The sequence below is a fragment of the Grus americana genome, chromosome 22 (assembly GCF_028858705.1).
Source record: "Grus americana isolate bGruAme1 chromosome 22, bGruAme1.mat, whole genome shotgun sequence".
NCBI classification, from domain to species: Eukaryota; Metazoa; Chordata; class Aves; order Gruiformes; family Gruidae; genus Grus; species Grus americana.
This window is the reverse complement of record NC_072873.1, coordinates 7,271,678-7,340,904: the sequence shown is the minus strand read 5'-3', so window position 1 is coordinate 7,340,904 and position 69,227 is coordinate 7,271,678. Positions and strand designations below refer to the sequence as shown.

General features: G+C 54.2%; 2 protein-coding genes, 1 pseudogene and 2 gene segments (V, D, J or C); 3 read left to right on the top strand and 2 right to left on the bottom strand.

Annotated features, from left to right (window-relative positions):
* Positions 1-9,344: 9,344 nt before the first annotated feature.
* On the top strand, positions 9,345-37,608 carry LOC129195257 (uncharacterized). The gene is made up of 4 exons (XM_054801071.1): positions 9,345-9,396; positions 9,968-10,119; positions 35,739-35,958; positions 37,394-37,608. Exons 1-4 carry the CDS (start codon positions 9,345-9,347, stop codon positions 37,606-37,608), a joined length of 639 nt encoding a protein of 212 aa, XP_054657046.1.
* Positions 37,609-43,189: 5,581 nt separating this feature from the next.
* Positions 43,190-46,242, top strand: LOC129195256 (T cell receptor alpha variable 4-like; the record flags this gene model as incomplete). The annotated part of the segment is given in 3 exon segments: positions 43,190-43,241; positions 43,767-44,050; positions 46,186-46,242. Coding segments are annotated over 3 exon segments (393 nt in total), but the record flags the coding sequence as incomplete, so codon positions are not given.
* A 6-nt stretch (positions 46,243-46,248) lies between these two features.
* Positions 46,249-48,092, top strand: LOC129195255 (T cell receptor alpha variable 10-like). The segment is given in 3 exon segments: positions 46,249-46,294; positions 47,075-47,384; positions 48,020-48,092. Coding segments are annotated over 3 exon segments (429 nt in total).
* A 4,998-nt stretch (positions 48,093-53,090) lies between these two features.
* LOC129195380 (feather keratin Cos2-3-like) lies at positions 53,091-53,908 on the bottom strand (annotated as a pseudogene).
* Positions 53,909-66,828: 12,920 nt separating this feature from the next.
* Positions 66,829-67,627, bottom strand: LOC129195386 (feather keratin Cos1-1/Cos1-3/Cos2-1-like). The gene is made up of 2 exons (XM_054801326.1): positions 67,543-67,627; positions 66,829-67,163 (listed from the first exon to the last, which is right to left on the bottom strand). Exons 1-2 carry the CDS (start codon positions 67,613-67,615, stop codon positions 66,829-66,831), a joined length of 408 nt encoding a protein of 135 aa, XP_054657301.1. The 5' UTR covers positions 67,616-67,627.
* Positions 67,628-69,227: the final 1,600 nt, after the last annotated feature.

Sequence of the window (69,227 nt, the reverse complement as noted above, 5' to 3'; positions counted from 1 at the left end):
GAAGGTGGATGAGAAGCCCCATTCCCACCTGGATGAGGTAAGAAAGTGATGATTTGGATCCCACCTGGAGGTGGAATTCAGGTCTGTCCTCATGCTGGGCTGTACAGAAAGACCCGCGAGAGAGGATTCAGGGTCTTGTAGGAAACGCAGTATATCTGGGGAGAAAACAATACAGATTTTGGAATGTGGCAGTGCAAACTAACTTCTTCCAGAATGATATTTCAAGTGACCTGTGTTTCTACACCCACCTTACATCTCAAACCGTTTGCTCTTTTGTCCAATTTTTCCCTTTTCCTTCACGTTTGCAACCTCTCAGGCATCCTGAAAAGTGACTGCCATGGATTAGCATTGCTGCAGGTGTTGCAGGGAGACACTTGAAAGGTTGAACTCAAGATGGGGTTTCGTCCCGGAGCCTACCTTCAAAAGATCCAGCTTTCTCTGGGAACAGGAGCCTTTCAGCATCTTGAGGAGCTCACACACCTGAGGAACTTCAGCAGAGGTCACTGTAAAGGTTTGTGGAAGGTGAAAAGAGGTGGTTCACTAAGTCTGTTAGATGTAGTCCCTTTTCCATTCAAAGGAGCTGAGACCGTGACTCCGGAAATAGCTGGGCACTGGTGGTCTGTGGGTGGTGAGCAATTGTGCTCTACATCACTTGTTTTCCCTACTATTTACCCTCATTATTGTTGTTGTTGTTGTTGTTATTTTCCTCCTTTTCTGGCCTATTAAACTGTCTTTATGTCAACCCATGAGTTTTACCTTTTTTTCCACTTCTCTTCCCCATCCCACTGGGTGGGGGAGTGAGCGAACAGCAAACAGCTGTGTGGTTGTTTTAGCTGCCTGGTGGGTTAAAACACAACAGCCATACATGTCTTATCCTTGCAAATGTGAACAACAGCTCTTTAATGTCCCTGCAAAGCCTGACCTTCCTTCCTGAGATCATACACTTTTGCCATGCCTTGCCTCCCCTCGCCTCACCTTTTCTTTCCTTCACCATGCCAGGGGTTGCCCTTACCTTAATACTAGAGGCAGACACTGCCTCCTTCTCCACTGCACTGGGGCTTTGGGGCTCATCAAGCTGCCAGAGAAAATCCTCTCTATCTCCCTTTCACCTGCTCCAATGCTGTGCAGCTGGCTCACTTGCAGCTGCTTGCTCACTGGTGAATGCCAACCGCTTGCTGGGAATGATGAAGGAGCTTGGTGCCTGGGCGAAGGCACTCCAACCTGTGCCCTGTGGTTGGGCTGGTGCGTGCCCTGGGCCATTCAGGGACAGCTCATGATTCATGCTGAGTGCAGAATCAAATCCCGCTGTGACTGCCAGGTCTCTGCAGAGCTGGGGGTATCTCCTCTCGCACAGCACCTTTCTGGACCAGAGTTGCGTTGTGGCACTTGTGGGGCAGCTGAGGTCCTGGGCCTCAGGAAAGCTGAAATCTAGCCCTCTAGACATGTAGAGTCAATTGGGAAGACTCAAGACACCCAAAGAGAGGCTGTCTGCACTGCCCAGGGCCACTGCACAGGTCGTGGACTTGACAGAGTTGTCTTCTGCATGTCCTGTGTCCAAGGGTTCAGTGTGGCTGAGGGAAGACTGGTCTGCACTCGGTGAGAGCCGGAGATGCAGCTGATGAGAGTGAGGTTCCCAGCATGACACTTTCACTGACACAGAAGGCCTCTCCCTGCTCTCTGTCTGTCCTAGAGTACCCTGGACATAGATCTGGGCTTCAGCCATGGCATGGAGGTGGTGTAAGGGCTGGTAGGAGAGTTTGTGTGTTCACTTCTGATCATCGCATGATGAAGCAAGCCGTGCAGAGGTGACCAGGTATGCAGGCCGTGATACGAGCTCATGCTAGCTGGGGAGTTCAGAGGCCACAAATGATGAAATGCAGGATCAGTGTCTCCAGAAGGATGGTTTGTCCCATTTACCGTGCACATCTGCTTTGGGATGGGCTAAGTCCAGTGTGGGAGCTGATGTCTCCTCACTGACTGTGGGGAGAGTCTGGAGAGTCTGTTAAAGCAGGTCCAGAGGAGGGCCACACAAATGATGGGAGGGATGGAACCCCTGCCCTATGAAGAAAGGCAGAGAGAGGTTCTCCTCAGATTTTACTGACACGGCTTCTCCGCAAGTCTACCACATCCCTGAGCCTCCCAGCAGACTCTCTGAGAATGAAGCAGCACCCACAGGAGAAGAAGAAAGACCTAGGGAGTTCCTACTGCCATTTGGACATGCGCAAGTTCACTGGATGATGCATCAAAGGGGGTTCTGAGAGCTGACTGGGCAGCCCCTGGAAGGAAGATGGAGCAAATACTCTCACACTCACTCACAACCTTTGTGTACACTCATGCTTGCATTACAATTGAAGAAACTCCTCCAGACTTCATGTTCCCATCTACTCTTAGTGATCTCCTTAAGGGAGATGTGGGGGTATGAGACCAGCCCTAGATCTGGAAAGGAAGTGGAGCCTCACTGGGGGATTTACACAGCTGCAGAACATGGTGTGTCTAGGACAAGCCAGACTCCCCACAGCCTGCAAACACTGAGGCTGGGACTCCAGAGGTGAGTGTGACTGGTCCCAGTAACAAAAGGCACTCAGACTCTTCAAAGCATTCCTTCAAATGCCGTCTATTAGTGCTAAGAACAGAGAGAAAGAGAGGACAGTATAGGTAACCTTACATCCCTTCAGATGCTTAGAACCCTGAGCTGCTCTATGTCAGCTGCTCTGACAGAATGAGAGAATCACAGAAGAGTTGAGGTTGGAAGGCACCTCTGGAGGTCATCTGGTCCCACGCCCCTGCTCAAACAGGGCCACCTAGAGCAAGCTGCCCAGGACCGTATCTGGGTCAGTTGTGAATATCTCTAAAGAAGGAGACTTGGCAACCTCCCTGGGCAACCCGTGCCAGTGCTCTGGCACTTGCGCAATACAATATGTTGCCCTCTTGCCAGGGACAGGACACTGTGCAGATCCCATCCACAGAAGGGTTACCCCATTCTGGCCAGTTGTGCTTTTAGAGCATTTTCTCAATCGGAAACACCTCTAGTCACCATTTCTACTGTCAAACACTACAACCTTGCCAGTTGTTTAGTACAGGTGAACAACTACCAGCAGCTTTCACATCCCTGTTTCTTAGGGTGTAAATCAAGGTGTTCAGCAGGGGAGTCAGAGTGGTGTAAATAACAGCTGCAGCTCTGCCTGTAGATGGTGTATATCACCATTAAAAAAAGAACCTCTGGAACAATGCCCTTGAAGTGTAACACCCACATGGATCTTGTGCCCTTTTCACACCTTTCCAAGATCAATTTTCTTGGACAGGTTAACCAGGGGTCATGCCAAGAGCCACGAGCAGCTGTCCCTTCTGTCACAAGACATGCCATCCCTCCCTCTTCCACCAGGATAATTGCTGATGGTATCATCCTGAACAAGGACCTTCTGCTTATTACGAGGTCTACTGTGGGAGGGCTAGGAAGTCCAGCTGTGCTGCTGGAGATGATGGGTATTGATAGCATGACTAGGGAAGAAGGATTTCCGACATGGAAGTGAAGTGGCTTTATAAAACTTTGGCCTTCAGTTGTTTTGAGAGATGTTTCATTAGGCATAATTCCCTGGTGCAGGACGGTGGAAGGGGGTTTTCCATTCTTCCACTTGTACACTCTTGTCAGGACATCTGGATTTTCATGCAAGCAATAGGATACGAGGCTGTAGTGGCTGCCAAGAGACATTTCCACCCATCAGAAGGGATGAGATTTGCAGGTATAAAATCTCTTTGCTCCCCCCAGAATGGCAGCCAATTCCTGAGCACAAATTCTCAAGGGGGGGGACCCATGAAGCAGTCAAGAGATGTGTCTTCCCCTTCAGCTCTCTTGGGAAGTGCACCCAATACCCTCATCCTTGCTGATCTTCACATGCTCCTGCAAGCTCTGTATCAGAGCAATTTGATCTCCCTCAGAAATACACCGTTTCTCTGTCCCCATTTCTGTGCTGACTGCCCTCACCTCCCACATGCTCAGCTCCAGTTTCCAGCATCGACGCATTCAGCAGCATGGGCGACATTTCCCTGCTACTCCTGCCCATGCATGCTGGCCATGACACCTAGACTGGATGGTGGAGTGGAGATGAAGGTGGAGTGGTGGCTATGGGCCATCCCAAAGGCTGTTCCCTGCTTTACCACTTGTGCCATTCTGCAAAGCAAACTATCTTCCAGAACCCCACACCCCCTGCCACCGCAGTGCACTTCCAACTATAGCGAGATAAATGCCCTTCCTCAAGAGCTCATGGGGATGCTAACGGGTCAGGGCCTCCTGCCTTTCTGGGCTTTTGTGGGCAGAGACAAGGCAAGGCAAGGCCTGATGGTCACTGGCAGCAGAGCATCCAGGGATGTCTTCCTCAGTTCCAAGTGACAGTGCCCAAAAGAGGAGCCACTGCAGGCTGTCCCAACCTCCCATTCCTCTGTGAATGGAGAATGTGCCCTCACCCCCTTCATCCCCAGAGCAACCCCCTTCTCCTTTGGCAGCATGGGGAGTGTCCACAGAGGGAAGGACCACAAGGCAGCCAGGCTTGAATGCAGCAGAACTTTAATGAGTCAAAAGAGGGAAACAAAGTCGCTCCAAGTGAAGGAGAGCAGTGCAGGGACCCCTGGAAGCAGTCAAGAGTCTGTGGTCCTTGGCCATGGAGAAGTTCCTGCGTGCTGTCTTTCCGCCTGCCCCATAGCTACAGAGGAGACAGATGGTGCCCACCAGGCTGCTCTTGGTGAGACCTTGCTGCCAAGGGGAACCAAAGCAAACAAGGAAGAGGGAGAGAAAAGCAAAGCCATCCAGCTATAGTGAAATCAACATCCAAAATCTCGATCCTCTGCCCAGCACCATCTTCTGAGTTCCTCAAGGTCTCTCAGTGGGGTGTTTCTAGCATCTTTCTCAGAGGAGGCACCTCCTGCCACCATAGCGTCTGGAAATGCCAGAGAGGTCACAGCACCCAGAGGTGATGGGCACTCCATCACAGCTGAGGATGCTGCCAACAGCAGCAGAGGTGGATGAGCCCACAACAGTGTTCTGTGGGAAGGAGCTGAGGATGGGGCCGGGCAGGGTCACCACCACAGCAGGTGGCTCAATGACGACGGTGGAGTTCTGGCACTGCCTGACACAGGGCTCGTTGCAGCTGTTGGCCAGCGGGGTTGGGCCACATGGCCGGCATGGCAGGCACTGGTTGTAGCAGGACATGTCTCTAAGGGTGGAGGTGCACCTGGAAGAGAGGGCAGGGAGGAAGCAGAGCACAAGGGCGGGTGAGGAGCAGCCTGCTATTTTCTGTGTCACAAAGGAGCCAAGGCCACTCCTGAGTGGGAAGCTGGAAGCTGGACCCACACAGACTTTATCGCCCTACAAAGAGCAGCCTGGTCCAGGGAGTCTCTATCCTAATTCGTAAACCAAAAGTCCTCTCAGCCCTGTCCCAGCATCTCTCTAAGCATACCTCCTCCCCATTTCTCTTTCCCGTAGTAATATGCTTCAAGCCCCAGCACAGGACAGAGCCAGTATCAGCTGAGAGGTCCATCAAGGAAATCTCTCACTTTGGAAGAGGAGGAGAAGGGGCTCCAGACTCACCTGGTTCCCAAGGAGAAGGAGACAGGAGAAGAGGATGAGAGAGCAGGGGCTTGGGCTGGCTTTTATACCTGCCCTGTGTTGCTGCAGGACCAGAAGCACCCTTTGCAGAGGTAACAATTTTCTGACAAGCTCATCTTGCATGCAAAACATCACAGCTAATGATACAGGCTGTGCTTTCTTTTCCAACACTGCTGCCTTTTCATTTCCAAGTTTGTGCCATGCCCATTCCCTGATGAAGGCTTCTTCTGAGCGCTGGGGTGAAAGGCTCCAGGATTTCTAGGGCAGGAATGCAGCAGCGCAGACAGAAGGCTCAGCCCAAGTGCTGGATGGGTCCAGAGCAGACAAGTGACGTTAGCCTGTGTCACTGTGTTGGGTCTGTTTGCAGTGCTGTTCTCAGGAAGAAGCTCCTGCCGTCCTTAGCTGGACCCCCAAGGGATGGCTTGTATGCGGATGTGCCACCTCCATCTCTTTCCTTCCCTCCTCAGCTCTCCCCCATGCTCACTTGTTCTTGCCTCCCCAGGTGTGTGGGTTGTGCTGCTAGGTTTTGACCCCATCCTGACTAACACTGCCCTCAGAAAAAAAATTCTTGCTGGTTTTGGCTCATCCCCTCTCTGTGCATCTGTGAGTACACAAAAATTGCCATGTGCTTGCCTGGGGCCTTGTCCTTCCCCAGAGTGCTCTAGCCCTGCTGCTGTTGTTCCTAGGTGTCCTTAGCCAAGTCCATGGTTCGTTGTGTTCCTATGTGTGTTCCTGTCTTGTGTGCTTTTGTGAGCAGCTGGGTTTGTGTGGATGGGTGTGGGAGCACAAGTTTGTGCATGATTCCATGCCAGTGTGCAGGAGACTGTGCCTCTGTATGGCGGGGAGTGTGTGTGCGTGTCTGTGTCTGTGTCTGTGTCTGTGTCTGTCTGTCTGTCTCCTTGTGCGTTCCTCATCAGGAGGGAATGTGCTGCTTATGGCAGGGACACTCTGCACTGCTCTGTCCATGAACACCACAGAGCAGCAGGTTCAAAAGATCTGAAGGAGCCGGAGTGCAGCTGAGTGGTGATGACACAAGCCTGCTAGAGATCTGTCTAGGGAAGAGGCCCTGAAATGCAGCCCCTGCCTCCTGAATCCTCTTTTTCCTGCCCCTCCAAAGCTCATGCTCCGCTGCTGCCGATTTTAGGTCCCAACAAGGATGGTTTCACTCCAGCTTGGATCCCTAGTTTAATTCCATGTGAACAATATTGTGAGTGCCTCAGCATGGCTGGCAGTCCCCACTCCCTGCCTCTCCAGACAACACCACAGCTGCTCTCCCCAGCGATAGAGAGTTCAAAAGGATGAGGTTTGCTTTATGGGCATGGAGAATGGCTGAGGAATCCTGCTGACCATGTGCTGGCCATCCCTGAGTGCCCCCTCTCATGTCCCAGCCAATGTCAAACGTACAACTCATTGACCTGGTGCTGTGTCAGGCAGGGACTGAGACCTTGTCCCAAAGAGATACTGAATGAAAGGAACACGAAGCCTGGCATTGCTGTGCTCTGAGGAGTGCGACAGACTCTCTGTCTTTCACAGGAAAGCCAAAGAGCTGATGACTGCTTTGGACTTCAGCCTACAAAGACTTTCATGCCCCCCATTGGACTCTCCCTGAGTGCCCAGCAACTGCTCCTGGGAAGCAAGGGACATTGGATCTGAGCTACATCCCCCAAAGCCTGATGCTGTCCCACAGGCATGTCCAGCACTGACCCTCTTTCCAACACAGGCTGTCCACAGTGTGTAAAGTTCCTGAGACCATCTCCCGTCCTGAATGTCTGCCTGCCTGGGCTCAGGTCCAACTTGGAGGCAGTGCTGTTGAGGGCTTCCCTCCTTCCCTGTAATGGCCTTTGGTGAGATGAGGGCCAGGGAGTTCTTCTGGAAGAGCTCAGCCAGGGCTGATTCCCCTCTCTGTGGAGCTGTTTTTGAGCTGAGGCTGCAGTGTAGCCAAGGGCCCACCTCAATGTTTTCTCAGGAGGTGACAGACACTGTGGAGAACAGAAGGGAGAGCAGGGTATGTGTACCTGGAGTTTAGAAGGATGTTTGACACCCTCTCCTTTACTTCCTTTCTGACCAAAAGGGAGGTGCAAGGGTTCATTAAGAGGATGATAAGGTGGGTGGAAAACTGGCTGGACAACCACACTCCAAAAGTTCTGACCATGAAGAAATGGGTGACTGGAAGCTCCCAAAGGCCAAAAAGAGCACAGGCAAGGTTTTGCTCCTGAGGGAGGAACCAGCCCATGTGGTCATGCAGGCTGGGGGCTGGCTGCCTTGGCAGCAGATGCACAGAAAACGATGTGTGGTTTTAGGAGACACCCAGCTGAACGGGAGACAGCAGTGTGCCCTTGCAGCAAACGGGACCAACTGCATCCTGAGCTGTGTTAGTCAAAGTGAGGCCAGCAGGTGCAGGAAAGGGACCCTGTCCCTCTGGCCCTTGTGAGACCACCACTGGAGTACTGCATCCAGGTTGGGGCTCCCTGGTCCAAGAAGGATATTGACAGAGTGAAGCAAGTCCAACAAAGGCCACCGAGTTGATTAGGGGGGCTGGCAAACATGATGTGTGAGGAGAGTCTGAGAGAACTGGGCCTGCCCACCTTGGAGAAGAGCTGTCTCAGGGGAGACCTTCTTGCTTCTACAACTGCTGAATCAGAGGGGACAGAGAAAATGGACCAAGACACTGGAACTGCTCAGCATTAGGAGTGGAGGCAATGGACATCAGCTGGGATATGGAGAAATCGGATTAAGCAGTAGCCTAAAAGAAAGAACAACAACTGGAAGGTGTTTCCCAGGGAGGTTGTGCAACCTCCATCCTGGGAAGTCTTCAAGGCTGGACTGCATATGACCTTGAGCAACCTGATCTAATGGGATCTGTTCTGAGCGTGGGATTGATCTAGATGACCTCTGGAGGCCCCTTCTCACCTACCTTCTGACTGTGTACCTTTCACGGTGCCCTACCTGACCCCTGCGTGCCCATGTCACACTTGTGCTCACATCCCCTTTACCACGACACAACTTTTAGGCATTGAGCTGGGAGCGCAGAGAGGCAGCTGAAGGGAGGCTCTGGGCCTCCTCCCTGCCATCCGCAGGGCATCAGTGGCTGCTGTTTCCAGCCCCTGAGCTCAGAGACAGCTCTGGAAAGCTGGTCCACCTCCTGGTCAGGGTCCTACAGCTGTTCCAGGCTGCAGCTGGCGCTGTGCAGGCTTCTTCTTGCTGAGGGGTCATTGCTGGAGGATGGGGAGAGTCGGACTGGCAGGAGCCAAACTTCTGCCGGTGCAGAGCCACGGAGCACTCTCAGCCCGGTCGAGACCCCGAGCATCGCAGTGGCAGGGCTCAGCCCCGGGGCGGAGCTGGTGGTGGAGGAGAGGAGAGGAGAGGAGAGGAGAGGAGAGGAGAGGAGAGGAGAGGAGAGGAGAGGAGAGGAGGAGAGGAGAGAAGGAGATGATAGGAGAGGAGAGGAGGAGAGGAGAGAAGAGGAGAGGAAAGGAGCAGAAGAGAGGAGAGGAGAGGAAAGGAGGAGAAGAGAGGAGGAGAGGAGAGGAGAGGAGAGGAGAGGAGGGGAGGAGAGGATGAGAGGATAGGAGAGGAGAGGAGGAGAGAGGAGAGGAGGAGAGGAGGGGAGAGGAGGGGAGGAGAGGAGGGGAGGAGAGGATAGGAGAGGACAGGAGCGGAGAGGAGGAGGGGAGGTGGCACCGCGGGCGGAGCAGAGAGCCGGGGCTGGCGGGGGGCAGCGAGGCGCGGGCGGCAGAGCGGCGGGATGCGGCGGTGCCGGGGCGCAGGGCTGGCGGGGCTGGCCGCGGTGCTCCTGGGTGCGTGGGGCTGGCGGTGGTGGCGGGGGACCGGGCCGGTGCTGAGCTTGGGGTGTTCCCCGCAGGTCCCTGGAGGCTGCCGTCCCCTCTGGCTTCTTCACGGACCTCTGTCCCCGAGCCATCCTCCCGTCCATCTCTCCCTCTGCTACCATTCCACATTCCCTTAGAAAAATCATCGCTCTGTTCTTTCAGCAACCCTGTCTGACTCCTACTTTCCACCTGTGCCTTTCCATATAATTAATGCAGTCATTCCTTCCCACTTGCTACCTACTTTCTTTCTTTCTTTCTTTCTTTCTTTCTTTCTTTCTTTCTTTCTTTCTTTCTTTCCTTTTTCCCCCTTTTCTCTTCAGTGACTCCCCCCTTCCAACTCTCATTCCTACACTCATCTCTCCACCAATTCTTAATGGGCACTTCCATTACTGTACATGTCAACAGCCTCTGGAAATCCTTCTCCTCATCATATCTATATTGTCCTGGCTGCTTCTGCAGGATTTCCTCTGGGCAACAGCAGGCAGGGCTGGGCAGAAGGCAGCTTTTCAGGGTATTTTTTTCTTCTTTTTCTCGTCGGCAGTGACTGCGGGCAGAACCCAGGTGCAGCAGGAGCCGTCGGCAGAGACCACTGAGGGCACCGGCATCAACATCACTTGCTCACACCCCAACATACAGACCGGCATGTTCATCCACTGGTACCGTCAGCTCCCGGGCCGAGGCCCCGCATTTCTCGTGAGCGCTCTTAAAGAGTCCAAAGAGGTGCCGGACCCGCCGGGCCCCACGCCCCTTCCCCCGCCCGACCGGCACCGGCACCGGACCTGCTGAGGCTCCGCAGACCCCGCGCCACGCAGCCCTGCCAGGGACGTGCCCCCAACGCGGATCCGGAGACGCCCCCCGGGCAGAAACCTTCTCCCGCCCCTCACCCCATGCTCACCCCCGCACTCCCACCGGGGCGGAGACAGAAATCCCCCGGCACGGTGACGGCAGCGGGGCAGGAATCGCGACCGGAGCGGTGGCGGTGTCCGGCGGTGCCCGGGCAGGAGCGATTGCAGCCGCCGGCCCCGCTGTCTCCCGGAGAGGAGCAGCGCCTTGCTGCTGTGCAGGGGGAGGCGGGCAGCAGAGATCCTCCTGCCCACGGGCAGCCGGACAGCCCTCGGTCCTGCCGCAGGGACCGGCCACTGCTGACAGGGAACACGCAGGGCCTCTCTCGCCCTTCTGACGTGCCCCACTAGGTTAGCCAAGGCGACCCTGAGCAGGTGCTTTCCTCTGCTCTCTAAACACGGGCACTCCTCTCACAAGTGGGGAATGAAAAACTTTCCTGCCAAAAGAACACCGAAAAAGGGGTGGGGGGGGATGTTTCACATTTTGCTACTTTGTCAAAGCTGGGACATCCAATGTGCACTGGAGTCCTCCAGCTACAGGCTGTCACAGACCTTCCCAAAGGTTCCTGCCACTGTTACAAAGTCATCAAATGGAGTCAGGAGTTCAAGCTCCACACCCACAGGAGAAGGCAATGTCGGGGTCACAGGCTCCTTCAAGCACTCCCCACAGTGGCTCAGTGTTGAGACCACGAGCTTGTTTGACAGGATTCAGAGCCTTTGGACTTGAGGCCCAGCAGACAGGCTAAGAGCTTGGACTGGACACACTGACGGCAGCGTCAAGGGATGCCAGGTTCCTAGGTGGTGAGTGAGTCAGACACAGATTTGCTAAGTTGCCCAATGGAGCAGGAGGCCTCTGGGAAGAGACCATAGGCTCCAGGCAGTCCCCAGGGACCTCTGTGTGTCTCGAGTAGCTGAGAGAGCTGTTCAAAGCCCATGGTCAGAGGCTTCCAAGGCACAGAGGGAAGGATCAGCCCTGCTCCCTGTCCCAGCTGGGCTTCGTAACTGTGTTTCCAGAGAACTCCTGGCAGGTGGACAAACAAGGCACAGCAACAGGCACGGCCAGGCGAGCACATGGATCAGACACAAGTTCCCATGGATCGACCCCTCTTGTTCCTGCCTCCATCTGTCCCCATGCTTGCTCCAGGCCAAACTCACTTGATCCTTCCCTTTCCCTGCCTCTCATCCTTCCCCTAAACATCCCAAGTCTTGCAAAATCCCCAAATCCTTTTCCACAGAGTCCCGTAAGGAGTCCAATACACTTATAGGCAGAAACACTGTTGAATTCAGAAGGTGATCCTCTCCTCTCATCCACCTGGGGGGTGTCATCCCCAGACAAGAGGTCGACTCTGATACCTGAAAGGAGGTGGAGTAGAGGTCTGTGAAGAACAGGGTTGTACTGGATGTCCTCCCACCAGAGAGAAGCAGTGTCTCTGACTCTGTGTGGGATGTCAACAGCAGGTGCTGTTCCCAGAGACATTTGAAAAGGGAGAGAACTCCCCTGCGGGGAGAGAGAGTCAGACACCTAGATCTCGGAGCTTTTGCCTCTTCCTGGTTCTACCTCCTTTCAGACACTACGGAGGGGCAGGATACACTGGAGTGGCTGCAAAAGGGCCTGTCTCCATCCCTGAGAGAGGTGGGTGCAGGCTCCTGTCTCTGGCTGAGCACTGACTGGCAGGAGATGTTCATCACGGACACTCCTCCCCCGCAGGGGACTTGATGGGCTGGTTGTGATCTCCAGGAGAAGCAAAAAGCAGGAAAACAGCCTGCAGCCGTTAATTTTGTTCTTAACAGAAGAAAGTAGTAGAAGATAGTGCTGTGTTTTGGATTTATGATGAGAATAATGTTGATAGTACACTGAAGGTTTTACTTGCTGCCAAGCAGTCAAGGACTTTTCAGCTTCTCATACTGGCCTGCCAAGGAGAAGGCAGGGGGCACCCAAGAAGCTGGGAGAGGACACAGACACGGCAGCTGACCTAAACTGGCCAGACTTTTCCTACTGCAGCCCAGGATGCTGTTGGCCTTCCTTGCCCCCAGGCTGCATTGCCACAGCAGACTCAGGAACAACCCTGAGACACTGAAACTGAATGGGACACAGCAGTGAGTATTCAGGAGAAGTATCCCAGCTGCGTGTCCAGTTCTAACTCTTCCCTCAGCATCCACCAATGACCACCGTTGGAGAACAGCATGGTAGGAGACATGAGTGCTCCTGTGGCTTTCCCTCCTAGCCAAAGAAGCCCAAGGAAGGAAAATGTCTTCCCAGCCCGGCATCTGGGGATCAGTGAAAGCCTCACCTTGTGAGCAAGACCCATCAGCCAGGCACGGGACAAGATTCCCTGTTCAATCACTTGAGCTGTCCCCCTGCTTCTCATGTCTCTCCTCCAGCTCTGGGGACTCACCAGTGCTTGGGTGGGGGGAGTCGTTGTGTCCCTGAGTCCCAGAGGGTCCTCTGTCCAATGGAAAGCTGCTGATGTCTGCAGTTCTGTGATTTAGTTTGTTCATGTGTGCATGTTTCTCTCGTGATGCTCAGTCTGGTTTAGAAAGCAAAGAGCTGACCCTGGAAAGCATCTGTGCTGGAAGCTGACAAAAGCAGTGATGGTAGCAGGCCAGGATGGTCTCATCAATGGAGTGATGTCAGCTCAGTAGGCCATGGCATCAGGTGTTTGCAGTGAGGGCTTCTGAGGTGACAAAGCAAGCTGAGTCTCTGCCCCTGGAGAAAAATATCTCTGTAGGGTACTGGGAGGTGGATGAGAAGCCCCATTCCCACCTGGATGGGGTAAGAATGCGGTAAGAATGATGAGATTTGGATCCCATCTGGAGGTGCAGTTCAGGTCTGTCCTCATGCTGGGCTGTACTCAAACATCTCTGAGGGTGGATTCAGGATCTTGCAGGAAAGGCAGGACATCTGGGAAGGCAAACAATAGATATGTTGGAATATGGGGGCGCACACTAATGCCTTCTAGAATGACATTTCACAGGACCTGAGTGCTTTTCTACACCCACCTTCCACCTGAAACTCACTGCTCATTTGGCCAGCCTTTCCCTTTTCCTTCATGTTTGTAACTTCTTGAAAGTGACTGCCATGGCGTAGCATTGCTGCAAGGAGACGTTTTGGAGACTGAGCTCAACATAGGGCTTCCCCCCAGAGCCTTGCCTCCAGAAACCCACTTTTCTCTGGGCTCAGAAGCCTTTCAGTGTCTGGAGGAACTCACACACCTGAGCAAGTTCAGCAGAGGCCACTGTCAGGGCATGTGGAAGGTGAGAGTGACTGGTTCTCTAAGGCGGTCAGATCGAGTCCCTTTCCCTTTCACAGGGAAGAGGAACTAAAAGGGACAGTGACAAACAAAGCACACAAGGACACCAATCTCTGAGTAAGTGATAAGGGAGCCAAGGAGGGAGATCAGAGCTCTTCAGCCTCTGCTTGATGGGCCATTAGGAAACTGCGGGTGTGGCTTGGAAGTGGGTCAGGCTGAGCTTTGGAAGTGACAAGAAGGGACAGGAGGAACATGAGGATTATGGATGTTTGAGCGGGGTCCTGCGGGACTAGGCAACACTTCTTAAGCAATGCTGAGGGGAAAGGTCGAAGGTGGGGGCATGGAGGGGACTGGGGAGGAGCACTGGGAGGCAAGAGAAAGGATAAGAGGAGGTACCTGCACCCAAGCAGGGGCTGGTCAGTGCACTTGTTGGGAGGAGCCCTGTGCCTCTTCACCACAGTCCCTCCCCCAGCCGCCTTATTAAATCCTTTCTGAACCATCCTTCTGTGCAACATCACTCCTTTTGCCGCTTGTGAGTGGCAGTAAACAGAGAGAGTGGTGTGAAAGAGAGATCTGGGTGCCAGTAACTGGGCAAACAACCAATGGCCATAGGGATTGTAGGCCTGGGTGCCAGCACCTGAGCGGACCAGGGTGTGTGCAGCAAGGTCTCAGTGCCAGCAACTGGAGAAGAGGCCTCTGGTCACAGAACCTGTCGGTGTCTGTGCCAGCAGCTGAAGCGACCTGGGTGTAAGCCAGGTGTGAATGCCGGCAACTGGAGAGGGAAGAGCGTGTCACAGGGGTAATACATCTCACTGTCAGCAACTGGAGGGACCACATTGCACGTGTTTTTGTGGGAGGTCTAAAAACCAGTGACTTGGAGGGACCTCGGTGTGTTTCTCATTTCTCTTAGTGAATTTAACCCAATGTGCATGGGTGCATATGTGGAATTTGCTAGCATAGTTCAAGCTGGTGTAGGCAGTGAGTGGGAGGAAAAGCTGCATCTAAAACCTGAGCCAGAGGTGGGTGAGGGAGCCCACGGCCAGCACAGGGATATTAGACAGGCTGATATTACCAAGCCGTGGTAATGTCTGAGGGATCTGCAGTTGTGAGAGGAGGGGGTGATTGCATGTGTGTTTGCTATTGAACAAGAGTCTGGCCTAGCCAGAGAGAAGAACACTCCTGTGCTGGGTAAGAGGGCTGTGTTGGCTTTGCGTGCAAGGTTTTGGTAGTGGGGGGGGCTACAGGGGTGGCTTCTGTGAGAAGCTGCTAGAAGCTTCCCCTGTGTCTGATAGAGCCAATGCCAGCCGGCTCTAAGATGGACCCATCGCTGGCCAAAGCCAAGCCAATCAGTGCCTCTGTGATAACATATTTAAGAAGGGAAAAAAACAAGTTAGAGAGAGGTTTTTTTATAGCCGGAGATAGGAGTGAGAAGATGTGAGAAACTCTGCAGACACCAAGGTCAGCGATGAAGGAGCGGGAGGAGGTGCTCCAGGCGCCGGAGCAGAGATCCCCCTGCAGCCTGTGGTGAAGAGCATGGTGAAGCAGGCTGTCCCCCTGCAGCCCATGGAGGAAGGATGAGGGGGTGTAGAGATTCCACCTGCAGCCCGTGGAGGACCCCATGCCAGAGCAGGTGGAGGCACCTGAAGGAGGCTGTGGCCCGTGGGAAGCCGACACTGGAGCAAGTTCCTGGCAGGACCTGTGGGCCCGTGGAGAGAGGTTCCCACACCGGAGCAGGTTTGCTGGCAGGACTTGTGACCCCATGGGGGACCCACACTGGAGCAGTCTGCTCCTGAAGGTCTGCACCCCATGGGAGAGACCCACGCGGGAGCAGTTCTTGGACTGTATCCCGTGGGAAGGACTCACATTGGAGAAGTTTGTGAAGGACTGTCTCCTGTGAGAGGGACTCCATGCTGGAGCAGGGGAACGATGAGAGGAGTCCTCCCCCTGAGGATGAAGAAGTGGCAGAAACAACGTGTGATCAACTGACTGCAACCCCCATTCCCCATCCCCCTGTGCTGCTGAGAGGGGAGGAGGTTGAAGCCGGGAGTGAAGTTGAGCCCAGGAAGATGGGAGGGGTGGGGGGAGGTGTTTTAAGATTCCATTTTATTTCTCATTCCTCTACTCTGTTTTGCTTAGTAATAAATTAGATGAATTTCCTCTCTAAGTTCAGTCTGTTTTGCTCGTGACGATAATTAGCGAGTGATCTCTCCCTGTGCTTCTCTCGACTCACAAGCTTTTCACTATACTTTTTTCTCCCCTGTCTAGTGAATGAGGGGAGTGATAGAGCAGCTCTGGTGGGCACCTGGCCCCCAGCCAGGGTCAACCCACCATAAGGGCCCAGGCTCCAGCACCTAGATGGGCTGAGGACCTCTGATGACTCTTGAGAAATGCATGAATGTGAGTGTGTTAGTGACTCCAGAGGGTGAGGGTGTGTGCATTTTGGCTAGGGAACTGTGTGTCACAGACATACTGGAGACAGTCCAACAAAGGGCTATGTAGAAGATGAAGAGGAGCCTGGAGCATCTGTGACATGGTGATCGGCTGAGCAAGCTGGGTCTGCTCAGCACAGAGAAAAGAAGTCTCGGGGGAGATCTCATCAGTATGTACAAATACCTGAGGGAGGCTTTGAAGAGGGCAGCGGCAGGCTCTTCTCCAAGGATGAGAGGGCAAGAGGCATTTGGCACAAACTGAAACAAAGGAGGCTCTCTCTTAACGAGCTGGGGTTTAGCACATAGTGCAAATACTGCCCTTGCTGAGACTCGCTGGCATTGTTAAGTTTTCATGGGATTTTCTTAGAAATAGATCACTCCTTATTTCTACTGTTGAGCAAAAGGACATTTATATGAAAGCACGGTGCTTCCCTCCCAGATCAAGACAACGACATGGTGGCAACGTTGCCAAATTTGCCAAGAGATATATACAGCTCAGCACAGCCCAGGTCTGTGCCTACCCAGGTCACATTAATTTAATGAGAAGGAACAGTTTGTTCTCTCTACCATGCCTGGTGCATGGGATCAGTTTGGAGTTAACCTGGAAAGGATGTGGTGGTAGGGCACCCCATCTGCAGTACCCCACCCCTTCACATGCCCTTTCAGCTCTGGGCTGCAGGGCTATTGCTATCTCCATCCTTCACAGTGCAGCACTCCAGTGGGTGCCCCATGTGCTCCCTGGGAGTAGGGGGTGGCCCCCTGATCCCTCACCCTGTTCCCTGCTGACCCCTCACCCTTTCCCCTGGAGTAGAAGTAGGTTGTCCTTGTCATCTCTGTGGCTGTGGCAGACCCCCTCTCCTCTCTCGCACTGTGTGTTATCCCAGCAGAACAAGACACAGCCAGAAGCCCTGGGCTGCTGCAGAGCAGGGCTCCTCTCCTGTCGTGGGGGATTGGGGGGAGAGGACTTATTCCCAGGCAGCTGAGGAAAGAAAGGGGAGACATGAGAGAAACAGGAGAGCCTTCTTTTCCCAGAAGAAATATCAGTGTCCCCAGAGAGCTAAGGACCCCAGAGGGAGATGTGGAACCTCATTGAGGAAGAAACCTGTGGCCTCCCAAATGGGAAATGTTGCCTCACACTTGTGGTTTTGCACCAGTTCCGTCAAGATGCTCTTACTATTGGAAACAAACTTAGAAGAGAGAGGAGAGGTACTTCAGACCACTTCACCACCTTTTCTCTCCCTTTCAAACCACCTCTCTCTGCTTCTGTCTTCTGATCCACCTGCTGTCACCAGAGGAGATCTCAGCTCTCTCCGCAGCCCCACATTTCTCCCTTTCCAATGCAAGTGAGCAAATCCTGCCAAAGCTATCCCAGGGACTTTTAAGCTCTCATCCCATTGACATTAACAGCGTGTCCCACTCTGCCTCCTGGCTGGCACATACCTGACATGGCTTCCAGTTTCCTCCTGCTTGGCAACACAGCCAGGGCTCCCTCTTTTCAAGCTTAGTATTGCATGTGCTCAGGGAGCTAGGACCCTTCAGAGGTGACAGGGATAGGGAAGCAGGATGAATCTTTTTGCCAGAGCTCCATGGGCTCCTCAACATGTGTGAGGGCTGCTGGTCCCAGCACAGAAAGGCCAAGTGCTACAGCCTGTTCCTTGGTCCTCTGGGCAGTAGGAGCAGGAGTAGGAATGATTAGCAGGGACACAGCACAGCTCTCCTCAGGGTCTATGGTGGCCTGAGAGCTCTGACCTCCTGCCCGAAATTACTCTCCAGCTGGCTGTCCCCAGGCCCCAGGATTTTCCTGCAGGGCAAAGGACAGAGAGCCTTCTCCACCAGGGGTTTGCATTCTCTCCTGGCTTGCTTCCTGAAGCCTTTCCCTGCAGAGCTGCTGACCTTCACTTTCTTCCAGGCACCATGGGGCAGACCACCATCACCCAGCAAGAAGGACAAGTCACAGTGAAGAAGAAAAAAGACACCTTCCAAACAAGCTGCACCTACCAGACCTCCTGCATTTGAGGCTCTCCCTGGTGCCAGCAGAGGAGAGGCCAAGCTCCCCAGCTGGTCTCATGTCACACGGCGCTGGCCCCAAGCGCAGTGCCCGTATCACCATGTTTCCCATTACCACAAGGAATGCGCAGCTTCCTGCGGCTGGAGGAAGTCGAGTCCACAATGTAATGCTTCCTGTCCATTCCAGACATCAATTTATGCAGACGGGCTCTTAAATATTCCCACAGCACACTACATGAAGATGAAGTCTTCTTATTGTCAGTGATGTAAATATACACAGAAAGCTCTGCTGTCTGGTAAAGTACAAGCTGCACATATGTGAGCCATTGCATTTACATATTATCAATTTGTTCATCCTGACCACTGTTAAGCACAGGAGGCTCATCCATCCTCCCCAACGGCAACTGGGTTTCTCTTGTCTCGAGACAGAGACACCTTAAAGCTGCTTCCATTACATTATTTCCCTCCTGAATTTCAGCCATGGCAGTTGATGTAAAGAGCTGCTGTATCTTTGCCTTCTCCTATCTGCATGACTAATGATAAACCAGAACAAATGCAGACAAAGAAAAACTCGACCCAGGCAGCTCCCAGCATGGGGCATCCATGGGCCCTCAATTCCCCTGTGCTCTCTGAGGAGACAGCCCCAGCCTCAGCCTCATATCAGCAGGTGTCTCATCTACCCCACTGGTAGAAAGAAAGAGTGCATGACTACCTCCCTGGTGGTTGCCGTGATCTCCTTCAGGGAGACCTGGGGATCTGTAACCAGCCCTCCCAGCTCCTGTGCAAGAAACAATACCGCGGCAGAGGATTGTGTGTCTGCTTCCAGCCCAGATTCCTGCAGGCTGCAAATGCTGAGGTCTGCAGACTGAAAAGAGCTTGAACCAATGAAGTTGCTCCCAGGTTATCTGCCAGTAAAGGTATTCTCTTCAAAAGCCAACCTCCCACCCCACAAAGAGCAGCTGAGAGGAAGAGATTTTGTATCAGTGTGTCAGTGTTGCAGTTCACATATCTGTGTTGAACTAGTTGCCTCCCCTCTCAGTAGCTTTGCCTTCCTCCTCTTGTGAGGAGTTTGAAGATGTGTGGGCTCAGAAAGTGGGTCGAGCGTCTGCTGCCAAACCAACCCTTGAGCAAGGCCTTGGGCAGAGGTGTTTCAGCAAGTTCAACACTTTGCTGCAGCAGTTCAGTAGGTCCCCTTCCACAGGGGAGGGAAGGTGGTCTCCAACCCCTCTGTGCATCAAAGCAGTCATTTGGAAAGCTTCTGGCCACCCTTGGGTCACACAGGCAGCAGCCCCAGCCTCTCTTCCTGCTGTGCCTCTCTCCTGCTTCCCTCTCCCCTCTGCACAGAAAATTGTGCTAGCCTTCAAGGTCACCTGCTGAGCTACCTCCTAGCAGACCTCCATGCAGACTAGGAGGCACATCCATGCCCAAGAGGAGACTGCCGGCCTCCCACTGCCATACTGCAGTCCCATGGCTGCTCACTCGAGGTCACCACTGATCAGGCTCCCCAACCACAGGACATGCTCAAGAGGGCATTTCTAGGGAGAGGCAAAGCATGGCAGGCCACTGGCTCTGGAGCAGCCTTCCTCAGTTCCCAGGAACAGTGCCTTAAAAGGGCCGACAGCACTGTATCCCACACTCCCCGTACTCTGCAAACAGTGAAGAATCCCCTTTTGCCTCCACTCTGAGCACCCCACCCTAGACTTACACCTTGCTCACTGAGCGCTTGGGACAGTGTCCAGAGAGGGAAGGACAACACAGAAAGAGGCTGGGCTGCAGCAAAACTTTCATGCCACAAAAGACAACAATGAAGTTAGTATGAGAGTTGTGCCACCGTGAAGAGAGCACCGGGCACAGTCAAGATTAGGTATCCTTTGGCTGTAGCAGAGTTCCTGCAGGATGTCCCTCGGCTTGCCCTGAGGAGGCAGGGGTGCTGCAGGTCCCTCCTAGGCTGGCCTGGGTAGACCAAAGGGGATGAGAAGCCAACATGGAGAGGAGAGAGCAAGGACAGAGCAGAAGGAGGGAAAGGCAGGCATGACCCATGCTTTCAGGCTGATCCCATCCAGCCTTACATTGCAAGGAGAGTCAGAGATGCTCGATCTCTCTGAACGAGAATGGCCAGGAACTCCATCCTCCCTTCACTCACATGTCAGCACACATAAATATACATGAGCATGCACACCCAGGTACAGAATCACAGAATCACAGAACGGTAGGGGTTGGAAGGCATCTCTGGAGATCGTCTAGTCCGTGTTCCAGTTTGTGCCCGCTGCCCCTTCTCGTGTCTCTGGGCACCACTGAAAAGAGTCTGGCCCCATCCTCTTGACACCTGCCCTCTAGATATTTAGAAGCATTTAGAAGACCTCTCAGTCTTCTCCTCTCCAGGCTAATCAGACCCAGCTCTCTCTGCCTTTCCTCATAAGAGAGATGCTCCAGTCCCCTCATCAGCTTTGTCCCCCTCCACTGGACTCTCTCCAGTAGCTTCTTGTCTTTCTTGAACTGTGGAGCCCAGCACTGCACACAGTATTCCAGATGTGGACTCACCAAGGCAGAGTAGAGGGGGAGGAAAACCTCCCTCGACCTGCTGGCCACACTCTTCTTAATGCACCCTAGGATACTGTTGGCTGCCTTGGCTTCAAGGGCTCATTGCTGGCTCATGGTTAACTTGTTGTCCACCGGGACTCCCAGGTCCTTCTCCGCAGCATTGCTTCCCAGCAGGTCAACCCCTAACCTGTACTGGTGCCTGGGCTTGTTCCTCCCTAGGTCCAGGACCCTACACTTGCCCTTATTGAATTTCATTAGGTTCCTCCCCACCCAACTCTCTCGCCTGTCCAGATCTCGCTGAATGGCAGCACAGCCTTCTGGTGTGTCGGCCACTCCTCCCAGTTCAGAATCGTCAGCAAGCTTGCTGAGGGTACACTCTGTCCCCTCGTCCAGGTCATTGACGAGTACGTTGAACAAGACTGGACCCAGTACTGACCCCTGGGGCACACCGCTAGCTACAGGCTTCCAGCCAGATTCTGTGCCACTTATCACAATCCTCTGAGCTCTGCCATTCAGCCAGTTCTCTACCCACCTCACTCACCACTCATCCCACCCACACTTCCTAAGCTTGCCTACGAGGATGTCATGGGAGATGGTGTCAAAAGCCTTACTGAAGTCAAGGTAGACAACATCTACTGCTCTCCCCTCGTCCACCCAGAAGGCTATCAGATTGGTCAGGCATGATTTCCCCATGGTGAATCCATGTTCACCACTCCTGATAACCACCTTCTCCTCCACATGCTTATTGATGACCCCCAGAATGAGCTGTTCCATCACCTTTCCAGGGATGGAGGTCAGGCAGTCTGGCCTGTCGTTTCCCGGGTCCTCCTTCTTGCCCTCTTTGGAGACCAGAGTGACACTGGCTTTCCTCTGGTCCTCAGGCACCTCTCCCGATCTCCATGACTTTTCAAAGATGATGGAGAGTGGCATAGCAATAACACCTGCCAGCTCCCTTGGCACTTGTGGGTGCATCCCATCAGGGCTCATGGATTTCTGAGAATCCTAGAATGCTTTGGGTTGGAAGGGACCTCAAAGATCAGGTAGTTCCAACCCCCCTGCCATGGGCAGGGACACCTTCCACGAGACCAGGTTGCCCAAAGCCCCATCCAACCTGGCCTTAAACACTTCCAAGGAAGGGGCATCCACAACCTTTTTGGGCAACCTGTTCCAGTGCCTTACCACCCTCACAGTAAAAAAATTCTTCCTAACATCCAATCTAAATCTACCTTCTTTTAGTTTAAACCCATTAGCCCTTGTCCTATCACTACATTCTCTGATAAACAGTCCCTCTCCATCTTTCCTGTAGGCCCCCTTTAGGTACTGGAAGGCCACGATTAGGTCTCCCCGGAGCCTTCTCTTCTCCAGGCTGAACATTCCCAACTTTCTGAGCCTATCCTCATAGGAGAGGTGCTCCAGCCCTCTGATCATCTTTGTGGCCTCCTCTGGACTTGCTCCAAGAGCTCAGTGTCTTTCTTGTACTGGAGACCCTAGAACTGGATGCAATACTCCAGGAGGGGTCTCACAAGAGCAGAGTAGAGGGGCAGAATCGCCGCCCTCCACCTGCTGACCACGCTATTTTTGATCGATCCCACTGTCCTTGTCACTGACAAAGATGTTAAACAGCGCTGGTCCCGGTACCGACCCCTGAGGAACACCACTCCTCACTGTTCTCCACTTGGACACTGAGCCATTGACCACAACTCTTTGAGTGCGACCGTCCAGCCAATTCCTTATCCACTGAGTGGTCCATCCATTGAATCCATGTCTCTCCAATTTTGAGACAAGGATGTCATGCGGGACAGTGTCAAATGCCTTGCACAAGTCCAGATAGATGACGTCTGTCACTCTTCCCTTATCCACTAACGCTGTAACCCCGTCGTAGGCGGCCACCAAATTTGTCAGGCATGATTTGCCCTTAGTGAAGCCATGTTGGCTGTCACCAATCACCTCTTTATTTTCCATGTGCCTTAGCATAGCTTTCCAGGAGGATCTGCTCCACGATCTTGCCAGGCACAGAGGTGACACTGACTTGGACCTGGTGAGGCCCTGGTGAGGTCGCACCTCTAGTACTGCATTCACTTTTGAGTCTCTCACTACAGGAAAGACATTGAGGTGCTGGAGCATGTCCAAAGAAGAGCACCAACACTGGAGAAGGGTCTAGAGCACAAGTCTGCTGAGGAGCGGCTGAGAGAACTGGGGTTGTGCAGTCTGGTGAAAAGGAGGTTGAGGGGAGACCTTATTGCTCTCTATAACTGTCTGAAAGGATGTTGTAGTCAGGTGGGTGTCGGTCTCTTCTCCCAAATAGCTAGTGATAGGACAGGAGAAAATGGCCTCAAGTTGCACCAGGGGAGGTTTAGATTGGATGTTAGGAAAAAATTATTCACCAAAAGGGTTATCAAGCATTGGAACAGGCTGCCCACGAGTGGGTCACCATCCCTGGAAGTATTTAAAGGAGGCATAGATGTGGCGCGTAGGGACATGGTTTAGCGGTAGACTTGGCAATGCTAGGTTAATGGTTGGAACTGATGATCTTAAAGTTCTTTTGCAACCTAAACGATTCTGTGATTGTATGCCTGGGGGAAGGCCAGGCACCACAGAACAGCTGTGTGGGGTTGGGCACCGGCTGCTGTTGTTGGGGCGCCCTGTCTAATGGAAGCTGCGTGTGTGTGAGATGCATGAGGGCCCTGGTGTGCGGCCTGGCCAGGCTGATTTCAACAGCAACCTGTGAGTGGCCTTAGCTCTGCACATCTGTGTACCTGCGGGGCTGTGCAGGGAACTCTTTAGGGGGTGGAGGGTGTATAGGGTATAGAGGTGGAATTCCCTTCTCGACCTCTCCGAGCCTCCAGCAGTGCTGGGCTCCTCACTGGGGGATAGCAGTGATTGGGCTCTGCATCTACAGGAGACGCTCTGAGGCCAAGGGGCCATATCTGAGCAGAGACACCAGAATGTAGGGCCTGATCACCACTGGCTGTGGAGGAGCTGAGTATGTCTTCTTCAGCTCGGAGGGACAGCGACTGGAAAGGCCCCACTGCCTTGTGTCCAACCCTCCCATTGCCCTGGGAATGGTGAAAAGTCTGCTTGTGTCCTCCCCTTCTCCCCCACCACCCAAGGCAAAGCCTGTCATCCTTGGAAACACGAGACAATGTCCTCCAACAAAAGGATTATGTGGAGGCAGAAGCTGTGATGCAGAAAACTTTAATGACTGTGAAGGGGGGAAACAAGTTCAATTGTAGAGGAGGCTGCTGGTGCAGGGACAGCACCAGTCTGTGCCCATTGTCCACAGTGGAGATCGCACAAGGCATTCATCTGCCAGTCCCACAGAGGGAGAGGGAACAGCAGGTGCCCCAGGTTGGCTCTGGGGGTCTTTAACCACGTAACTTTACATCCCCTCAGATGCTGGGCACCCTGAGCTGCTCTACATCAGTTGTGCTCACAGAATGGTTAATGTTGGAAGGGATCCCTGGAGATCATCTGGCCCACCCCCACTTGCTCAAGCAGGCCCACCTATTGCCAGTTGCCCAGGATCGTGTGTAGGTGGTTCTTGAGCATCTCTAAGGGGGGAAACTCAGCCACCTATTCCAGTGCTCAGTCACTCCCACAGAAGCGTAGAACACTGTTGCCCTCTCACCAAGGCACAGGCACTGTGCAGATCCCATCCACAGAAGAGTTGACAGTTGAGGGTTTGGGGTTTTTTTTCTTCAGAGGAAACAGCTCCATTCCTCATTTGAACTGTCAAACACTAAAACCATACCAGTTGTTTATTGCATGTGAACAAATACTGGGAGCTTTCACATCCTTCTTTCTCAGGCTGTAAACCAAGGCGTTCAGCAGCAGAGTGAGAGCCATGTAAACAACTGCCACCGCTCTGTCTAGTGACCATTTTGAGGTCACTTTGCATGTAGGTGAAGGCACACGGGCCATAGAAACAGGCCACAACAGTGAAACGGGAAGCATGTGTTGAGACAACTCTGCACTTGCCTTCCACACAGCAGAGTAGCAGGATGCTTCTCGCTCTGCACCTGTAAAAGGTGAGGATGAAGAGGAAGCAGGAGAGGGCCACACCACCAATACAGAAGATGATCATGGCCTTGTTGTCAGAAGTGCCAGCACAAGCCAGGGCCAGGAGATCTGGTGCATCAGCAAAGAAGTGGCAGATGTGCCTGTGCCCACAGTAAGCCAAATAGGAGGTGAGCATTGAACACGGAGCCGGAGGCAGGCAACCGGCCAGACGCGCACAGCCTGATGCTTGATGGCCCCATAGCACAGAGGGTTGCAGACAGCCAAGCAGTGGCCATGGGACATGCGAGGGTAGAGGAAGAATTGGTCCCTGCCCAGCAACTGAGAGGAGTACAGCTGGGCCATGCAGCTGTGGAAGGAGATGGGTATGCCCTCCGACCTGAGGAAGTTCGCCAGCATCTTTGGAAGGAAGGCACTTGAGAAGAGATACAGAATCTTTGGCCTTCAGTCATTCTGAGATATGCTTCAGGAGCCATAATTGCCTCTTGATGGAGGACATCAGTGTTGGGATTTCCATCCTTCCATTTCTATGCTTTTGTCGAGACTTTTCATGCAGGCAATAGGATATGAGACTGTAGTGGCTGCCAAGAGACATTTCAATCAATCAGAAGGGATGAGATTGACATGTAAAAAATACTCTCCCCTCAGAATGGCAGCCAATTCCTGAGCACAAATTCTCTGGAGGGACCCGTGAAGCAGTCAAGAGCTCTGCCTTCACCGTCAGCTCTCTTGGGAAGTGCACCAAGTAACCTTGTCCTTGCTGATCTTCACATGCTCCTGCAAGCTCTGTATCAGAGCAATTTGATCTCCCTCAGAAATACACCATTCCACTGACCTTATTTCTGTGCTGACTGCCCTCAGCTCCCACATGCTCAGCTCCAGTTTCCAGCATCGACACATTCAGCAGCATGGGCGACTTTTCCCTACTACTCCTGCCCATGCGTGCTGGCCATGACCCCTAGACTGGACAGTGGAGGGGAGATGAAGGTGGAGTAGCAGCTATGGGCCATCCCAAGGGATGTTCCCTGCTTTACCACTTGTGCCATTCTGCAAAGCAAACTATCTTCCAGAACCCCACAACCACCTCCTGCAACCCCAGTGAAGCTCCAGCCATAGCAAGGAGAATGCCCTTCCTCAAGAGCTCATGGGGTGCTGACCCCTCAGGGCATCCTGCCTTTCTGGGCCTTTCTGGGCAGAGAAACAGCAAAGTAAGGCCTGATGGTCACTGGCAGCAGAGCATCCAGGGATGTCTTCCTCAGCTCCAAGTGACAGTGCCCAAAAGAGGAGCCACTGCAGGCTGTCCCAGCTTCCCATTCCTCTGTGAATGGAGAATGTGCCCCCACCCTCCTCCACCACAGAGCAACCCCCTTCTCCTTTGGCAGCGTGGGGAGTGTCCACAGAGGGAAGGACCACAAGGCAGCCAGGCTTGAATGCAGCAGAACTTATTAATGAGTCAGAAGAGGGAAACAATATCACACCAAGTGATGGACAGCAGTGCGGGGCACACCAAGGTCAGCCAATTGTCTGCAGTCCTTGGCCATGGAAAAGTTCTTACATGATGCCCGAATATCTGCACAACAGGTGGGGACAGATGCTCTGACCAAGCAGGCTGTGGTGGGACTTTGCTGCCAAGGGGAACCAAACCAAAGGGAAAGAGAGGCACAGCCATGCAGCTATTCTGAAAACAGATCCAAAATCTCGATCCTCTGCCCAGCACCATCTTCTGAGTTCCTCAAGGCAGCTCCTTGGTGATTTCGCAGTGTCATTCTCAGAGGAGGCACCTCCTGCCACCATAGCAGCTGGAAATGCCAGAGGTGATGGGCACTCCATCACAGCTGAGGATGCTGCCAACAGCAGCAGAGGTGGACGAGCCCACAAGGGTGTTCTGTGGGAAGGAGCTGAGGATGGGGCCGGGCAGGGTCACCACCACAGCAGGTGGCTCAATGACGACGGTGGAGTTCTGGCACTGCCTGACACAGGGCTCGTTGCAGCTGTTGGCCAGCAGGGTCGGGCCACATGACTGGCATGGCAGGCACTGGTTGTAGCAGGACATGTCTCTAAGGGTGGAGGTGCACCTGGCAGAGAGGGCAGGGAGGAAGCAAAGCACAAGGGTGGGTGAGGAGCAGCCTGCTATTTTCTGTGTCACAAAGGAGCCAAGGCCACTCCTGAGTGGGGAGCCGGAAACTGTGCCAGAAACCACACGGTCTTCATCATCCTATAAAGAGCAGCCTGCCTCAGACAGGGTCTCTCCTAATGTGTAAACAAAACCCACCTCAGCCTCGTACCAGGCTCTGTGTAAGGAAACCCTCTCTGCACTTTCCTCTGTCATGACAAGAAGATCCAAACTCCAGGGCTGGACAGAGCCACTATCAGGTGGGATGCCTATCAAGTGGAGATCTCACTTTGGACGAGGAGGAGAAGGGGCTCCAGACTCACCTGGTTCCCAAGGAGGAGACAGGAGAAGAGGATGAGAGAGCAGGGGCTTGGGCTGGCTTTTATACCTGCCCTGTGTTGCTGCAGGACCAGAGGCACCCTTTGCAGAGGTAACAATTTTCTGACAAGCTCATCTTGTATGCAAAACATCACAGCTAATGATACGGGCTGTGCTTTCTTTTCCAACACTGCTGCCTTTTCATTTCCAAGTTTGTGCCACGCCCTTTCCCTGATGAAGGCTTCTTCTGAGCGCTGGGGTGAAAGGCCCTAAAATTTCTAGGGCAGGAATGCAGCAGTGCAGACAGAAGACTCAGCTCAAGTGCTGGACGGGTCCAGAGCAGGCAAGTGACACAAGCCTGAGTCCCTCTGTTGGGGCTGTTTGCAGTGTCGTTCTTAGGATGAAGCCCCAGCAATCCTCAGCTGGACAACCATGGGATCCCGTGCATGAGGACGTGCCACATCCGTCTCTTTCCCTCCCTCCTCAGCTCACTCTGATGTTCACTTGCTGTTGCCTCCAGAAGTGTTTGGGTTGTGCTGCTAGGTTTTGACCCCATCCTGCCTAACACTCATCAGTCCCCAGGGGTCCTCAGCAGAGTCCATGGTTCGTTGCGTTCCTACATGTGTTCTTGTCTTGTGTGTGCTTGTACGCAGCCAGGTTTGTGTCGATGCATGTGGGAGCACAAATCTCTGCATGATTCTGTGCTGGTGTGAATAAGCATGGGGGGGGGGGGTGTGTGTCCTTGTGTGTCCCTCATCACAAGGGAATACGCTGCTCTTGGCAGGGACACTCTCCAGTGCTCTGTCCATCAGCACCACAGAGCAGCAGATTCCCAACCTCAGAAGGAGCCAGAGTGCAGATTGAACGGCCATGGCACCAGCCTGCTAGAGATCTGTCCAGGGAAGAGGCCCTGAAATGCCACCCCTGCCTCTTGAGACCACTTTTCCCAGCCTCTCCAAAGCTCACACTCCACTGCTGCTGATTCCAGGCCCCAACAAGGATGGTTTCACTCCAGCTTGAATCCTTAGTCTACATTCAGTGCTCTCCCTAGCAATAAAGAGTTCCAAAGGATGGGGTTTGCTTTATGCGCAAGTAGAAAGGCTGACGAATGCTGCTGACCATGTGCTGGCCGTCCCTGAGTGGATCTGCTTCCACTGCAGTCTTGGTGGTGCCTGGGGTGGGACACAGGTCCTCTCTCATGTCCATGTCAATGTCAAATGTACTTGTGCAGTTCATCAGGCCGATGCTGTGCCAGGTAGGCACTGAGACTGTGGATCAAACAGGTACTGAATGAAAGGAACGTGAAGCCTGATACTGCTTTCTGTGAGTGGAAGGACCAACCCTGTGGCTTGCGCAGGAAAGCAAATGACTTGACGGCCACTTTGGACTTCAGCCTACAAAGACATTAATGCGCTGCACTAGAATCTCATTTTATTATTGAAAAAGAGTGGAATCAGGTTTGAGGCCATGTTTCCCAAAGTTTGCTACTCTCCCAGTCATGTCCAGAACAGACTCTTTTCTGACAAGGGCTGTTGTGCACAGTGGGTAAATTTTTGAAGCCCATCTCCCCTCCGGAATGTCTGTCAGCCTGAGCTCAGGTCCAACTTGCAGGCAGTGCAGCCAAGGGCTTCCCCCCTCCCCTTTAGTGACCTTCATGAGATCAGTGCCAGGGAGCTCTGCTGGGAGAGCTCAGCCAGGGCTGATTCCCCTCTCCATGGAGCTGCTTTTGAGCTGAGGCTCTCGTGTAGCTGAGGGCCCACCTCATTGCTTTCTCAGGAGGTCACAGGCACTGTGGAACCAGAGTAGGGCAGGAGAGGAGTGTACCTAGAATTTTGAGCTTTGACACAATTCTTTACTCCTTTATGATCAAATTAGTGATAAATGGATTCAGCAAGAGTATGATAAGGTGTGTGGGAAATTGGCTGGATTACCAGGCTCAGAGAGTTGTGACTATGGTGCAAAGCCCAGCTGGCCGATCCTTATTACTGGGCTCTAGCAGTAGAGACAAAGTAGCAGGAACAATAGTGTTTCATGTTTTCATGAACACCATGAGTAATGGGCAGTGGGGAATTGCCAGCAGGTGTGTGGATAATACCCGGAGAGGGGAATGAGTAGTACCTGTCGGACACAGCACCTATTCAGAGGACCTGGACAAGCTGGAGACATGGGCTGACTGGAAGCTCACAAAGGCCAAAAAGAGCACAGGCAAGGTTTTGCTCCTGAGGGAGGAACCAGCCCATGTGGTCATGCAGGCTGGGGGCTGGCTGCCTTGGCAGCAGATGCACAGAAAAGGATGTGTGGTTTTAGGAGACACCCAGCTGAACAGGAGACAGCAGTGTGCCCTTGCAGCAAACGGGACCAACTGCATCCTGAGCTGTGTTAGTCAAAGTGAGGCCAGCAGGTGCAGGAAAGTGACCCTGTCCCTCTGGCCCTTGTGAGACCACCTCTGCAGTACTGCATCCAGGTTGGGGCTCCCTGGTCCAAGAAGGATATTGACAGAGTGAAGTGAGTCCAACAAAGGCCACCAAGTAGATTAAGGGGGCTGACAAACATGACGTGCAAGGAGAGTCTGAGAGAATTGCGCCTGCTCTTCTTGGAGAAGAGCTGTCTCAGGGGAGACCTTCTTGCCTTCTACAGCTACTCTTCAGAGGATACAGAGAAGATGGACCTGGTTCCTGGAAGTGCCCAGGAGGCAGAACATGAGGAGTTCTGATAGTTGGGGTTGTCCAGCCTGGAGAAGAGAAGGCTCTGGGGAGACCCAAATAGCAGCCTTCTAGTATCTAAAAAGGCCTACAGGAAGTGTGGTGGCCACCAATTATAGAATCATAGAATCATAGAATGGTTTGGGTTGGAAGGGACCTCAAAGATCATCTAGTTCCAACCCCCCTGCTATGGGCATGGATACCCTCCACTAGACCACGTTGCCGAAAGCCTCATCCAACCTGGTCTTAAACACTTCCAGGGATGGGGCATCCGCAACCTTTTTGGGCAACCAGTTCCAGTACCTCACCACCCTCACAGTAAAGACTTTCTTTCTAACATCTAATCTAAATCGACCCTCCTTTAGCTTAAACCCATTACCCCTTGTCCTGTCACTACACTCCCTCATAAACAGTCCCTCACCATCTTTCCTGTAGGCCCCTTCAGGTACTGGAAGGCCGCAATTAGATCTCCCTGGAGCCTTTTTTTCTCCAGGCTGAACCAGCCCAACTCTCTCAGCCTGTCCTCACAGGAGAGGTGCTCCAGCCCTCTGATCAGCTTCGAGGCCCTCCTCTGGACTCACTCCAGCAGCTCAATGTCACTCCTGTACTGGGGCCCCCAGAGCTGGATGCAGTACTCCAGGTGGGGTCTCACAAGAGCGGAGTAGAGGGGCAGGATCACCTCCCTCGACCTGCTGGTCACACTTCTTTTGATGCAGCCCAGGATACAGGTGGCTTTCTGGGCTGCAAGTGCACACTGCCGGCTCATGTTGAGCTTCTCGTCAATCAATACCCCCAAGTCCTTCTCCTCAGGGCTGCTTTCAATCCATTCCCCGCCTAGCCTATAGTCGTGCTTGGGATTGCCCCAAACCACGTGCAGGACCTTGCACTTGGCCTTGTTGAACTTCATGCGGTTTGCACGGGCCCAACTCTCCAGCCTGTCAAGGTCCCTCTGGATGGCATCCCTTCCCTCCAGTGTGTCGACCACACCACCCAGCTTGGTGTCGTCGGCAAACTTGCTCAGGATGCACTCGACCCCATTGTCCATGTCGCTGACAAAGATGTTGAACAGTGCCAGTCCCAGTACCGACACCTGAGGAATGCCACTCGTCACCGTTCTCCACTTGGACATTGAGCCGTTGACCACAACTCTTTGAGTGCGACCATCCAGCCTATTCCTTATCCACCGAGTGGTCCATCTCTCCAATTTAGACACAAGGATGTCGTGCAGGACAGTGTCAAATGCCTTGCACAAGTCCAGGTAGATGACGTCAGCTGCCCGTCCCTTATCCACCGACGCTGTAACCCCATCACAGAAGGCCACCAAGTTTGTCAGGCACGATTTGCCCTTAGTGAAGCTGTGTTGGCTGTCACCAATCACCTCCTTCTCTTCCACGTGCCTGAGCATAGTCTCCAGGAGGGTCTGCTCCATAATCTTGCCAGGCACGGAGGTCAGACTGACCAGCCTGTAGTTCCCTGGGTCTTCCTTTTTGCCCTTCTTAAAAATGGGGGTTATGTTCCCCCTCTTCCAGTCGGCGGGAACTTTGCCGGACTGCCAGGACTTCTCAAATATGATGACGAGCGGCCTGGCCACTTCATCCGCCAGTTCCCTCAAGACCCGCAGATGCAACTCATCAGGTCCCATGGACTTTTGCGCCTTCAGGTTCCTTAGATATTCTCAAACCTGATCTTCTCCTACAGTGGGCGGTTCTGCATTCTCCCAGTCCCTGCCTTCTGCAACCTGGGCAGTGTGGCTCAAGCACTTCCCAGTGAAGACTGAGGCAAAGAAGTCACTGAGTACCTCAGCCTTCTCCATATCCTGGGGAACCAGGTCACCCGTTTCATTCTGAAGGGGACCCACATTCTCCCTCGTCCTCCTTTTCTCACTAACATACCTATAGAAGCTTTTCTTGTTGTCCTTGTCATCCCAGGCCAGACTAATTTCTATCAGGGCTTTGGCTTTCCTAACCTGCTCCCTGGCTGCTCGGACAGTTTCTCTGTATTCTTCCCAGGCTACCTGCCCTTGCTTCCACCCTCTGTAGGCTTCCTTTTTTCGTTTGGCTTTGCCCAGGAGCTCCTTGTTCATCCACGGGGGCCTCTTGGTGTTTTTGCTTGACTTCCTCTTTGTTGGGATGCATCGCTCCTGAGCTTGGAGGAGGTGACCCTTGAATATTAGCCAGCTGTCTTGGGCCCCTCTTCCTTCCAGGGCTTTGTCCCATGGTATTCTACCAAGCAGATCTCTGAAGAGGCCAAAGTCTGCTCTCCTGAAGCCCAGGGTAGTGAGCTTGCTGTGCGCCCTCCTCGCTGCCCTGAGGATCCTGAAGTCCACCATTTTGTGGTCACTGCAGTCAAGGCTGCCCTTGAGCTTCACATCCCCTACCAGGCCCTCCTTATTGGTGAGAATAAGGTCCAGCAGGGCACTCTCCTCGTGGGCTCCTCTATCTCTTGGAGGAGAAAGTTGTCATCGACACATTCCAGGAACTTCCTGGATTGCTTGCACTCAGCTGCATTATTCCTCCAGCAGATGGCAGAGTGGTTGAAGTCCCCCATACGGACCAGGGCTTGTGAGCGTGAGGCTGCTCCTATCTGCCTATAGAAGGCTTCATCGGCTCAGTCCCCCTGGTCAGGTGGCCTGTAGCAGACCCCCGCTGTGATGTCCCCTGCCCCAGCCATCCCTTTAATCCTGACCCATAGGCTCTTGGTCAGCTCCTCATCCCTCCCCAGGTGGAGCTCCATGCACTCCAGCTGGTCAATGACATAGAGGGTGATGCCCCCTCCTCGTCTGCCCTGCCTGTCCTTCCTAAAGAGCCTGTACCCTTCCATCCCAACACTCCAGTCATAGGAGCTATCCCACCACGTCTCTGTAATGCCAATAGGGTCATAGCCTTGCAGGCACACACGCGTCTCCAGCTCCTCTTGTTTATTCCCCATGCTCCGTGCGTTCACGTAGAGGCATTTCAGTTGTGCCCCCAATGAGGCTGACTTATTGGCTGGGGTGGCTGGAATTCTTCTCATGTATCTTCCCAGTGTTACCCCGTTGGCTCCCGTTGCATCCGGAGCCCCCGACTCGTCTCCTCTAGGCTTCGAGCGTGCTGTAGTGCATCCAGCACGTCTCTGAGCAGTAGGCCGAGGGCCCTCGCCAGCGCCCCGTCCCTCCAACCTGGGCACATCATCCCACAACATGTCGCTGGCAAGCCTGATGTTATCCCCCTCCCCCTTCGAGCCTAGTTTAAAGCTCTGTCGATGAGCCCCTGCTAGTTCCTGGGCAAAGATCCTCTTCCCCCTTTGAGAGAGGTGAATCCCATCAGGGTTCATCAGGCCTGGTGCCGTGTAGGCCGTCCCATTGTCAAAGAACCCAAAGTTGTGGCGTTGACACCAGCCACGGAGCCACGTATTTATGGACTGCGTCCGCCTGTTCCACCCAACATTGCTGCCCTCAACTGGAAGGAGGGAGGAGAATATTACCTGCGCCCCCGAATCCTTCAGTGACTGTCCTAAGGGCCTGAAGTCCCTTTTGATTGCTTTTGTGGTACATGTCTCTGCTTCATCCCCACCCACATGGAGGAGCAGCAGTGGGTAATGGTCAGAGGGCTGTACCAGGCTGGGGAGTTTCCTAGAGATGTCCTTGACAGGGGCCCCAGGGAGGCAGCAGAGTTCTCTGAGAGGAGGGTCCGCCCTGCATATCGGGCCCTCTGTACCCTTCAGAAGGGAGCCCCCTACGACTATAACTCTCCTTTTCTTCTTTGTTGGGGTGGTCACGACCCGAGGCATGGGCTTTTTGGGCCTAGGTGCTACCTCTGGAGTAGCTTGAAGGTCATCCATATCCTCGCTCGAGTGGCCTTCCACAGCCAGAGCCTGGTACCTGTTGCACAGGGGTACGTGGGATGGCAAGGTGGGTGAGGAGGTCTCAAGTACATGAGGACAGGATCACACAACACTGCACGCAGCATGGCTACTGACTTCTGCACTGGAACAGGCTGCCCAGAGAGACTGTGGATGTCCCATCCCCGGAAGTGTTCAAGGCCAGGTTGGATGGGGCTTTGGGCAACCTGGTCTCGTGGAGGGTGTCCCTGCCCATGGCAGGGGGTTGGAACTGGATGAGTTTTACGGTGCCTTCCATCCCAAACCATTCTATGAGTCTACAGTCTTCCTTGACATGGGGTTCATCACTATGACCCATTTCAGTATCCATCCTCACCTCCTGTTGGTGTGTCATCTCATCTGTCCTGAGGGTCCACTCTGCCTTAGGCAAGTGTCATACCTTCTCCATCTGCACTGCCTACCTCAATGTAATGGCCCCCAATTCTGTGCCCGTGGCCTCAAGTACCTGAGGACAGGATCCCAGAACCCTGCACACAGCATGGCTGCTGACTTCTTGCACCACAAGGATGCCCCTGTTGAATCCCCTCCTGTTCAGCCTGAGGAATCAGGAGATGAAAGCTGACCTCACCAGGTGGTCTTGCAGGATGGGGCTAGGCTAGAGTCAGTAGGAATTCTCCCTCTACATGAGACACCTGTGGACTGAGGAAGAGGAGGGAGGATCATGGAGTTGTGAGTCATGATGCCAGCTGGGGAGAGAAGCTGCCTGAGAAAGTGCTGGAAAGGAGGGCTGGGTTTGTTCTTGTGTTTGAGAGGCAGGAAGGCTCCAGCTGGCTCCAGAAAGGTGCTCTTTCTCTCCCAGCAGCACTGATTTGTCCTCTCAGAGGTTCAGCTCCTCCCCCTGTACTTGTCCCACCTCCCCTGCTCGCCCTCCTTGCCCTGAGAACTGCCCTTCAGCACTTGCTTCCTCCTGCATTCGTGCCTGACAGTCCACACCTGCATGGCATCCCCTGGAGACTTGACCTGAGAGCTTGCTTTTCCTTTCATCTTGATGGATGCGAGCACCCAGCAGAACCCCGTGCCCTTTCCTTCCAGGTGTCGTTTCAAATGCCCAGTTTCCCAATGAGACACTTGGAGGAAATAAGAGTGCTGTAAAACCAGCAAGTACTTCACTTCCAAAACGTCCTGCCACGCCCTGTTGCTGTGCGGTTCCCGCTGGGCAGCAACACCTTCCCCGTGGCCGAGGTGCCCGTGGCCGGGGACAGCCTCTGCCTGCACACCCAGTGTCGCTGCGGGCAGCTCCGCTGCGGCCGCTCTGTCCCGCGGCGCCGCCTTCCTGCTGGCTCCGTGCTGCCAGCCGCTGTTCGCGGGGCTGCTGCCGACCTTTCACGGGCCACTCGGCCGGCGACAGCGGCTGCAAGGGCGGCAGGAGCAGCTGGAGGGGCCTCGGGGCGGGGTCGGTGTGGTTTTGGGGTACCTTGTCCCCGGGCAGCGGCACCTCCCGACCCGTTGCCGGGTTCCATGAGCTACGGCAGCGCCGGGTGTCCCCGCGACGGCGGCTCGTCCCGCTTTCGTCTGCGGGGGGACCAGGGCTCGACAGCGCCGCGTTCCCCGGCCCCGGCAGGGCTCAGCCCCGGGGTGGAGCTGGGCAGGGAAGGGAGGGGAGGGTAGGAAGCCCCGCGGGCGGAGCAGAGAGCCGGGGCTGGCGGGGGGCAGCGAGGCGCGGGGGGCAGAGCAACGGGATGCGGCGGTGCCGGGGCGCAGGGCTGGCGGGGCTGGCCGCGGTGCTTCTGGGTGCGTGGGGCTGGCGGGTGGTGGCGGGGCGCTGGACCTGGGGCTCGCCTCTGGCCCTCCAGCTTCTCTCTTTCTCCTTTCCTCTTCCCTTCTTCTCCTTCCTTTCTCCCCTCAATGACTCCCCCCTTCCAACTCTCATTCCTACACTCATCTCTCCACTAATTCTTAATGGGCACTGCCATTACTGCACATGTCGACAGCCTCTGGAAACCCTGCACCTCATCATCTCTGTATGGTCCTGGCTGCTTCTGCAGGATTTGTTCTGGGAAATAGCAGGCAGGGCTGCGTAGAAAGCAGATTTTCAGGGGTTTTTGTTTTTTTTTTTCTCCTTTCTGGCAGTGGCTGTGGGCAGAGCCCAGGTGCAGCAGGAGCCGTCGGCAGAGACCACCGAGGACACCGGCATCAACATCACTTGCTCACACCCAAAAATTGATGCAGACTTTACCCATTGGTATCGTCATTTCCCGGACCAACCACCACAGCTGATAGCAAATGCTGTCCAAGGCACCAAACCAGTGCCGGACCCGCCGGGGCGGCTGTGGGTGGCGGCAGACCGCCGGTCCAGCGCCCTGTGGCTCGCCCGGCCCCAGCGCGGGGACGCGGCGGTGTATTACTGCGCCGTGGGAGACACGGGGAGAGGAGCCGGGGCTGCGGCCGGGCACGAACCACGAAGCAGGAACGGCGGCGGGCGGGGCCGGGCGTGTGTGTCGGGGGCGGGGGGACAGCCCCGGCCGGGCCCGCCAGGGGGCGCTGCCGCTCCGCCCGCCGGGGCCGCCTCGCCCCGCCCGGCCCCGCCCGGCCCCGCGCCCCCGCACCCCTTCCCCCGACCGGCACCGGCAGCACCACCTCCTCCTTGCAGTCGGTGCCTGCGCTCAGCACCTCTTCTCCTTGATGGCTGCTGCGGAGCTGTGCTCCTGGAGGCAGCAAACAGCCACGCTTGCTCAGCGCTACACATGCAGGCTGACACGGTCCCTGCAAGGCAGGGAGGGCAGTAGGGTGTGTCCCACGAGGCTCTCTTGCTTCCCCAGAAAGGGCTCAGAGCGTTCTGGGTAACGTGACATCCTCTGGCCTGTCTGTAAAGGCCTGCTGCCAGCGTTGTCTCAGAAATGCATCTCAGAGGGCACAGATTCCCATCCTGCCCGTGTCAGGCTGGTTCTTCTCTTGCCTCTGTCCTCCCCTTGCCAAGGCTGCTCAGCTGGTTTTGCCTTTTTTGAAGGCAAAGTGACAGCTGTACGTCCTTCACGTGAGGACATGACACAGGGATTTCACGGTTCATTTCATGAAACCAAATGCTCCAGAGAGATGCTCAGCATCATGATGTCTCATCGTAGCTCAGCTCCCTTGTGCAAACACATCAGCAGCTCCCACCCAGTATTTTTTCCCTTCCCAAGGACATGCACAGGGATCTCAACCCAAGGTTATTATTAACACAAACAGGCTCCCTGGGCATTTCAATTAGGCAGTGAATAATAGCGCAATTAAGAAACCAACGCACCCAGGAATTACCAGACATGGAAGGAGTTGCAACAGGCATCAGCCCTCACATGGCAAAGGTGCATTCCAACAAACCACAAATGTTTGTCAGAGCTCTGCCAAGTTGTCTTTACCGTGGTCTACCACCTACTCCTCAGCCCTGGCAGGGCCAGACCTTCAGCTGGGCAAACTGCTTACCTTGCCTTCCCACAATGGTTGATTTTCTTCCTCTGACACCAACAGACACAAAGGATTTACTCCAGCACACCTTTGGTTCCACCCTCCAGCCTGGGTAGCTGATTCCTTCAGGACTTAACAAAGCTGTTCCAAACAGGGCAGTACGTTGACCCAAAGGGAATACAAATGTAGTTAAGCAGGGTGACCTCCCCAGGTGGCACGTGGCCCTGCTTGTCTTTGACTTCTCCATGTGTCTCCTAACCATGGTGGGAATAGCCTCGTCCTTGTCACTGTGGGCAGTGAGCAGCCCCTGAGTGTCCCGATGCATTTCTTCCTTGGCAGGCTTTCCTTCTTGGAGATCTGCTGCACCAGCACTGTTGTCCTCAAAATGCTGGAGACTTTCCTTGCCACCAGAACTACCATTTGTGTTTCCCCCTTTCATTTTTCCACTTCTTCCTGTGTATGACTGAGTTCCTGATCCTCTCAGCTGTGGGGTTGTTTTTGATCATTATGTCATCATATGCAAACTGCTTGGTGAAAAACACTATCATGACAAAGAAGGTCTACTTCCTCGCAGTACTGGGAGGATGTGCCGTGGGCTTTGTGGTCATCTTGTCCCAGGTGGCTCTGCTGCTGCTGCAGCCTCCTTTCTGCACAAAGAAGGTTGTTGACCATTTCTACTGTCATGCTGGGCCAGCGTGAGCATGGCCTGTTTGAGATGGGTTGACTTTGGCTGGCTGTCAGATGGCCATGAAGCTGCTCTATCACTTCCCATCCTTCAACAAGACAGGCAGAGAAAATACAACAAAAGGCTCGTGGGTTGAGACAAGGACGGGGAGATCACTCAGCAATTACCGTCATGGGCAAAACAGATTCGACTTGAGGAAATTAATTTCATTTATTGCTGGTTTAGAAGAGAGTAGGATAATGAGAAATAAGAACAAATCTAAAACCACCTTCCCCCTACACCTCCCTTCTTGCCAGGCTCAACTTCACTCCTGAATTCTCTGCCTCTTGCCCCTGAGCAGCACAGGGGGAAGGGGAATGGGGGTTGCATTCAGTTCATAGCACGATTTCTCAGCCTCTCCTTCCTTGCCCCATAAACCAACTACATTCCACTCCTCACTTCTGTCATTCACATAGATAAGAATTACCAGTACTATACACATCCCGCACATAATCTACAATGTTCACAAACTTCACTTACATCAACAAAAGACTTCCTCACACCAAAATCAAGATAACACCATCACAGCACCAACAAAAGTGGACAATTTACAGACACTCCACTCCTCGTCGCACAATTATGCCACTCTCTGGTCGAGGGAGGTGATTGTCCCACTCTTCATGGCGGTGGTGTGGCCCCACCTCCAGTACTGTGTGCAGGTTTGGGCACCTCAGCATAAGAAGGACATCAAACTATTGGAGCGTGTGCAGAGGAGGGTGACAATGATGGTGCAAGGTCTCAAGGGCAAGACTGATGAGGAGCAGCTGAGGTCACTTGGTTGGTTCAGCTTGGAGAAGAGAAGGCTGAAGGGTGACCTCGTTGCAGTCCACTACTTCCTCAAGGGGGGCAGTGGAGGGGGAGGAGCTGATCTCCTCTCCTAGTGACCAGCAATAGGAGACATAGAAATGGTATGAAGCTGCTTCAGGGAAGTTCAGATTGAACATCAGGAAAAGGTTCTTCACTAAGGGGGTGATAGCTCACTGGAACAGGTTCCCCAGGGAAGTGGTCACAGCACCAAGCCTGTCAGAGTTGTAGGAGCATCTGGACAATGCTCTTAGTCATGTGGTTTAGTTTTAGGTTGTCCTGTGAGGAGGAGGGAGTTGAACTCAATGATCCTTATGGGTCCGTTCCACCCTGAGACAGTCTATGATTGTATGATTCTCTGATGACACCGTACACATAAAAACACGTGCATGCACACCCAGTTACACAGGAACACGTGCGTGTGCACACAGACACACATTCATCCCTGAGACTTGTCCTCACATAAATGTTCACATGTGTTCGTGTTCACTTGCACACTCACACTTGCATGGAGGTACATATCCAAGCTCGTGTACAAACACAGATGTATATGTGCTCGTCTGCACACATTTATGCCCACGCATGTACACACACATGCACACTGACACCGCACACACTTACTTGCTCATCTGCAAAAAACATGCACGTACGCAAATACATGCACAGACACACTGAGAAATGCCCTTGTTCACACACACACAGAGGCAGACACTCACTCTCGCGTGTGCTTTTGCAAATGCACACGCAAGTGCAAACAGACAGGCACAAATTCACCCCCAGGCACAGACAGATGCGTATGCACATGAGGAAGCACAGCCTCTCCCCACACACCCTGAGAACTAGGACTCCACCGGCCAGCTTCTGCCTCTGTGCCTGTGACACCTTGAGGCAAGGCCTTGAAAGCCCAGTGCTGCGAAGGTAAATGAGGCATGAGAGACAAAGTCAAAGCTAGAGACCATCCCTATTGCTGCAGCTCCAGGTGTTCACCACCTTACAAGTCCAAATAACCTCAAAGTCTGAGAAGCTCTGGCCCACCCCTGGTGATCACCGTAGGGCAATTGTGGGGGTCTGGGAGCAGTTTCAGCTTCATCCCAGGGAGAGGTGCCGCCCTGACATGCTCAGATGGCAGTGAAGGGTTGTGTGTCTGAGGTGAGCAGATGGCCTGCAGCTGCAAATGGTGAGGCTGGGAGACCAGAGAGGAAGCTGGCCTGATGAAGTTGCCTCAAGAGAAACACCCTCTCTTCAAAAGGCAAACAAATCTGAATTAGCAGGTGGCATGAGGAGGAGATTTCAAACTGCCCGAGGCAAAGTGTCTGTCAGTTAACATGACTCATGAGAGCTCATGGAGCTGCACTGCTGAGAAGTTGGTCTCCGCATGTGCTTTTAACACTGGAACTGTCTCCAGAGCCACAGGAGTGGTGGCAGGAGGGTGTGCTCGGCAGTGCATAGGCACCAGGAGGACAAACCTTGTGCCCTGAGAGCCTCCCAGCAGGGCTGGCATTTTCCCAGGGTCCTCACCTGGCCTGAAAGGCTCCCATTCAGATCTCCCCCTACTCTGACCTACCTCCCTTGGAAGGAGTCCAGCTCCTAGCTGTGCTCTGCAAGTGCAGCACAGGAAGCATGGTGCCAGCCAGATGGGTTTCTTAGAAATCTTCTGGGAAATCAGCTGCAGCACTGCTAAATGAGCTGCTGTCGTTGTTAGCCTTGGGCAGCCATACTAGATGTGTACCATGTGTGCAAAAAGCATGCCTGTGAGCCTGAGGGCGAGGGTCCTTAGTTTGTGAACACTTGACTCCTCTCCAGGGAGAAGTGAGACCTGGGCAGCAGAGCTCTAGAGTTGGAGAAAGCCCTGGGAAGTGTCCTCATGCTTGCAAGCAGAGAACTGATGTCTTTGTTCCTGACACAGGCACACAAATGTGTGCTGATCCTCCTCATCCTTCTCCCGCTGTGCAGGAGGCTGCATCAATCATCCCTCCTCTGAGCAGGTTCTGGCAACCCTGCTCCTCCTTCCTCTGCCAGTCAGCCTGAGACCCTGTTTTTGCAAGGGTTTTATCCAAGTTACACTGCTGGAAGGTCCTGATATTTCAAGAGGTCCTGGCCACAGGAGCTGCCGAGATGTGTTCTGGTGATTTTTGCATTGTGTTGTCCCCTGCACAGACACCTCCATTGCTGCTCCAGATGGCATTTGGTGTAGATTCAAGGGACAGCACAGGCACTGACTGTGTCTGGGGAACGCTCTCTGGTGACCCAGGTCCTCTCATAGAATTGTAGAATGGTTTAGGCTGGAAGAGACCTTTAAAAGTCATCTAGTTCTAGGCTCCTGCAATGAGCAGCGGTATCTTCAACTAGATCACGTTGCTCAGGGCCCCCTCCAACCTGACCTTGAATGTTCCCAGGGACAGGGCATCCACAGACTCTCTGGGCAGCCAGTTCCAGGGTTTCACCACCCTCATTGTCAACAATTTCTTCCTTATAGCTACTCTGAATCGACCCTCTTTTAGTTTAAAACCATGACCCCTTGTCCTATCGCTACAGGCCCTACCTCTTAGAAGTCCCCTTTAAGTATTGAAAGGCCTTCCCAGAGCCTTCCCTTCTCCAGGCTAAACAACCCCAACTGCTTCAGCCTTTCCTCAAAGGAGAGGTGTTCTACCCCTCTGACCATTTTTGTGGCCCTTCTCTGGACCCACTGCAACAAGTCTGTTTCTGTCCTGTGCTGAGGACTCCGGAGCTGGATGCAGTATTCCAGGTGGAGTCTCACCAGAGCAGAGTAGGGGGCCAGAATTATCTCCCTTGACCTGTTGGCCACGCTTGTTTTGATGCAGCCCTGGATATGGTTGGCTTTGTGGGCTGTGAGTGCACATTGCCACCTTATGTCCAGTTTTCCATCCACCAGTACCGCCAAGTCCTTCTCAGCAGGGCTGCTCTCAATCCCTTCATCCCCCAGCCTGTGTTGATACCAGGAGCTGGCCTTGAGGTTCACATGGGCCCGATCCTTGAGCTTGTCCAGGTCCCTCGGGATGGCATCCTGTCCCTCATGTGTTTCATCCGCACCATTCAGCTTGGTGTCATCCTCAAATTTGCTGAGGGTGCAATCAATCCCACTGTCTATGTCACTGAGGAAGATATTAAACAGTACTGGTCCCCATACGGACCCCTGAGGGACACCTCTCATCACTGATCTCCATCTGGACACTGAACCATTGACCACTACCCTCTGGATGTGACCATCCGGACAATTCCTTATCCACTGAACAGTCCACTCATCAAATCCATCTCTCTCCTATTTAGAGAGAAAGATGTTGTGGGGGACTGTGTCAAGGCCTCACAGAAGTCCACACAGATGACATCAGTAGCTCTTCCCTCGCCCAGACAGTTCCTCTCTTAGCATGACAGGTTATTTCTTGTAAGGCTAAAGAAGTCCGTTTATTCTCAAAAGTGTTTCTGAGAAATTAAGCGTGTCTTTCCTGAAATCCAGGAAATGTTCTCCCTCCTGGGACTGAAATTCCTTTGGGCGGGCGACTCTTCCATTAGACGTGCTGGCCAATGCCAACCCAAAGTCACAAACGGGCAGAGATCCCAAAGACACCGTGTCACCTAAACCACTCGTCCAGATAGATGACCGAGACCCACTTGGCGCTGCTTGACAGACTGCCCCCTTCACTGCACCACACTGCTACACACCAGACGGGCAAGGAGTGTCTGTCCCAGACTGGGAGAAGAGCTGCAATTGCACCTTGGACTTCAGTGAGCACCACAGCGCTAAGCTGAAATGAAGCTTTGAGTAGCTCTGCTGCTTGTTAGATGCTCTGTTAGTTGTCAGGGCATATCCAGCATTTGAGCTGTCAGGATGAGACTTGTAGGGATTAAGTCCAGTCACCTCCACACTCCAGGGCCCAGGAGCCCAGGACAGTCCCTCCTGGCCCAGGGACCTTCCTTCCCCAGCCAGCTGTCCTCTGGCTGCCTTCCCCTTCATTCCTGCCCTGCGGGGCTCCTGCAGCCAGACAGGGCCTTTCAGGCTGGCTGAGCACAGGATGGCTTAGGGCTCCATGGAAATTCTTCCAGTCCCCTCATGGCCTTGCTGGGCCTTGTTACTCTCCCTGGGGGCAGGCCTGCTTCTGGAATCCATCCCTCTCATGTCCCAGGTCCCTGAGGCGGTGGTTGTTGCAGGGAGGTGATTTGCCACACTGCCGCCTTAACTCTCACCTTCTCTCTGTCCTGCGCCTGTGCTCCATGGACGTAGAGTGCATCTCCATGCCTGCAAAGCAGGTGGGAGATGTCAGGCCAGGTCCCTGCTTTTGGTGGGGAAGTACTTGTGCCATGCACGGCATGACGGTAGTACTGGTGCCACAGGGAAGTCCCAGCCCTGGGCAAAGACACAACCGGGCTGTGCTGTCAGAAGAAGTGCTGCCTCTGCCAGCAGGGATTCTCTCTGTGGCAAGCCAGGAGAGGGTGAGCCCAGGGTGCTGAGCCCAGCCATCCCTCTCCCGTCCCGCCAACCCCGGCCCTGACTCCTCCGTGGGCCACGGCCGCGGCCAGAGCCCCGCTGCCGCCGCTCTCGCCTCCCTCTGCGCCCCACAAGGGCCGAGGCGAGACCTGGAAACACGCCATCGCAGGGCAGGAGAGGGGACGGGAGGGGACGGGAGGGGAGGGGACGGGAAGGGAGGAGGGAAGGGGAGGTGGCGAAGAGGAGTATCCGGAGCAGAGAGCCGGGGCTGGCGGGGGGCAGCGAGGCGCGGGCGGCAGAGCGGCGGGATGCGGCGGTGCCGGGGCGCAGGGCTGGCGGGGCTGGCCGCGGTGCTCCTGGGTGCGTGGGGCTGGCGGTGGTGGGGGCGGGGGACCGGGCCGGTGCTGAGCTTGGGGTGTTCCCCGCAGGTCCCTGGAGGCTGCCGTCCCCTCTGGCTTCTTCACGGACCTCGGCTCCCGAGCCATCCTCCCGTTCATCTCTCCCTCTGCTACCATTCCACATTCCCTCTGAAAACTCAACGCTCTATTCTTTGTCGAAGACGCCCTATTTTCTACTCCCCCCCGTGCCTTTCCATATAATTCATGCAATCATTCCCTCCCACTTGCTACTTTCTTTCTTTCCTTTATCCCCCTTTTCTCTTCAGTGACTCCCCCCTCTTCCACCTATCATTCATACCTTCCTTTCTCCACCAAGTATTAATGGGCACTTACTGCACATTTGGATATCCTCTGAAAACCCGTCTCCTCATCATCTCTGTATGGTCCTGGCTGCTTCTGGGGGATTTCCTCTGGGAAACGGCAGGCAGGACTGGGCAGAAAACAGGTTTTGAAATTTTTTCCCCTCTCTTTTTCTGCTTTCTGGCAGTGGCTGTGGGCAGAGCCCAGGTGCAGCAGGAGCCATCGGCAGAGACCTCCGAGGGCACCGGCATCAACATCAACTGCTCACACCCCAACAGAAAGGCTTACGACTTCATCTACTGGTACCGTCAGCTCCCGGGCCGAGGCCCCGCATTCCTCGTGAGCGCTCTTAAAGAGTCCAAAGAGGTGCCGGACCCGCCGGGGCGGCTGTGGGTGGCGGCAGACCGCCGGTCCAGCGCCCTGTGGCTCGCCCGGCCCCGGCGCGGGGACGCGGCGGTGTATTACTGCGCCGTGGGAGACACGGGGAGAGGAGCCGGGGCTGCGGCCGGGCACGAACCACGAAGCAGGAACGGCGGCGGGCGGGGCCGGGCGTGTGTGTCGGGGGCGGGGGGACAGCCCCGGCCGGGCCCGCCAGGGGGCGCTGCCGCTCCGCCCGCCGGGGCCGCCTCGCCCCGCCCGGCCCGCCCGGCCCCGCGCCCCACGCCCCTTCCCCTGCCCGACCGGCACCGGGATCGGGCCCGCCGAGGCCCCGCAGACCCCGCAGCCCCGTCCGGGACGTGCCCCCGACCCGCAGAAACCTTCTCCCGCCCCTCACCCCATGCTCACCCCCGCACTCCCACCGGGACGCAGACAGAAATCACCCGACACGGTGACGTCAGCGGCAGCGGGGCAGGAATCGCGGCTGGCTCGGTGGCGGTGTCTGGCGGTGCCCGGGCAGGAGCGATTGCAGCCGCCGGCCCCGCTGGCTCCCGGAGAGGAGCAGCGCCTTGCTGCTGTGCAGGGGGAGGCGGGCAGCAGAGATCCTCCTGCCCACGGGCAGCCGGACAGCCCTCGCTCCTGCCGCAGGGACCAAGGGGGCATGGCAGCGCCTGGGCATCTCTTTCATCCCACTGACATTGCCAGGCCCTGGTCGAACAGAAAGACCCAGCTGAACCACTGCCAATACAAGGCCTTGCTTTGAAACCTCAACCAGAAATGCTTTCTTGGTAACTCTGTAAATCAGCTCTGAGACACAGTTACAAACTGATTCCTCCGGCTCCACAGTCCACTTCCCGATTGCTCCTGTGGGTGTTGGAGAGGCATCCTTTCGAGCCCGTAGTTCTACCTGGCCACCAATGCGAGAACGAGATACTGATTCTCACAGACACCTACAAGTGTATCCCACAGTGGCTAGTGCTCAGGACAGAGAGCTTGTTGCACAGGATTCCCCTTCACCTCCAATTAAGAGCCTTTGGTGTTGAAGTCCAGGAGGTAGGAGAGAAGCTTGGGCTGGGCACTTGTTGAATGACACATCTGAGACTCAAGGTCCAAGCTCAGCAGTGAGCCACAAAGAGATTTGCTAAGTTGCCCTACGGGGCTGAAGGTCTGAGGTGAGTGAGAACTGGAAAGAGGCCCCTGATCATGGGGTCCTGGGCCCCTCCAGTCCCCAATGTGGCCTGTGTGGCTGTAGGAGCTGGCACAACTGTGAACGTCCGTGTTCACAGGCTTCCGAGGCAGGCAGGAAAGGTTCAGCCCTCTTCCCTGCTTCAGCTGGGGACTGGTGTGGCAGCTGTCGCTGTATTACAAGGGAACTGCTTTGCAGTCACTGGAGAGCAGAGGGCAGTCCACTGTCCTGCTGCCATGGTCTCGACAAACAACAGGATGCTGAAGGCCTTGTGGGAGCAGGGTTGTGAATGGGGGCTGCTATGCTGATAACCTGCTTCCTGCAGTCCCTGCCAAGCGTGTGAGCAAAGGTCCCTGGGTGAGAAGTGGCAGAGGAGCCCTGCTCCAGACATTAAAACCAAGTGGCCCTTTTGCTTGCCTGAGTATTGGGGTTCTGGGGCCCAGGGTGGGACAAGCAGCTGGGGGTTGTGGGTAATGTGGGTAGGCGAAGGGACACAGAGGGACTGCCTCTACAAGAGAGAGCTGTGTTGCAGAGTCTTCTTCCTGCCAGAGGGAGGGAGCGTGTCTGTCCCTGTGCAGCTGTTTTCGGCAGCAGATGCTCTTTACAGTTGTGTTTCTCTTCAGGTGCCTCCTCTATGGCCAGAGGTGAAGGGAAAGAGTGTGCAACACCTGGGCCCAGGCACTTCCTTGTGTGCCTGCTCCTTTCTCCATCCGGACACTCCCAGGGACAGGGTGGACATGGGTGGGTGCAGGGGTGCCTTCTCCATCTCCTGCAGGGCTGGGTGCAGGCCTGTGCAGCTGACTAGGTGGTTGATGTCAGGAGAAGTTTGTGAGGGATGCCTGTCCCTTTGATGGACGTGTCATACTGAAACCATGAGTCAGTTATCTCTCTAGCGGGCTTTCCCAAGAGGGGTCTGTGGTAGAGGTGTAGGGACAGACCGAAAGAGGCCTGCCTGGAGCAGCAGGGAGAGAGTTTTGCTCCACCCTCTGGGCTGTGGTTTGGAGGCCTCTTTGATCTGGCAGAGGCAGCAGAAGATGGGAAGTTGCAAGCATCAGGACCCTCGTGCTGGCAGGTCCTTGGGCACCCCACGAAGGAAGAGCGTGACATGGTCCTCATTTTCCTGGCAGCCCTGGTGGAACTGGCAGACTTTGGTGAGATGTGACTTTCAGGCTGGGGAGAATGAGGCAAGGGTTTGTGCAGCTGGTGGTGGAAGCGGGGAGACGTGAGTCCTGACTCCCCAGGGAAACTGGGAGTGTTTCTGTAGGGAGAGCAGGGGCTGCAGACGGGTACAGCAAATAATCTGGGACATGTCAGGAGGAATGGGCATAAGGGGAGGAACATGACCTCACTTTACATTGGCAGGTACTGAGCATTCCTGAATGTGCCGCTAATACATAGGCAGCCTGAAAGAAGGAAAGCTGCTAGGGAATGGAGCAATGAGGCATCTAGGAGCTTCTCTCCTAGATGTATTGCAGACAATGCTACCAGTCTCTGTAGGGGTGGTCGTAAACCTTGGGGGACAAACAGTGAAGGCTAACTCGGTGCAAGAGGAGCTGAAACGGGGCAAGGTCAGAGGACGTGTTGTGCCACATGGAGGAGCTGTTCTAGCAAGAAGATATGGTCAGAGGTGGGAGAGGAGCAGCTCACATCTTCTACTGCTGAAGGAGAGACGAGCAGTTAACATAGCTCAGAGGCAGATATGGAGAGAATCAGTGGACTGAAAGACCAGCATGAAAAGCAGGGAGATGGGGCTGGGAGGGTGAGAAGTGACAAGAACCTGCAGAAAGAAGTGTGCAGGGACAAACAGCTCAGCGTTTCAGAGGCTTCAGAGAAAAGTGAGATGGGAAGTGGGGACAGTTAGCAAGCTGATGAAGTGACAGATGGACACAGACACAGGCAAGCAAAGCTGAAAGCTCTTTCTGGCTTTACAGGTCATGCCCAAAAGGACTCTGTGCTCCAGTTCCCAGCAGAAATGACCATCCAGGTGGGACACAACGCAACTCTGCACTGCAATTTCTCCACCAGCTATCCCAATCCATACATGTTTTGGTACCAGCAGTGCCAGACTCAGTCCCCTCAGATGCTGCTGCAGGTGGACAAATGGAAACCTCAAGTGGATTCAGGGAGGTTCTCCTCTACACTGTCTGTGGAGACCTCACAGGTGTTTCTGCATGTGCGGGATGCCGAGCTCCAGGACGGCACTGCCTATTTCTGTGCACTGAGCCCACAGCGGTGCTCACAGTATGAAGCACTGCACAGAAACGTGGGGCATGCTCTGAGGGGCGCTTCCCTCCCTGTCACTGCTTGCATATAGCTCTGAGCTCAGCCTGCCCAGCAGTGGCACCTGGAGGCTGTGGTGAGGCTGGATCTCTGCCTCCTCAGCCTGTGCTGCTGTGTAGCACATGGCAGCGTGACTTTTACAGCTGTGTCTAGATCCAGGGTCTTTGATGATGGAAAGGATCCAAGAAACCTGACCTGGAGCAGACCCATTGCAGGTTACACCACGCACAAGCCAAACCAGGCATGTAAATGCCCTCTCCTTAAAATAGCTGGCACACTGGAGCGAGTACTCAGGGCAAGCAACCTATCAGCTTGTCTTCTTGTTCCCTTTCCCTGTGCCTCCACTGATGGCACAGCTGGAGAAGGAAGCTTGTGTTAGGAAGCACAACTGCTCTTATGGTTTTGCCACGTGGCCATAGTAGCCCAAGAAGGGAAGAGCTCTTCCTTGCCCCGCATCTGGATGTCAGCTAAACCCTCAGCAAGTGAAAAGACCCATCAGCCAAAGACAGGACAAGATTCTCTGTTCAAGCCCTTCCTGCACTCGTCCACTGCTGGAGAAGGGTCCTGCTCTTTTTCATGTCTCTTCTCCTTCTCAGGGGAATCACCAGTGCTGGAGGGAGCCCCTATGTTCCTGAGTCCATGCCAATTTCTCTGTCCAACAGCTGGTAACCACATCTCTGTGATCTTGTTTCCTCCCACAGGCAACAGGAATGGCTCTGGGGACGTATTCCCAGGCAATCCCACCCCAGCACTGCATGTGGAAGCTCATCTGGAGGGTGCTGACTTTCCAGCTTGATCTCACCCTCTGAGTTGGAATCTGTTGCTCCTGAAGCATCATCCAGGTCACCTGAGAAGCCCCAGGGTACTTAGTTGTTGTCCTACTGCTGTTCCAGGATGGCCTGCCTCTCCCAAGTGATGTGGGTCTGCTCTGCCAGCCCTGGTGGAGGCTTTGCGTGCCCCTATTTATCTCAGGGGACTCTAGGCAGCATTGATGGAGTGTGGACAGCAGCCCTCAGGGGCCTGCACTCCACTGTGTCTCAGGTCCCTTGAACATTTCATGTCCTGCTTGTGGTTGATCTCCAGGGCTGCAGAGGGCTTCAACACACCACAGACACGATTCTCCCCGCAAACCAACATCATCCCTAAGGAGGATTGAAAAGCAGTGATGGCTACCTGGGGACAGATCCAGGCTCAGGTAAAGTGCTGTCAGCCTGTGCAGGAGTGGCCCAACTCGTGAGGGGAAGGCTGGGTCAGTGCAAGGAGCGTTGAAATTCCTTTCTGCCTGTACAGGTGACACGCCCAAGGACTCTGTGCTCCAATTCCCTCCAGAAAGGACCATCCAGGCAGGACACAACACAACGCTGCACTGCAATTTCTCCACCACCGATCCCAATCCCTACATCTACTGGTACCAGCAGCTCCCAAACCAGTCCCCTCAGGTGCTGCTGTGGTGAGCAAGTACAAAGCTTGCGTGGATTCAGGGAGGTTCTCCTCTGTGCAGTCTGCAGAGGACTCCCAGGTGCTTCTGTGTGTGCAGGATGCAGAGCTCCATGACAGCACTTTCCCTCTGGATTCTGAGCCTACACCCGTGCCCTCAGTGTGCAGTACTGTGCAAAAAGGGGAGGGTGTACCCTGGGGAGCAATTCTTTCCCCACCTCTCCTTGCACGGAGGTCTAAGCTCATCCTGCCCAGCACCCACACACTGGTGCTGTGGTGAGGCTGGGTCTCTGCCTCCCCAGCCTGTGCAGCAGGGAGAAAAGCTGAGCATATTTCAATGAATCGCAGAATTGCTTATGCTGGGAGGCACCTTTTGAGACCATGCAGCCCCTGTTCAAGCCAGGTCACGTAGAGCAGGGTGCCCAGGACCATGTTCGGTCAGGTTTGTAAACTGGTGCCCACTGCTGCTTCTCCTGTCAGTTGGCACTACTGAGAAGACTCTCCTCTTCATTCCCTCCCATCACATATTTACACACATTGCCAAGATCCCCCACGAGCTTTCTCTTCCCCATGCTGAACACTGCCAGATCTCTCAGACTTTCTTCACCGGAATGACGCTTCAGTCCCTGCACCATTTTCCTGGGCTCACTCTGACATCTTTTTTGTACTTGGGAGCCCAGAACTGGCACTCCAGAGGTGGCCTGACAAGCGCGAAGTAGAGAGGAAGAGTCAGGTCCCTTGTCCTGCTGGCCACGCTCTTCCTACTGCAGCCCAGGATGCTGTTGGCCTTCCTTTCTCCCAGGGTGCATTGCCACGGCAGACTCAGAAACAACACTGATCTGCTGAAACCGAGCAGGACACAGCAGTGAGTATTCAGGAGAAATACCCCAGCTGCTTGTCCAGCTCTAACTCTTCCCTCAGTGTCCACCAATGACAACTGCTGGAGAAGGGGGCTCTTGGTAGGAGACATGACTGCTCCTGTGGCCTTCCCTCCTAGCCAAAGAAATCCAAGGAAGAAAAACGTCCTCCTAGCTGGGCATCTGGGGATCAGTGAAAGCCTCACCTTGTGAGCAAGACCCATCCGTCAGGCACTGGACAAGATTCCCTGTTCAACTGCCTGAGCTGTCCCCCTGCTTCTCATGTTTCTCCTCCAGCTCTGGGGACTCACCAGTACTTGGCTGGGGGGAGTCCCTGTGTCCCTGAGTCCCTCTGGATTCTCTGCCCAACACAAAAATGCTAGTGGATGCATTTCTGGGATGTGCATTACTGGGATCTAGTTTGTCCCTCTTTGCACACCTGTCTTGTTGCGCTAATTCTGTTTTGGAAAGCAAAGAGCTGGCCCTGGAGGGGGGAAAGCTCTGGGGGAAGCTGACAAAAGCAGCCATGGTGGCAGGCCGGTATAGTCTAGTTCCTGCAGTGATGTCCCCTCAGTAGGCCATGTCAGTGGCTGTTGGCAGTGAGGCCTTCCGAGATGGCAAAGGAAGATTAGGTTTTGTGGAAGAGATGGAATGGGGAGTATATCCAAAGGAGACATGGGTCAGAGGGAAAGAGAAGGAGGCAAAGAGAGTGAGTCACCTAGAGAAAAGTGTCTCTGTGAGGTACTGGAAGGTGGATGAGAAGCCCCATTCCCACCTGGATGAGGTAAGAAAGTGATGATTTGGATCCCACCTGGAGGTGGAATTCAGGTCTGTCCTCATGCTGGGCTGTACAGAAAGACCCGCGAGAGAGGATTCAGGGTCTTGTAGGAAACGCAGTATATCTGGGGAGAAAACAATACAGATTTTGGAATGTGGCAGTGCAAACTAACTTCTTCCAGAATGATATTTCAAGTGACCTGTGTTTCTACACCCACCTTACATCTCAAACCGTTTGCTCTTTTGTCCAATTTTTCCCTTTTCCTTCACATTTGCAACCTCTCAGGCATCCTGAAAAGTGACTGCCATGGATTAGCATTGCTGCAGGTGTTGCAGGGAGACACTTGAAAGGTTGAACTCAAGATGGGGTTTTGTCCCGGAGCCTACCTTCAAAAGATCCAGCTTTCTCTGGGAACAGGAGCCTTTCAGCATCTTGAGGAGCTCACACACCTGAGGAACTTCAGCAGAGGTCACTGTAAAGGTTTGTGGAAGGTGAAAAGAGGTGGTTCACTAAGTCTGTTAGATGTAGTCCCTTTTCCATTCAAAGGAGCTGAGACCGTGACTCCGGAAATAGCTGGGCACTGGTGGTCTGTGGGTGGTGAGCAATTGTCCTCTACATCACTTGTTTTCCCTACTATTTACCCTCATTATTGTTGTTGTTGTTGTTGTTATTTTCCTCCTTTTCTGGCCTATTAAACTGTCTTTATGTCAATCCATGAGTTTTACCTTTTTTTCCACTTCTCTTCCCCATCCCACTGGGTGGGGGAGTGAGCGAACAGCAAACAGCTGTGTGGTTGTTTTAGCTGCCTGGTGGGTTAAAACACAACAGCCATACATGTCTTATCCTTGCAAATGTGAACAACAGCTCTTTAATGTCCCTGCAAAGCCTGACCTTCCTTCCTGAGATCATACACTTTTGCCATGCCTTGCCTCCCCTCGCCTCACCTTTTCTTTCCTTCACCATGCCAGGGGTTGCCCTTACCTTAATACTAGAGGCAGACACTACCTCCTTCTCCACTGCACTGGGGCTTTGGGGCTCATCAAGCTGCCAGAGAAAATCCTCTCTATCTCCCTTTCACCTGCTCCAATGCTGTGCAGCTGGCTCACTTGCAGCTGCTTGCTCACTGGTGAATGCCAACCGCTTGCTGGGAATGATGAAGGAGCTTGGTGCCTGGGCGAAGGCACTCCAACCTGTGCCCTGTGGTTGGGCTGGTGCGTGCCCTGGGCCATTCAGGGACAGCTCATGATTCATGCTGAGTGCAGAATCAAATCCCGCTGTGACTGCCAGGTCTCTGCAGAGCTGGGGGTATCTCCTCTCGCACAGCACCTTTCTGGACCAGAGTTGCGTTGTGGCACTTGTGGGGCCGTTGAGGTCCTGGACCTCAGGAAAGCTGTGCTGGAGGAAGGCAAGGCAACAGAGAGCAGTGTTGCATGTCTGAGCAGCAGTCACTGTCCTGGGGCTGCCTTCACCCAAGAGGGTGCTGAGTTCAGAGGGACAGGGGGCTCCAGTGCGTGGCCTGCTGTTGCCGATATCAACACTAACTTGTGAACACCTCAGCCAAGAGGTTGGCAACAACTGGGCCATGCCAGATGCTGTGCTGAAGGGGGATAGGGCTGCATGGGGAAGCTGTCCCTGCTCCCCATGCCCAGGTGTGATGACAATGGCCCCAAGATCAGATGATGGAGAGATGGGATGGATGGATGACTGTGGGCCATCTGCATGGCTATTTTCCCATTCCCAATTTCAGCCATCCTTTAGCAACGTATTCTTCTGAGTCTCCTTCTCCAGTACAGCTCCTCCCAAAGCAAGAGGAGCACTCTTCCCCATGACCTTGTGGGACTGATGACCTCCCTGGGACAGCCCATATGCCCACAGGTCCTCTCTGGAGGACAGCAGTTGTCAGGATTCCTGTTCACATGACGTGCTCCAGGGCCAAGGGGGTATTTCTGAGAGGAGATGCAGCAAGGCAAGGACTGATGGCCATTGCCTGTGTTGTAACTAGGGTTGTCTTCCTCAGCCTCAAGAGGCAGAACCTGAAAGAAGACTTCCTGCAGTGTGTCCCACCCTCCAATGCCTGTACAGGAGTGATGATGCCTCCTCCTAATTGCCGCTCAAAGCAATGTCATTCTCTCTCGGTGGTCAGTATGCAGATGGAAAGACCACTGGAGGGACACAGACAAGGTTGCATCAATTTATGACTGAGTCTAAAGAGGGAAATGAGGTCAACCCAAGTGGAGGTCCCCAGTGCAGGGACAAGCAGGAGCAGCAAAGAATCTGTTTCCCTTTTCCTGTTGACAGAGTTCCAGCAGGACCAACCTGTCAACATGCCTGGCAAAGGGAGACAGTCAAGAAGATTACTCCATGCTGTGAAGTAAGCACAAGACACGAAAGAAAAGAGGAAAAGTGTGAGGGGAAGAGAGGAAAGGTAGGCATTGGCCGTAGTTTCAGAGAGCTCAGGCTGGCCCAGTCTTGCCCTTGCTGTGCAAGCCAGAGATGGTCAGCTGCCCTTAAAACAATGCCACAAAGCTTGATCCTCTGTCCAGCATCATGTTCAGAGTTCCTGGGGGTCCTTGTCCGAGGCCGTTGCCAGTATCTTTAGCAAGGTGGGCATCTGCGGCCACAGTAGCGGCTGGTGATACAGGAGAGGTCACAGCACCCAGAGGTGATGGGCACTCCATCACAGCTGAGGATGCTGCCAACGGCAGCAGAGGTGGACGAGCCCACAACAGTGTTCTGTGGGAAGGAGCTGAGGATGGGGCCCGGTAGGGTCACCACCACGGGGGAGGGCTGGATGACGACAGTGGAGTTCTGGCACTGCCTGACACAGGGCTCGTTGCAGCTGTTGGCCAGCGGGGTCGGGCCACATGGCCGGCATGGCAGGCACTGGTTGTAGCAGGACATGTCTCTAAGGGTGGAGGTGCACCTGAAAGAGAGGGCAGGGAGGAAGCAGAGCACAAGGGTGCGTGAGGAGCAGCCCGCTATTTTCTGTGTCACAAAGGAGCCAAGGGCACTCCTGAGTGGGGAGCTGGAAGCTGGACCCACACAGACTTTATCACCCTACAAAGAGCAGCCTGGTCCAGGGAGTCTCTATCCTAATTCGTAAACCAAAAGTCCTCTCAGCCCTGTCCCAGTGCCACCCTAATGAGACGTCCTCTCCACATCTCTTTCCTGTAGTAACATGCTCCAAGCCCCAACACAGGACAGAGCCAGTATCAGCTGAGAGGTCCATCAAGGAAATCTCTCACTTTGGAAGAGGAGGAGAAGGGGCTCCAGACTCACCTGGTTCCCAAGGAGAAGGAGACAGGAGAAGAGGATGAGAGAGCAGGGGCTTGGGCTGGCTTTTATACCCGCCCTGTGTTGCTGCAGGACCAGAGGCACCCTTTGCAGAGGTAACAATTTTCTGACAAGCTCATCTTGCATGCAAAAACATCACAGCTAATGATACGGGCTGTGCTTTCTTTTCCAACACTGCTGCCTTTTCATTTCCAGGTTTGTGCCATGCCCATTCCCTGATGAAGGCTTCTTCTGAGCGCTGGGGTGAAAGGCTCCAGGATTTCTAGGGCAGGAATGCAGCAGTATGGGCAGAAGGCTCAGCCCAAGTGCTGGATGGGTCCAGAGCAGACAAGTGACGTTAGCCTGCGTCACTGTGTTGGGTCTGTTTGCAGTGCTGTTCTCAGGAAGAAGCTCCTGCCGTCCTTAGCTGGACCCCCAAGGGATGGCTTGTATGCAGATGTGCCACCTCCATCTCTTTCCTTCCCTCCTCAGCTCTCCCCCATGCTCACTTGTTCTTGCCTCCCCAGGTGTGTGGGTTGTGCTGCTAGGTTTTGACCCCATCCTGACTAACACTGCCCTCAGAAAAAAAATTCTTGCTGGTTTTGGCTCATCCCCTCTCTGTGCATCTGTGAGTACACAAAAATTGCCATGTGCTTGCCTGGGGCCTTGTCCTTCCCCAGAGTGCTCTAGCCCTGCTGCTGTTGTTCCTAGGTGTCCTTAGCCTTGGGCGTCCCTCATCATGAGGGAATGTGCTGCTTATGGCAGGGACACTCTGCACTACTGTGTCCATGAACACCACAGAGCAGCAGGTTCAAAAGATCTGAAGGAGCCGGAGTGCAGCTGAGTGGTGATGACACCAGCCTGCTAGAGATCTGTCCAGGGAAGAGGCCCTGAAATGCAGCCCCTGCCTCCTGACTCCTCTTTTCCTGCCCCTCCAAAGCTCATGCTCCACTGCTGCCGATTTTAGGTCCCAACAAGGATGGTTTCACTCCAGCTTGGATCCCTAGTTTAATTCCATGTACACAATATTGTGAGTGCCTCAGCGTGGCTGGCAGTCCCCACTCCCTGCCTCTCCAGACACCACCACAGCTGCTCTCCCCAGCGATAGGGAGTTCAAAAGGATGAGGTTTGCTTTATGGGCATGGAGAATGGCTGAGGAATCCTGCTGACCATGTGCTGGCCATCCCTGAGTGCCCCCTCTCATGTCCCAGCCAATGTCAAACGTACAACTCATTGACCTGGTGCTGTGTCAGGAAGGGACTGGGACCTTGTCCCAAACAGGTCCTGAATGCACGGAACACGAAGCCTGGCATTGCTGTGCTCTGAGGAGAACGACAGACTCTCTGTCTTTCACAGGAAAGCCAAAGAGCTGATGACTGCTTTGGACTTCAGCCTACAAAGACTTTCATGCCCCACATTGGACTCTCCATCTGAGTGCCCAGCAACTGCTCCTGGGAGGGCAGGGACATTGGATCTGAGCTACATCCCCCAAAGCCTGATGCTGTCCCACAGGCATGTCCAAAGCAGTCATCTGACCCTCTTTCCAACACGGGTTGTCCACAGTGTGTAAAGTTCCTGAGACCATCTCCTGTCCTGAATGTCTGCCTGCCTGGGCTCAGGTCCAACTTGGAGGCAGTGCTGTTGAGGGCTTCCCTCCTTCCCTGTAATGGCCTTTGGTGAGATGAGGGCCAGGGAGCTCTTCTGGAAGAGCTCAGCCAGGGCTGATTCCCCTCTCTGTGGAGCTGTTTTTGAGCTGAGGCTGCAGTGTAGCCAAGGCCCCACCTCAATGTTTTCTCAGGAGGTGACAGACACTGTGGAGAACAGAAGGGAGAGCAGGGTATGTGTACCTGGAGTTTAGAAGGATGTTTGACACCCTCTCCTTTACTTCCTTTCTGACCAAAAGGGAGATGCAAGGGTTCATTAAGAGGACGATAAGGTGGGTGGAAAACTGGCTGGACAACCACGCTCCAAAAGTTCTCACCATGAAGAAATGGACTGACTGGAAGCTCCCAAAGGCCAAAAAGGGCACATGCAAGGTTTTGCTCCTGAGGGAGGAACCAGCCCATGTGGTCATGCAGGCTGGGGGCTGGCTGCCTTGGCAGCAGATGCACAGAAAAGGATGTGTGGTTTTAGGAGACACCCAGCTGAACGGGAGACAGCAGTGTGCCCTTGCAGCAAACGGGACCAACTGCATCCTGAGCTGTGTTAGTCAAAGTGAGGCCAGCAGGTGCAGGAAAGTGACCCTGTCCCTCTGGCCCTTGTGAGACCACCTCTGCAGTACTGCATCCAGGTTGGGGCTCCCTGGTCCAAGAAGGATATTGACAGAGTGAAGTGAGTCCAACAAAGGCCACCGAGTTGATTAGGGGGGCTGGCAAACATGATGTGTGAGGAGAGTCTGAGAGAACTGGGCCTGCCCACCTTGGAGAAGAGCTGTCTCAGGGGACACCTTCTTGCTTCTACAACTACTGAATCAGAGGGGACAGAGAAAATGGACCAAGACACTGGAAGTGCTCAGCATTAGGAGTGGAGGCAATGGACATCAGCTGGGATATGGAGAAATCAGATTAAGCAGTAGCCTAAAAGAAAGAACAACAACTGGAAGGTGTTTCCCAGGGAGGTTTTGCAACCTCCATCCTGGGAAGTCTTCAAGGCTGGACTGCATATGACCTTGAGCAACCTGATCTAATGGGATCTGTTCTGAGTGTGGGATTGATCTAGATGACCTCTGGAGGCCCCTTCTCACCTGCCTTCTGACTGTGTACCTTTCACGGTGCCCTACCTGACCCCTGCATGCCCATGTCACACTTGTGCTCACATCCCCTTTACCACGACACAACTTTTAGGCATTGTGCTGGGAGCGCAGAGAGGCAGCTGAAGGGAGGCTCTGGGCCTCCTCCCTGCCATCCGCAGGGCATCAGTGGCTGCTGTTTCCAGCCCCTGAGCTCAGAGACAGCTCTGGGAAGCTGGTCCACCTCCTGGTCAGGGTCCTACAGCTGTTCCAGGCTGCAGCTGGCGCTGTGCAAGCTTCTTCTTGTTGAGGGGTCGTTGCTGGAGGATGGGGAGAGTCGGATTGGCAGGAGCCAAACTTCTGCCGGTGCAGAGCCACGGAGCACTCTCAGCCCGGTCGAGACCCCGAGCATCGCCGTGGCATGGCCCAGCCCCGGGGCGGAGCTGGTGGTGGAGGAGAGGAGAGGAGAGGAGAGGAGAGGAGAGGAGAGGAGAGGAGAGGAGAGGAGAGAGAGGAGAGGAGAGGAGAGGAGAGGAGAGGAGAGAGAGGAGAGGAGAGGAGAGGAGAGGAGAGGAGAGGAGAGGAGAGGAGGGGAGGGGAGGGGAGGGGAGGGGAGGAGGCACCGCGGGCGGAGCAGAGAGCCGGGGCTGGCGGGGGGCAGCGAGGTGCAGGCGGCGGAGCGGCGGGATGCGGCGGTGCCGGGGCGCAGGGCTGGCGGGGCTGGCCGCGGTGCTCCTGGGTGCGTGGGGCTGGCGGTGGTGGCGGGGCGCTGGACCTGGGGCTGCTTGGGACCAGCGCTGGTCCCAGGCCCCACCTCTGGCCCTCCTGAACCTTCTTGAACCTTATTCCCCCTCTATCCTCCCTTCTGCATGCATCTCTTCTGCCCTTCATGAGCTCATGCCCTCTCAGCTTGCCTTTCTTGCTCTTTCTCTCTTTCTCTCTTTCTCTCTTTCTCCCTTTCTCCCTTTCTTTCTCCCTTTCTCTGTTTCCCCTCTTTCCCTCTTTTCCCCTTCCCTTCCCTTCTTCTCCTTCCTTTCTCCCCTCAATGACTCCCCCCTTCCAACTCTCATTCATACATTCATCTCTCCACCAGTTCTTAATGGGCACTTCCATTACTGCACATGTCGACAGCCTCTGGAAACCCTGCACCTCATCATCTCTGTATGGTCCTGGCTGCTTCTGGGGGATTTCCTCTGGGAAACGGCAGGCAGGACTGGGCAGAAAGCAGGTTTTGAAATTTTTTTCCCCTCTCTTTTTCTGCTTTCTGGCAGTGGCTGTGGGCAGAGCCCAGGTGCAGCAGGAACCGTCGGCAGAGACCACCGAGGGCACCGGCATCAACATCACTTGCTCACACCCCAACAGAAAGGCTTACGACTTCATCCACTTGTACCGTCAGCTCCCGGGCCGAGGCCCCGCATTCCTCGTGAGCGCTCTTAAAGAGTCCAAAGAGGTGCCGGACCCGCCGGGGCGGCTGTGGGTGGCGGCAGACCGCCGGTCCAGCGCCCTGTGGCTCGCCCGGCCCCGGCGCGGGGACGCGGCGGTGTATTACTGCGCCGTGGGAGACACGGGGAGAGGAGCCGGGGCTGCGGCCGGGCACGAACCACGAAGCAGGAACGGCGGCGGGCGGGGCCGGGCGTGTGTGTCGGGGGCGGGGGGACAGCCCCGGCCGGGCCCGCCAGGGGGCGCTGCCGCTCAGACCGCCGGGGCCGCCTCGCCCCGCCCGGCCCCGCGCCCCGCGCCCCTTCCCCCGACCGACCGGCACCGGCAGCACCACCTCCTCCTTGCAGTCGGTGCCTGCGCTCGGCACTTCTTCTCCTTGATGGCTGCTGCGGAGCTGTGCTCCTGGAGGCAGCAAACAGCCGCGCTTGCTCAGCGCTACACATGCAGGCTGACACGGTCCCTGCAAGGCAGGGAGGGCAGTAGGGTGTGTCCCACGAGGCTCTCTTGCTTCCCCAGAAAGGGCTCAGAGCGTTCTGGGTAACGTGACATCCTCTAGCCTGTCCGTAAAGGCCTGCTGCCAGCGTTGTCTCAGAAATGCATCTCAGAGGGCACAGATTCCCATCCTGCCCATCTCAGGCTGGTTCTTCTCTTGCCTCTGTCCTCCCCTTGCCAAGGCTGCTCAGCTGGTTTTGCCTTTTTTGAAGGCAAAGTGACAGCTGTACGTTCTTCACGTGAGGGCACGGCACAGGGTGCCATGAGTAAACTGAATTCAAATGCTCCAGAGAGATGCTCGTTGGCCAGCGGACATCGGGCCACAGGGTCGGCATGGCAGTCACTGGTCATAGCAGGACACGTTTCAGGTCCAGAAGTGCTCCTAGGAGACAGAGCAGAGGGGAAGCAGAGCACAGGTACATGTGAGGAGCAGCCTGCCATGAGTCGGTCACCCTTCCATGAGCCTTTCAAAGGCACCTGCTGAGCCATGAGATAGATACTGTGCAGTGGGGCAAAAGAGTTACCAGTGTTGCCAGGCCCAAGGAGGCTGCTGTGTATCTCTTAAAAGAATATCTCCTTCAGCCAAATCCCAAACACTCTCTGAATGAGACTTTCACCCCTCTACCCCCTCTCATGGCAAGCAGCACCATGACTCAGCATAGGATGGAGGAGTACACATCTGCATGAGCAGAAAAAGGACATGGGGAAAGGGCTTCAGACTCACCTAGCTCCCAAGGAGAAGGAGGCAAGAGAAGTGGCTGAGAGATCAAGGAGCTGGGCTGACTATTATGGTGGCCCTGACCTACCCCAGTGTGGTGGGTTGACCCTGGCTGGGGGCCAGGTGCCCACCAGAGCCGCTCTCTCACTCCCCTCGTTCACTAGACAGGGGAGAAAAGGTATAACCAAAAGCTTATGGGTCGAGATAAGGACAGGGAGAGATCACTCGCTAATTATCGTCACGAGTGAAACAGACTGAACTTAGAGAGGAAATTCATCTAATTTATTACTAAGCAAAACAGAGTAGAGGAATGAGAAATAAAATGAAATCTTAAAACACCTCCCCCCACCCCTCCCATCTTCCTGGGCTCAACTTCACTCCCGGCTTCCACCTCCTCCCCTCTCAGTGGCATAGGGGGACGGGGAATGGGGGTTGCGGTCAGTTGATCACACGTTGTTTCTGCTGCTTCTTCATCCTCAGGGGGAGGACTCCTCTCATCGTTCCCCTGCTCCAGCATGGAGTCCCTCTCACAGGAGACAGTCCTTCACAAACTTCTCCAATGTGGGTCTCTCCCATGGGGTGCAGACCTTCAGGAGCAGACTGCTCCAGTGTGGGTCCCCCATGGGGTCACAAGTCCTGCCAGCAAACCTGCTCCAGCGTGGGTCCCCCATGGGGTCACAAGTCCTGCCAGCAAACCTGCTCCAGCGTGGGATCCTCTCTCCATGGGTCCACAGGTCCTGCCAGGAACTTGCTCCAGTGTGGGCTTCCCACGGGGTCACAGCCTCCTTCAGGTGCCTCCACATGTCCGGCATGGGGTCCTCCACGGGCTGCAGGTGGAATCTCTGCACTCCCTCATCCTTCCTCCATGGGCTGCAGGGGGACAGCCTGCTTCACCATGGTCTTCACCAGGGGCTGCAGGGGGATCTCTGCTCCGGCGCCTGGAGCACCTCCTCCCGCTCCTTCTGCACTGACCTTGGTGTCTGCAGAGTTTCTCACATCTTCTCACTCCTATCTCCGGCTGCAAAAAGCTCTCCTTCTGACTTGTTTTTTTCCCTTCTTAAATATGTTATCACAGAGGTGCTGATTGGCTAGGCCTTGGCCAGCGGTGGGTCCGTCTTAGAGCTGGCTGGCATTGGCTCTATCAGACACAGGGGAAGCTTCTAGCAGCTTCTCACAGAAGCCACCCCTGTAGCCCCCCCCACTACCAAAACCTTGCCACACAAACCCAACACACCCAGGCCCAGAGGTAGCTTCTAAGGAAGTGGCAATTTTCTAAGGTGCTCATGATGAACGGAAAACATCCAAGGTAATAACTTGGGCTAGGTGGTTGTTTTCCTTGATGCCGCCTTTTCATTGCCTGGCTCTTGCCATACCCATTCCCTCATGGAGGCTTCTTCTGAGTGCTGGGATTGAGAGGCCCCAGGATTTCCGGGGCAGGAATGTGTCAGTGCCAGCAGACGACTCAGCTCAGGTGCCGGAGGGGTGCAGTGCAGGCAAGTGATGTTGTCCTGGGGCACGCTGGTGGGGTTGCCTGTGGCTACATTGACAGGAAGGGGCCCAGCTGCTCCCAGCCCTACAATCCTTGGCTGGTCACCCAAGGGCTTCCTTGTGTAAGGACGTCCCGTGTCTTTCTCTTTCTCTCCCTCCCAACTCACTCCAATGGTCACTCAGAGGGAGTAGGTGGGCTGCACTGCTAGATTTCATAGAGTCTAAATCTTTTACCCATGCAACTAAGCAGCCTTCCCCAAGATTTGGGTATCGAGGCCTGCAAAGTTTATGATGTCCCTTGTTTTTTCAATGCTGCTGAAAATCAAAGCTATGTGGGCCCTCTTCTACCACTGGGAAATTATGGGGTAGACAGCATGATGCTGGAAGAGAAAAATCAATTTTGGGTATGGCACATAGCCCTTCTTGATGCCTTTGACATCTGTTGCCAGATTCAGTTCCAATTGGGCTTTGGCTTTCCTAACCTCATCTCTACATGCTGGGACAGTGCCTCTGGATTCCTCCCAGCTTACCTGTCTTGGCTTCCCTCTCCTGTTTTCTTCCTTCTTGTGTTCTGGTTTGGCCAGGAGCTCCTTGTTCATCCCTACAGGCCTCCTGGCATGCTTTCCTGACTTTCTGCTCTTTGGGAATGGACTGCTCTTGAGCTTGCAGGAGGTGTTCCTGGGATGCTCAGCAGCTTTCTTGGGCCCTTCTAGCCTCTAGGGCCTTACTCCACAGGACTTTCCCAAGCAGACCTTTAAAGACACCAAAGCCTGCTGCCCCAAAGGCCTGGATTGTGAGCTTGCTATTTACCCTCCTCCCTCCCCTCAGGATCCTGACCACCTCCACCATTTCATTGTCACTGCAGCCCAGGCTGCCTTTGATCTTCACATCCCCAACGAGCTCTTCCTTGTTGGTACATACGAGGTCCAGCAGAACACCTGTCCTTGTTGGATCTTCTCTCACTTGGGTGATGAAGTTGTCGTCCATGCACTCCAGAAAACTCCTGGCTTCCTTATGTCCTGCTGTGTTGTCCCTCTAGCAGATATTGTGGTGGCTGAAGTTCCCCATGAGGAGCAGGGCCTGTGAATGTGAGGCTGCTCCTGTCTGTCTGTAGAAGGCCTCATCCACTGGCTCTTCCTGGTCAGGTGGCCTGTAGCGGATACGCACTACAATGTCACCCTTACCTGTGCTCTCTTTAATGCTCACCAATATGCTCTCAGCTGCTGCATCACCTATCCCCAGGCAGAGCTCCATGCACTCCAACTGCTCTCTCACAGAAAGGGCAAGCCCCCTTCCTTGTCTTCCCAGCCTGTTCTTCTGAAGCAGCCTCTGTCCCTCCATTGCAACATGCCAGTCATGGGAGACTTCCCACCCCGGTTCCGTGACCCCAGTGTGATTGTGTCCCTGCAGCTGCACACAGATCTCTAACTTCTTGTGTTTACTCCCCATACCGCATGCATTAGGGTACAGGCAATTGACAGAGGAGTCCAGCACGTTGACGTCCTAGAAAGGGTTTTGGGGACTTCTCCACAATGATGTCTTGTAGGCCCTTCCTTGCTCACATGCAGCTGCTAGAGGTGAGCCCATTTGAGCCCTGTTTCCTTGATCTTGTTCAAAAAACCAGGGCTTCAAGGCACACGTGGCTCCTCTTTAGCTGTGTGGGCAGTGAACCTATTTTGTAGTTGTAAGCCCTTTGGTGGGGCAGGAGCCTTCCCCTTGGTGTTAGAAGTCACCAGGTTCCATGCTGGGGTTGTCCCCTCAGAAACTGCTCTACAAGTGCTGGTCAGTTTTTCAGAACCACCTTTTAAAAGCACAGGCGCAGGCATTCCATTGTGTTGAAAGTTAAGCAAGCGGGGCAGAAGACCAGCCTGGCTGAACAGGGAACTCCTCGTGGAGCTCAAGAGGAAAAAGAACTTGCAAGATCTTTAGAAGGAAGGTCAGTCTTTGCGGGGAGAATACAGAGCTGTCGTTCGCTTATGCAGGGAGGAGATATGAAAGGCTGTGGTGGTTTAACTTGGCAGGCAGCTAAAACAACCGCACAGCTGTTCGCTCACTATCCCTGCCCACAGTGGGATGGGGGACAGAATTGAAAAGAAAAAAGGTTGATACTCCTGGCTTTAGAAAAAGACAGTTTAAGAGGACAGAAAGGAAGGGAGGAAGAGGCGGAGGAGAAGAAGTAGCAGTAGTAGTAGCAGTAGTAGTAATAATAATAATATTAATAATAATAAAGTATATAGAAAATAAGTGACGCACAGCACAATTTCTCACCACCCGTAGCCGATGCACAGCTAGTTCCTGGGCTGCTGCACCTCCTGGCCAACCCCCCAGTTATATACTGTGCATGATGTCGTATGGCATGGAATATCCCGTTGGCCAGTTTGGGTCAGCTGTCCTGGCTGTGTCCCCTCCCAGCTTCTTGGATGCCCCCTGCCTTCTCCTTGGCAGGCCAGTATGAGAAGCTGAAAAGTCCTTGACTGCTTGGCAGCAACTAAGAACATCAGTGTGTTATTAGCATTATTCTCTCTCTAAATCCAAAACACAGCACTCTACCAGCTGCTAGGAAGAAAATTAACTCTACCCCAGCTGAAACCAGGACAAAGGGCAAAGCTCAATTAGAGTTGAAACTGCTAGTGTCATGTCAGACAACAAGAAAGGCTTTTTGGAAGCACGTTAACAGCAAGAGAAGGCCTAAAGAAACCATTGGGCTGATACTTGTTGAAGATGGCCACCTGACTAATGGGAATGAAGAAAAAGCGGAGGTATTCAACGCTTTTTTTGCCTCAGCCTTTAACAGTACCGGTAGACCTTGAGCTGCCTGGTCCTCTGAGTCAGAGGACAACAGCTGCGGGAAAAGTGACTTTCCATTGGTGGACACTGAAATCGGAAGGGACCAGTTGTATCAGCTGAATGTTCATAAGTCCATGGGGCCAGATGGGATTCATGCCAAAGTACTGAAGGAGCTGGCGGATGTTATGGTAGGACCCCTTTCAATCATCTACCAAAAGTCTTGGAGATCTAGGGAGGTCCCTGCTGACCGGAAGCTTGCCAATGTTATCCCAATTTACAAGAAGAGCCTGAGGGAAGACCCAGGAAACTACAGACCTGGTAGCCTAACCTCGGTTCCTGGAGAAATAATGGAGAAGATTATACTGGTTGCAACTGAAAGGCATTTAAAGCACAATGCAGTCATCAGGCAGAGTCAACATGGGTTCACAAAGGGAAAGTCCTGTGGAACTACTGTTCTTCTATGATAAGGTCACCTGCCTAGTGGATGAAGGGAAGGCAGTGGATGTAGTTTTTCTGGATTTTAGTAAGGCTTTTGATACTGTCCCTCACAGCATGCTTCTGGACAAGTTGTCCAACTGTGAGATGAGCAGGTACACGATGTGCTGGCTGAAGAACCGGCAGAACGGCAGGGCTCAAAGGGTTGTAGCGAACAGGGCTAGGTCTGGCTGGTGACCAGTCACCAGCAGCGTGCCTCAGGGCTCAATTCTAGGGCCAGTTCTTTTCAATATTTTTATCAGTGATCTTCATGCAGGAGTTGAATGCACCATGAGCAATTCTGCTGATGATACCAAACTGGGAGGTGCTGTTGACTCTCTTGAGGGACAAGAGGCCTTGCAGAGGGATCTAGATATTTGGAGCACTGGGCAATCATCAAAGGCATACAATTTAATAAGATCAAATGCAGGATTCTGCACCTGGTACGAAGCACTGCCAGACACAAGTATAAACTGGGAGAGCAGCCCTGCAGCAAGGGATCTGGGGATGCTGGTTAAGAGCCAGCTCACTATGAGTCAGCAGCGTGCCCTGGCAGCCAAGAGGACAAACCACATCCTGGGGTGCATCAAACCCAGTATAACCATCTGGTCAAGATTGGTGATTATGCCACTGTACTTAGCATTGGTGCAGCCTCACCTAGAGTGCAGCGTGTAGTTCTGGCTCCCACAACTTAAAAAAGATGTTAAGATACTTGAATCTCTCCTCTCCTCTCCTCTTCTCTCCTTCCCTTCCCCATGCCAGAGGTTGCCCTTACCTTAACACTAGAGGCAGACACTGCCTCCTTCTCCACTGCTTTGGGGCTCATCAAGCTGCCAGAGAAAATCTTCTCTATCTCCCTTTCACCTGCTCTGATGATGTGCAGCTGGCTCACTTGCAGCTGCTTGCCCACTGGTGATTGCCAACTGCTTGCTCTCTGTTGGCCTGAGAATATTCTCTGGGGTTACAGTTCCTGCCAACCGCTTTAGCAGGAAGCGCTCTGTAAATAGCCTGTTATCAAATCTGTGGAGGACTCAAGTTTTGCTCATTACTGGGCTTTTGGTAAAGGAGGGATGGACAATGTGGAAAAAGCATACCTGGTGCCTGCAAATTAGCATCAGCATCTATGAGGCCTGAGCTCTCATAGAGACCCTGAGCCAGGGGCCAAGCCAGAGCTGGGACCCATGGTTGCATTGGGTCTAGGTGGGCTTGGTCCTGATGCTCATTGTCCTTGTGTTACCATAGGACTCAGCACTGCCTCCCACAGAACCTGGACTGGGGAGAGGTGCCCCCCATCCTCACCCCATGCAGGAATGACCCTGTCCTCCACCCTGGTCCTGTGGTGCTGGCAGTGTGTGGGGTCTGTGTGACAGCAAACCCCCACACCACAGGGTCCCAGGGTCTGCAGATGAGGGAAGGCCTTGGCCTGAATGTGGGGAGCAGTGGTGCTGCACGAAGCACCGGGGCCACTTCAGCCCCAGGGCTCTGGGAATGCTGAAGGAGCTTGGTGCCTGGGCGAAGGCACTCCAACCTGTGCCCTGTGGTTGGGCTGGTGCGTGCCCTGGGCCATTCAGGGACAGCTCATGATTCATGCTGAGTGCAGAATCAAATCCCGCTGTGACTGCCAGGTCTCTGCAGAGCTGGGGGTATCTCCTCTCACACAGCACCTTTCTGGACCAGAGTTGCGTTGTGGCACTTGTGGGGCCGTTGAGGTCCTGGGCCTCAGGAAAGCTGTGCTGGAGGAAGGCAAGGCAACAGAGAGCAGTGTTGCATGTCTGAGCAGCAGTCACTGTCCTGGGGCTGCCTTCACCCGAGAGGGTGCTGGGTTCAGAGGGACAGGGGGCTCCAGTGCGTGGCCTGCTGTTGCCGATATCAACACTAACTTGTGAACACCTCAGCCAAGAGGTTGGCAACAACTGGGCCATGCCAGATGCTGTGCTGAAGGGGGATAGGGCTGCATGGGGAAGCTGTCCCTGCTCCCCATGCCCAGGTGTGATGACAATGGCCCCAAGATCAGATGATGGAGAGATGGGATGGATGGATGACTGTGGGCCATCCGCATGGCTATTTTCCCATTCCCAATTTCAGCCATCCTTTAGCAACGTATTCTTCTGAGTCTCCTTCTCCAGTACAGCTCCTCCCAAAGCAAGAGGAGCACTCTTCCCCATGACCTTGTGGGACTGATGACCTCCCTGGGACAGCCCATATGCCCACAGGTCCTCTCTGGAGGACAGCAGTTGTCAGGATTCCTGTTCACATGACGTGCTCCAGGGCCAAGGGGGTATTTCTGAGAGGAGATGCAGCAAGGCAAGGACTGATGGCCATTGCCTGTGTTGTAACTAGGGTTGTCTTCCTCAGCCTCAAGAGGCAGAACCTGAAAGAAGACTTCCTGCAGTGTGTCCCACCCTCCAATGCCTGTACAGGAGTGATGATGCCTCCTCCTAATTGCCGCTCAAAGCAATGTCATTCTCTCTCGGTGGTCAGTATGCAGATGGAAAGACCACTGGAGGGACACAGACAAGGTTGCATCAATTTATGACTGAGTCTAAAGAGGGAAATGAGGTCAACCCAAGTGGAGGTCCCCAGTGCAGGGACAAACAGGAGCAGCAAAGAATCTGTTTCCCTTTTCCTGTTGACAAAGTTCCCACAGGACCAACCTGTCAACATGCCTGGCAAAGGGAGACAGTCAAGAAGATTACTCCATGCTGTGAAGTAAGCACAAGACACGAAAGAAAAGAGGAAAAGTGTGAGGGGAAGAGAGGAAAGGTAGGCATTGGCCGTAGTTTCAGAGAGCTCAGGCTGGCCCAGTCTTGCCCTTGCTGTGCAAGCCAGAGATGGTCAGCTGCCCTTAAAACAATGCCACAAAGCTTGATCCTCTGTCCAGCATCATGTTCTGAGTTCCTGGGGGTCCTTGTCCGAGGCCGTTGCCAGTATCTTTAGCAAGGTGGGCATCTGCGGCCACAGTAGCGGCTGGTGATACAGGAGAGGTCACAGCACCCAGAGGTGATGGGCACTCCATCACAGCTGAGGATGCTGCCAACGGCAGCAGAGGTGGACGAGCCCACAACAGTGTTCTGTGGGAAGGAGCTGAGGATGGGGCCGGGCAGGGTCACCACCACGGGGGAGGGCTGGATGACGACGGTGGAGTTCTGGCACTGCCTGACACAGGGCTCATTGCAGCTGTTGGCCAGCGGGGTCGGGCCACAGGGCTGGCAGGGCAGGCAGGGCTGGCACTGGTCGTAGCAGGACATGTCTTGGGGCAGAGGTTCACCTGGGAGAGAGGGTAGGGAGGAAGCAAAACATGGGGATGTGTGACGAGCAGCCTGTCACCACACCATGAGGGAGCCAAAGAACATGCAGGGCCAGGAGGTGGAGGCTCGGCAGAGATGTATGAGAGCTTTTTGGCCTCGTCCTGCCAGGGCCCATAAAAGAGCCACAGAGCTCCTATGCAGCCACTGTTTAGCCCCTGAGTCCAGAAGCCACCTCAGTACAGTCCCAGCTTCCCTCCATGCCTAACCTTCTCCCCACTTCCATTTCTCGTGACAAGCAGCCCCAACATCTGGCCCAGAACAAAGCTGGTGTCACCTGAGAAGCCCACTGAGATGAGACTTCCTTTTAGAGAAATCAGAGAAGGAGAAGGAGCTTCCGACTCACCTGGTTCCCAAGGAGAAGGAGGCAAGAGAAGTGGCTGAGGAAGTGAGGAGTTGGGCTGGCTTTTATCATGGACCTTTACTGCCCCAGGCTGCCAGAGGCATCCCTTGTAGAGGTGATTATTTTCTGACAAGCTCATCTTGAATGCAGATCATCCCAGCAAATGCTGTGGGCTGTGTTCTGGCTTCCTGCACTGCTGTCATTTCATGTCCTGCTTTATGCCAGGCACATTCCTCAGTGAAGGCATCTTTTGTGTGACAGGATGAGAGGCCCAAGCATTTCCCATGCAAAACACGTCAGTGTGGGCAGAGGACTCCTCTCACATGCTGGAAGAGTCCAGAAAAGATCACTCAAGATGAAGTAAACAGCTGGCTCAGACAACACACACGCACAGACACACACACAGGCACACACACAAATCTAGCCCTCTAGACATGTAGAGTCAATTGGGAAGACTCAAGACACCCAAAGAGAGGCTGTCTGCACTGCCCAGGGCCACAGCACAGGTCGTGGACTTGACAGAGTCTTCTTCTGCATGTCCTGTGTCCAAGGGTTCAGTGTGGCTGAGGGAAGACTGGTCTGCACTCGGTGAGAGCCGGAGATGCAGCTGATGAGAGTGAGGTTCCCAGCATGAGCCCTTTCACTGACACAGAAGGCCTCTTCCTGCTCTCTGTCTGTCCTAGAGTACCCTGGACATGGATATGGCCTTTAGCCATGGGATGGAGGTGGTGTAAGGGCTGGTAGGAGAGTTTGTGTGTTCACTTCTGATCATCGCATGATGAAGCAAGCCATGCAGAGGTGACCAGGTAGGCAGGCCGTGATATGAGCTCATGCTAGCTGGGGAGTTCAGAGGCCACAAATGATGAAATGCAGGATCAGTGTCTCCAGAAGGATGGTTTGTCCCATTTACCGTGCACGTCTGCTTTGGGATGGGCTAAGTCCAGTGTGGGAGCTGATGTCTCCTCACTGACTGTGGGGAGAGTCTGGAGAGTCTGTTAGAGCAGGTCCAGAGGAGGGCCACACAAATGATGGGAGGGATGGAACCCCTGCCCTATGAAGAAAGGCAGAGAGAGGTTCTCCTCAGATTTTACTGACACGGCTTCTCCGCAGGTCTACCACAACCCTGAGCCTCCCAGCAGACTCTCTGAGAATGAAGCAGCACCCACAGGAGAAGAAGAAAGACCTAGGGAGTTCCTACTGCCATTTGGACATGCACAAGTTCACTGGATGATGCATCAAAGGGGGTTCTGAGAGCTGACTGGACAGCCCCTGGAAGGAAGATGGAGCAAATACTCTCACACTCACTCACAACCTTTGTGTACACTCATGCTTGCATTACAATTGAAGAAACTCCTCCAGACTTACATGTTCCCAGTAGCCCTAAGCGATCTCCTTAAGGGAGATGTGGGGGTTTGAGACCAGCCCTAGATCTGGAAAGGAAGTGGAGCCTCACTGGGGGATTTACACAGCTGCAGAACATGGTGTGTCTAGGACAAGCCAGACTCCCCACAGCCTGCAAACACTGAGGCTAGGACTCCAGAGGTGAGTGTGACTGGTCCCAGTAACAAAAGGCACTCAGACTCTTCAAAGCATTCCTTCAAATGCCGTCTATTAGCGCTAAGAACAGAAAGAAAGAGAGGACAGTATAGGTAACCTTACATCCCTTCAGATGCTTAGAACCCTG

Bases quoted from the DNA above. Each gene is read 5' to 3' on its own strand.
- LOC129195257 (XM_054801071.1), top strand. From the start codon at position 9,345: ATGCGGCGGTGCCGGGGCGCAGGGCTGGCGGGGCTGGCCGCGGTGCTC. The intron at 9,397-9,967 runs GTGCGTGGGGCT...TCTCGTCGGCAG, and splicing joins GCTGGCCGCGGTGCTCCTGG to TGACTGCGGGCAGAACCCAG. The intron at 10,120-35,738 runs GTGAGCGCTCTT...CAACCACCACAG, and splicing joins GCCGAGGCCCCGCATTTCTC to CTGATAGCAAATGCTGTCCA.
- LOC129195386 (XM_054801326.1), bottom strand. From the start codon at position 67,615: ATGATAAAAGCCAGCCCAACTCCTCACTTCCTCAGCCACTTCTCTTGC. The intron at 67,164-67,542 runs GTCGGAAGCTCC...CCTCTCTCCCAG, and splicing joins TCTCCTTGGGAACCAGGTGA to GTGAACCTCTGCCCCAAGAC.